The following is a 72,089-nucleotide window of genomic DNA, read 5'->3' as shown; positions in this document are numbered from 1 at the left end:
TTTGAGATTATTGGGATTCGGCCAACTTAGGAATGATCCAGGATCGGATGTTGGGAGCATCCGGGAAAAAGGAATCACACCTTAGCAGTTGGTCGTACAAACGACCTCTGAAATGTTTGTGATTGTATACTTAGGTACATTATTTGATCTCCTTTGCTCAAGGTACTAATTCATGGAAGAACACTTAATGCTTCAGGTTAAAAGCCTAGAGGGAGATGCAAGAACAGTTACCTCCGACTGTCTGCCTGGCCCTATCCAAGGGGGTTATTATCCGCGCTGGGTATATGGACCTAACCCACCACGAGAGGTCTCTCCGTGGGTGCTTCTTGGAGCAGGAGGATGCTTGGGTGCCAGGGGAGGCTCTGGCTGTAAATTCCTTGCCTCCGGGTCCCGCTCAAGAGGCTGACGTGACTCGAGATGGGATCTCGAGGCCCGTGTACTAGTCTATGGACGGAACTTGGAGTAGCAATCCTGTAGATTGCTGGGATAGCCCTCGGGAATGATATTGGATGTAGTCCAAAATTATGATAAATAAAGAATAGATATTTGAGAAAAAGGAACTTACTTGACATTGTTTTTGTGTTAGTGACTAAGTTACGTGAAGAAACCAGTATCTAAGTTGATTAATTAAGGAAGTTGTTTTTGCATGTCAAAACATAATGTGGTAGGTAATTAGATAACTAAGCAAACCGAGGAAAGTGCAGTGGATGTGACTTGGGTCCATCCTATGGAAGGGTGGTCTCGATAAGCTAGGAACTTTTCTCAAATGATGAGATATCAAGACTATGAAGACCTAGTATCAGTAGATTTAGAATCTTGATTTATGTTGTTTTAGAGAGAAGGAATGGGACTATGCCCTATGGCAAAGAGGTTGAGCTTCGCATCCCTCTCGTTTCCCATTCTCCATGAACCAAGTGCAGCATGAATCCGCTTCGACTCTATTGTTCCCATGCAAGTGGTTCATCTGGAGCTCAACGCTAGCTACTTCCTAGAAACCTTGCTGATAGGAAAGAAACCCTGACTTTAGGTCGATCCTAAGAGGGAACAGCTGGATACTTTCGCTCGAGGCAAACTTGGGAAGACCTAGATCGCAAACCCTATGACATTCCTTGCAAGTTCCAGGCGGAGCTTTCTACACCCTCCTCCCGATGGGCTGCTAAGACATGTCCCACAAGCGGATGAGCGGACTCATTACAAGTGGGTTCTACAACCCAATATGGATCTTGTGGTGGCTACAAAGTTATTGAGAGAATTTGAAAGTCAGTTTGAGCAATTAGATCTTGCAGAACAGCAAGCTCTTGCAAGTAAAAAAATTGAATTGTTTCTACAAGCGATAGATCCTAAGCTTTAAAGGAAGCTTGATGATTTGTTAGAGGATCAGACTATAGAGACAGGGCTTAAAACAGAGTGGAGGCATGTTAAGAAAGCTATTACTCCACTGGTGAAAAAACAAAGAAGAAGAGAAAGATTTATGCCCTCTCCTTCTAGGGTTTTGAGTTCCGTATTTCCCATTCTACTAATATTGTGAACCTTGAAAGGTCTCAATCCCTTGAATTTCATTTTCTGCTTGTGTTCCTTGACAGAGTGTAGCAAGACTAGGTCTCCTTGCCCGAAGTCTTATTGTTTGACATGTTTGTCAAACCAACTCTCATCGCTCCTTCTCATAGATTAGGGCATGGGTTGCAATGAGATGAGTCTTAGGTAGGCATCCCAACTCTATCAACCAATTTGTCCATGCTTCTTGACCCTTCCATCTCTCTTGGGCTACTATTCTTAAGCTTGGAACAAAGAACTCTACTGATAGAATAGCTTCGGTTCCGTGGTTCAATTTGAATGGGATCTGGCCTATGGTTGTTTTATAGGCCGTCCTATATGCCCATAAAGTTGCCATGAGCTTGTTGTCTCAGTCACTGTGTGAAGCAAACTACCTTCGTTAGGACATTCACTAAGATCTTGTTCATGCATTCAGCTTGATTGTTGGCTTGAGGGAAATATGGTATGGACTTCTTGTGGATTACCAAGAAGGTGGATAGCAAGTGAGCAAGCACTTCATTGATGAAGTGTGTGCCTTGGTCACTAACCAATTCTATGAAACAACTGAATCATGATATTTCTTGGCATTATTTTCGCGAGTTGCTTGAGCTTCCATCCACTTGATGAGATAGTCTATGGGTGGCAACAATGATATACTTGGCTTGTGAGTGATGTGCCGCAGGGCTAATTAGAACAATGAAGTCAATTTTCCATTTCTCAAATGGTTGGTGCACAATCACTAGGATCAACTCCATTTTGTCCTTACACATAGAGACTTTGGTCCATTGGCACTCATCACAGTGCTTCACAAACTTAACTGCATTGTAGGATAGCATTGGCCACCACAATTGATACTAGAGTACCTTGCGTGATGTGGTGTCTCCATTGAAATATTCTCCAACAATCCTATCATGTGCTTCCATGAGCACATTGTGCATTTCATGTTCACAGACACATCTCCTTAAGAGTCCATCTTGTCCTAACCGATACAATTGACTAGCAATTAATTGATAGGGTTGGATCTTCAAGGTCAGACTCCTTAATCTAGCTTTTTCTAGGGGTCATTTAGGCAATCCATTCTCTAGGATGTGGACTATGTCATTCACCCAACACGATGTGAGGTCTGCTCTAAACAAATCTCATTAGCTGGACATTCTAAAAAGATGTGCATCTGATAGGTCATCCATGATACCCTATCCAACTACTTCACTTGTGTGTATGTAAGACATGATTTGCCATATAGTGTTATTTGCCTTTGCATACTACTACAAAGAATTAAATTTCCAAAAGCAAAAGTAACCATCAATCAATGCATCTTGTTGCACATGGTTTGTTCACCAGATCAAGCAATGCTTGATGTTCCACAAAGAAGGTAAGGGGTGTCACCAAAAGATAGTATCTAAACTTCTTGACAATGAATACCATGGCTAACCCTTACCTCTCTATTGTGGAATAGTTCATTTCTGTAGTATCAGTGAGTTCAGTGCTAGCAAAGCTCACTAGATAGTCAAGGCTATGCTCATCAAGTTGGCACAACACTGCCCCCATGGCAAATTTTGATGCACCAATGTGCACATGGAAGGTAATAGACCAATTTGGGGCTTGAAGTTAGAGCATGTTTAAGTCTTTCATAGGCTTGTTGAAATTCTTCAGTCCACTCAAATACTATCAACAACTTGTATAAAGGTCTAGCAATTGATGTCTAGTTCAACACAAACCATTAGTAGTACCTTGTGTTGCCTAAGAAGCATTGAACTCCCTTGAAGTTGGTTGGAATCCTCATGCCCAAACCCATCATCAAAATCCTCATGCTTGGACTATGTGTCATTTTCATGGTTCATGTTCTCTCAAGATTTTTCTCACTGGTCATGAGAGTCCAATTATATGACAGGTTTAAGTCATGTAGGTCCATTGCTACTCCTTGCTTCCATGAGATCCTTGAGGGGCTTAAAGTTTGTAGTTGGGTTACCAACTAGCTCACTTGACAAGCACTTGAGGATTTTATGGAGTTCAAATTTGTTAGTTGGGACATGATAGGTGCTTGGGGTTGGTTGACTTATAGAACTCCTAGCCATCATGCATAGGGGCACTATGGGTAGGCTAGAAACTATGGCTTTTCTAGGAGCTTACTGGCTAAATCTACAACTTGCTTATATTCATCCTCATCCTCCGAGAATGGAAGATCAATGGTTGCCAACACATGCATCTCACTCATCCTCAAGACAAGGAATGCACTTCTTTATAGGTCCATACTCGCCTCTAGCCTTTGAGTCACCCTTTAACATGGAAGAGATGGCATCTAGGTCCACCAGTGAGATTTTCCAAGTGTCCATCTCTATTCGGACTGCTTATGATTTATTTCCTAAAAACATCAATTCATTACCCCAATCCTCTATCAATCTGACATTCCTCATCCAAGGTGTGCCTAGCAAGATATCATAATCCACTTCCTTCATTACTATGAAGTTCATGGAGAATTGAATTCCCTCTATCTTTAAAGGCCAATCCTTCAGGACTTCGAATGTTCTAACCTTCATCCCATTTGCTAGAGTAACATTGAACTGTGTAGTTTCTACTTGTGGGTTTCCCCAAGCTTGCAGGACTGTGTGACTAAGTACACTAACCCTTGATCTTGTGTCTACTATCCCCTTTCACATTGTATCTCCTAGGGAAATGACAAGTAAGAATGTGTGCATCTCAGTGCCTTCCAAAAAAGCATTTACTTGTGGTGACTTAGACATTGGATTCAGCATTAGGCTTGGTATGTATGTCACAGCATCATGATCAGGCAAGTCTTGCAGTTTTCATTTATCAATTTGTTATACCCATCACTTCAACCCTTGCCATAGTGCGTGGTTTTGCCTTAGCAATTCTCCTAGTGACAATGTCACAGGAGTTGATGTTAGTGTGGTTAGCAAATTTCCAACTGTCTTTCCCTCCTCTACTTCAAGGGCTTTCCGCCCATGCTCCTAGGCAACCCATCTATTCATAGCACCCATGCTCTGCCCATGTGATTATGCATGTGGTGGTGTTGTCTCTCATGCTCCCAAGTACGTGGGAGAGACTATGGGCTCATGGTTGAGAGTTCATTGATCTCATCCTCAATGATAGGTTTAGCATCTCGCAAGTGAGCTTGTCCTTCTTTTATCCATTCCTTAACCTTATTCACAACCTTAGCTACTAATTAGGGTCAAGATACTCTCCAGCCTTGGCGCTTCCCTTCTCTCATCTTTCGAGAAAAGTTTCTACTTATGCATTAGTGACCTATTTTCCCTTCGTTAATGTGGTCTCACTCTCTATATTGAGCATTATTTTTACCTTAGTCCTCTTTTTCCTCCTTCGTCGGCTCTTCTTCCCAATAGAAGATGCATTGTAATAAAGCAATTTTCATGCTACTTTAATTAAGCCAATTAGTCTATTTTAGTCTAGAGTATAAAAGGCAAGAGAGTGCCAATGTAACATATATTTGTCAATTCATTTCTTGAAACTCCACTTCTTGGAGCTAGAAGGTTTCTTCCTTCCCACCATTGCAAAGGGTGTGTACCTTGCAATAGCTATCATCATAGTATTCTCAACAAGCAGCCATGGCTTCAACATTTGTATTTCTCCTTCTCATTGAATATGAATGGAAAGCTATGGTTTGTTTATAGCATTTCTTGTTAGTTTTCTTGTATTTTCTTGGATGTGGCAAAGTATCATTTCAATTGGTATCAGAGCATGGATTTTGATCCATGGGAAGGGTCATTTTCATGGTGAATTTTAGTCATAGACTTGGTACAGGGTAACTGGGAGGACAAGATTTGGTCACATGCTTAGTTACAGTTCGAACTATGACTAGCCATGGCTATCTGCATCAAGTCATCACTATTTTGGAGATTCTTAGAGGTTCTATGGTAAAAATAGCAGCTCGTGATCAATTCATAGGTCATTTTGGAGGGAGATTGGACTAATTGGAGTTAAACAGGGATTAGGGAGGAGTAAACAAGGTTATTTTTTGTTAACCAAGGTTTTCTTCTTCTCTTTCCTCTTTTTCTCAAGCTTCCCTACAAATTGCCATAGAGATCTTTGCTCATATCTTCCTCCCATGGCTTCTATCCACCATCAAATGGCTTGGTAGGAATTTTCTTCCCCCCATGGCTTCTATCCCCATCAAACGGCTTGGTAGGAATTTTCTTTGGGTTATAAGCTTGCCATAGAGTACCTATATGATACACTTCTCATCGATTTGCTCATGATGGTAAAGGAGTATGTGATCAGCAATTTTGTGCCAATTTTCAACATGTCTATTTACCACATGATCAAAACGATTTGATGTGTCAAGACTTGAGCACTATGGCATGGCTATTTGGAGCATTATCTTGAAGATCTTGGCCTCAAACATCTTCTTGTTCACTGACATTGGAGTTGAAGCTTACATGAAACCCTAGCTATGGAGTTTGTGGAGAGCCTAAAGACTTTCTCAATTTCTTGAAGATTTGGCTTCTTCTTGGTGCCTTTTAGCTTCCAAAGGTCAAAGGCAAGCATCTACAACCGACATTGAAGCATTCTTGGACTTGAAGCTTCAAAGAGAGTTGGCTATGGAGTCAAAACAGGGCAGCAAGCTATAGGCTTCAAATTTTTGGTCTATTCTCTTCTATTTCATGGGGCTTTGGTCTTAAATGACTTCAGGGACCTTCCTACTACTCCAAACACTCAAGATTTTGAAGGCTTTAAGCAATGGATTCAAGATTGAAGGCCAATCTTCTCTTGGACTTCAAGCATGACAGGGATTGAAGAATTTCTTGGAAATCTCACTCAAAGAGGCTCCAATTACAAAGGATCTTCCATTCATTTGACTTCTTGGAGTTGAAGACTCACTCAAGGCATCATCCTTGGATCATACTTGGAGCTATTGTATGGAATTATGGGGTATTACTCTCTCTTGATCAATTGGAGGACTTATGAAGATGGGATATCACTCTTTATGGCTAAGGTTTGAGACAAGCAACATCTTCTTCTCCAAGCATTGAGAGAGATACTTCTAATACTCTTTTTAATCTCTCCAATCATTAATCCACTTGTTGACTGCATCTCCTATTGTTGAAGGAGAGATTAAGAGAGTAATCTAAGCAATGACTTGCTTCATAGACTTTACCTTCAGCATTGATTGATAATGAATCATCAAATTTCATACAATGAGACTTCAATTTGGATTGTCAAGCATTGATTGAGTATCTACTCAGTCATTCAGCCATTCATTGATTGAGTTTTGATCATCCCATTGATCTATTGCATTTGATTGATTGAAGCCTGCAAAATTCATCATATAATCCTTCATATTTTGATTGAGATTTACCTAACCCTAACCCATGAGTTTGTGTTGATCCAATCTTTGAGAATTTCGCAAAATAAATTTGTAAAGGTGAGCATAGTATGCAGTGAGTCACTGATACTATTGGTAAGCCTATCTCAGCCCATTTTCATTCATGATACCTTTTCAATTCATGCATATCATGAAAGGACCAATGTCTTGATTCGGTCTTGCATATCATACCTTGTTTGTTAGAATACTAGCTCTGCCATGTTCAATGCCGACTGAGGAAAAAGGTCGAAGTCGGATGAGATAGCAAGAAGATAGTGAGGTGACCCTCCCTTGCTATTGATGACTCTATAAGGGTGCGCAACCTGGCATGGAAGAAACTTTGCATACCTTTCAGAGTTTCAGAGCCCATTTAGGTACATGTCCACTGTTTTATCCCTCACCACAGGAGGTGGACCATGGAAGACCACTCAGGATGAGAGTGGAAAAGATTTGAAGACACTTGGTATAAATAGGGAAAAACAGGGCAGTTTGGTCACAGTTTTGAACAGTTTGACAGGTCTACATGTGCTATAGATTTGATTCTAGGTGGTGATTATAGCCTACAGGTTGCCCTTGAGTGCCCACATGAGTTTTACCATGGTCTATATGCATATGGGATGAAACAGTGCTCAAACAGTGTTTTTACAGGGTGCAGTCCCATTCTAGATAATCATAAAGAGCCTATTACAGGAAATGCATTTTTAATTTTGCAATAAGGGTTCTTATGATCAATACATAGAGCTCAAAGTCCTCTTCGATCTAGCTATAGCATGCCTCATTTGGAGTAGCGGAGCTCAAGTTATAGCTCATTTTGTGACAGGTGGTCACCACTGTAGACTGCACTTTGACACGCAGGCAGAGACACACTGTTTTGGTCTGGAACCATTATATACCTTTTCCAAAGTGCTTATTTCCATAAATATGGTATATATACATATTGTTAGCTCCGTTTGGAGCTATAAAACACTTGGATGGGGGAAGCATAGCTCAAGATATAGACCAATCTTTGACTGACAGTGCTGAAATTACAACATGGTAAGGAACAAGAAGAAAGAGCAAATGTTAGACCACATTGAGGAAGGCTTGGAGGAGTATCATGTTGATACAAATGAAAATAATAGAGCCACAAATCAAAGGCAAGAATTCATGGGAGTTAGTACCACCAATGACGAAGTGCAATGGCCAAAGAATCCTCATGTCATAGATCATGGGAATGAAGTAAACATCTCACGTGATTCTAATGACTTCTAACAAATGTCTAAGCAACTTGGCAACATGAATGATGGTTTACTTCAGCTTACCCAATCCATGGATGACAAATTTAGCAAGATGATTTCTCATATGGAGCAACAAAGTAGTAGATTGGATACCAAGTTTGATCAACTGATCACTATATTCAACAATTCGGGAGATAGATTCCAAAGTAAACCACCACCCCATGTTGAATAAGTGCCACTTACTCATGGGAATGTGAGATCTAATACAGATCATCAACATATACCATCGACTCATGAACATGGAGGTCCGTCTAGAGTCAATGAAACTGCTCAGCCACGTACTAATTCATGGAGTAGAGGCAGGCCTAAATTTCCTATCTCAAGAGAACATGGACAGCAAGGTCATTCACTGCATGAAGATGAAGAAGAGTTTATTCATGGATGTCACCCCTTTTATAAAGAGTTTGATACTCATCATGCTCAAACTCCTAATGTAAGAGAACATAATGTGAGAGAAGATCATGGACAGCATGTACATGGGGACAGCTTTTAGCATGTTAATGCTCATGACAATTTTCAGCATGTTAATGTTCATGAGGATAGAATGCCACATGGTGTTTCTAATCATACCCAATCACATGGAAATTCATTGCTTAGCCATCAATCTCATGGAAACCATCGCAATGGGCAGCAATCATATACAAACAATCATGGGCAGCAAGCAAGGAGTGACTCTTTTCATAGACAACAATATTTTGGCTTCAACAATCATGGTGGGCAGCAATATTACTATGATAAAGAATACAAGGATAAGATCAATATAACAAATTTCAAAGGAGATAACCCTTCACTGACCGAGCTTGAGGAGTGGATCAATAAATTGAAAATGTGCTTCACTCTATACCCTCACAACGAACAAGCAAAGATTTGTTATGTAGCCCTACACTTAGAAGGATATGCACATACTTGGTGGAGATACATGTGCAAGTCAGGGGAAAATTTTCAATCTTGGGATGAGTTTAAATCAGCCATGACTCAAGTATTTGTGCCACCCATGGAAAAGGAAAGACTTGAACGAAGATGGTACGATCTTAGGCAAAGGGGATCTTGTGTAAGGGATTATTCTAGCCAATTTTTAAATCGTTCCATGTATGTCAAAGGTATCTCCGATGCAGCCAAGTTAAATAAGTACATCTTTGGTCTTAATCCTAACCTTTCAGCCGAAGTTGGAGCAGCCAAGCCCACTAGTGTACATGCAGCCATACAATATGCTGAAAGGTATAGCCAAAAATATAGAAGAGAGTTGACTACATTTCAGCCCAAAACAAGGACACATTATCAAGCAAATCAGCCCATGAGATTTAGACAGCAATTCAGCCAACAAAGAGAAGGAAATAGAGCTAAAAATAGGTTCTCAAATAATTTCAACAGGGTGCCTATATATCCTACAGCTTATGCTTCAAGGCAGGGCACTAATTTTATGAGTAATGCTGATTCAAAAGGGGATTTCAAGAGGACTGAAGCTGCAGCCAAACCATATCCCATTGCCAAAAACAATAAAGCACTTCCCAATGACAAAACCAAGGGCCTATGTTACAAGCGTGGGGAGAAGTGGTCTCCTGAACATAAACAGAAGTGCAAGGGATACATAGCAAAGTCAAACATGCTGAATATAGAAGAATTTGAGGATGAAGAAGCAAATGAAGATGCTCTTTTGCAAGTGGATGCAGCCCCCACACATAAACAGAAGTGCAAGGGATACATAGCAAAGTCAAACATGCTGAATATAGAAGAATTTGAGGATGAAGAAGCAAATGAAGATGCTCTTTTGCAAGTGGATGCAGCCCCCACATATGAAGACATGCATGATCAAGAGGACCAAGATATGCAGGAGGATTTAGAGCCGGTCAATAGCTTTCCTTATGATCTAGGTGGTTCTATGGTTTCTTGTCAGCCCATGTTATGTTCCATATCTCAGGATGCATGGATGGGTTGTAAGGGTGAAAATACACTTCGGCTCAAAGGTACTATAAATTCAAAGGTTGCTCATATTCTCATTGATATGGGCAGCACACATAGTTTTGTCAATGCTAAGTCATTGTATGAGCTGAAGTTATTACCTACAGCAAGACAATGGATCTGAATTTCCCAATTTCAATTGGCAAAATGGACTTATTTGGTTCAAAGGAAGAGTCTATTTGACCCCTCATCATCATTTAGGCCACGTACTTTGCAGGAGATGCATTCTTCTCCTTTGGCAGGACATATTGGCTAGTTTAAAACCTTTGATAAGATCCATAAATGTTTCTATTGGAAGGGACTTTGGAAAGATGTCAAGGAGTATGTGATGCAGTGCTTACCATGCTAACAGAATAAAGATTCCAATTTATTGCCTAGTGGTTTACTTTAGCCTTTGCCTATTCCTCATGGTAAATGGACTGATATCAGTATGGATTTCATTACAGGACTTCCTACCACTAAGCAGGGCTAGAATAGCATTTTTGTTGTGGTTGATCATCTTACAAAATCAGCCCACTTCTTATCTACCAAAGTCCAATATTCAACCAAACAGATGGCAAATTAGTTTATGTAAGGAATTTTTCATGACGAAGTGAATCCCCTTGCTCGAGAAGAGTTGGAAAAGATGGAAGCCTTAATGAAGCAATGCAAAGAAAACATCAGGAAGGCACAAGAGACAATGAAATTATATGCAAATGATAAGAGAAGGCATGTGGATTTTGAAGAAGGAGAATGGGTATTTTTGAAAGTACCTAAGTCTCATTATGCTTCTCTCAAGGGCGGACATAATAAGCTTGCTCATCGCTATTATGGTCCATATCAAATCACAAGAAAAGTTGGAGATCTTGCTTACCAACTTGGTTTGCCTTCATCCACACGCATTCATAATGTTTTTCATGTGTCTCAACTTAAGAAGTATATTAGCCCTGATATACAAGTTCTTGAAGAACTACCTCCTCTTGATGAAGATGGCTTAATCATCTATGAGCCCGAAAGGATTATTGGCAAGAGGGAGAAGGTTCTAAGGAACCGTATTGTTATGGAATACCTTGTCAAATGGAAAGGATTGCCTATGGAAGAATCATCTTGGCAGCATGCTTCATATTTGGATCAATATCCATGGCTTCTTCAAGAAGATACATAGCTCATTACATAGTGGATAGCTTGCTATTATAAAATTTTATCATGAAAATAATTGACCTATCGACATCAAAATTGGATTTTGATGACATGGATGGATACCTTATGAAGTAAAATTCATGTCTATACCTCATATGCATCATTCCGACATTTATATCCAAAGTTATGGGTCATTTACTATCACTACCTTGTTCAAGACAGCATTCTAGATTTCCACTGTTTTGAGTTTATTTTCAAGATTCTTTTCATGGAAGAGTATCTTCTTCAAAGGAGAACTTCAACAAGGATATTCAGCATTGGTGTCTCATTCCTTTACATTTACCATCCACTTGTCATTTTAGTCTTCAAAGTTTTGAGGACAAAACTTTTGGGCAGGGATGGATTGTAATAAAGCAATTTTCATGCTACTTTAATTAGGCCAATTAGTCTATTTTAGTCTAGAGTATAAAAGGCAAGAGAGTGCCAATGTAACATATCTTTGACAATTCATTTCTTGAAACTCCACTTCTTGGAGCTAGAAGGTTTCTCCCTTCCCACCATTGCAAAGGGTGTGTACCTTGCAATAGCTATCATCATAGTATTCTCAACAAGCAGCCATGGCTTCAACAGCTATCATCATTGTATTCTCAACAAGCAGCCATGGCTTCAACATTTGTATTTCTCCTTCTCATTGAATATGAATGGCAAGCTATGGTTTGTTTCTAGCATTTCTTGGAAGCATTTCTTGTTAGTTTTCTTGTATTTTCTTGGATGTGGCAAAGTATCATTTCATGCATCTACGTTGCTAGGTCTAGGTAATGAGATACTGACCTGCTTTGTTTGAGCTCATGTGATGACATTTATGGGGATGCATGTGGCATTGTTATCAAGTGACTCAACATAAAAGGGTCCAAGAAGCATAGATGGCACGATTGTTGAACTAGTGGAGGGTTTCAGGCTAGGACAATCAGTAGATAGGTGTGTGACTCTACATTTGCAAGACATCTCAAGTCATGCCTTCTCTCTATTTTCTTGCTCATTTTTAGGGCAGTGAGATGAGATATGCCTTGGATGGGCACATGTCTGGGCACATGTCCAACATGCTATGGGCTCATGGTTCTAACCTTCTCCTAGGCGTTTACCTCTTCCTATGCCTAAGGCCATGATTGGCACATGCCTATAGTCTATTAATTATGTGGGATTACCCTCTTTGCCATAAGAGACATATAGGCTCACGTATGAGTCTTTCTCTAGTGGTTCCTTTGCAAAGTGCACTGGAACATCACTTCGTGGATGGGTCATGATAGGTCCTATCAATCTAGGGATTCCCATTGGGTTGATGTCTATCCTTGGAGTGGCTAGCTTTGAATCGTTAGGTGGAGGTAGAGCCAAAGGGACTCCCCTTCCGAAGTAAGGCTGCCTAACTCCTGAATAGTATGACTAAGTGTAAGATTGCTTGTATGGCAATTGTCTTGGCTATCAGTAGTACATAATGTCATGCACGAATCTTCCACAGTTAGCACAAGGCTAGAATTTGGGATTGGAACATTCAGATTGCACATGGCTCCCTCCACAGTGCACACACTACACATGGGATCATATTGGCCTTCATATTGACTCCTACACTCTAGTTAGATTAGCTACTGCTTAGGTTTGGTTGACACTCTTTCCTTTATCTTGTTCACTGGGGGTTACTCGTTCGCTAAGTGCTATAGTTTTCTTGACATTTCTAAATGTGTTGGTCCCTTGTTGCATAGCCCTAGAGCTTCTCTCCCTGAGCAAGTCATCCACCCATATGGGCTCCTTAAAGACTCTTGCAAGCACATCCCTTTGCAGGTTCGAGTTTCTCACTAGGGTATATTTCTTCTGTGCAGCCACACATAGGGCACAATGGGGATACTCTAATTTTTTTGGTTAGCCTAGTTCTCAAAGGATGGACCTTCAACATGATTCTCCATCACAATGCATTCACCCTGAAGGAAGATGAGGATTTCCATACATTCATCACCCTCTTCTAGGAAGGGAGTCTTGAAGTCTCTCATAGACTTGCAAAGAACCAGTCTTTTCCCTAAGGGGCTCTTGAGATCATTGATCATCATGTCTTTTTTTTTGGATAATCAATATGGGCTGATCCACCCTAAGATTTTTTAATAGTTTGTTGATACAATCAACCTCCTATCAAGTGAGATAAAATTTTCTTATTATTTCCTCTTCTGTCAACCATTTCTTGACGTTGACTACTACCAATGCTAACATCCAATCCCTCTTAGCTCTAGAGCCCAATAGAGCAAGATAAAAGCCCCTGCCCACAAATTTATTTTGCACTAGATGCACCTTACCTTGGTATGCGAGGTTGAAATACATGTAGCACTCGTCCTCAAGAGGTAGCTTTTCCACGAAGTACAAGCACACACAAGTCATGAGGAGGGCTACATATCTTGTCCTGACTCTATTGTGTGAAAAAGCCACGACTGGTTTGTGGATCCATGCCCTGTCTAGTGCTTTGGCCTTACAGGTGATATTGTGTTTCTCTTGATCCCTCCATAGAGCTTTCTCAAGCTTTGGCATCTCCTACACATAGAAACAGATGGTATGCTCTTTTATTGATCTTGAATTCTCTAATGTCTTACTTTTTACAAACGAAAGCTTCATATTTTGATGCTAATATAATGAGTTTGAGTAAACCTGCCTTTCATCGTGTTGATGTTAATCTTAGCAATGTGTTTGGTTTAAAGAGATCATGAGTTATAAGTTTTTGTAGCTAAAAGGTTCCATGCATGTCATTTGTATCATCCATTAGCTACCATGGCCTTTGAACTATTAAACCACACTATATTTTCCTGTTTATAAATTTTTATCATTGGCATATATAGTTTTCTTCCATCATTAAACCAAGTTTAAGCATCAATATTGCAAAGATTTTTGATTTAGAGTTTTCTTCTTCATCCATTAGATTTGGTACGAATGGATGTATGGTGTACAAGCATATTTCAAGGACTAATAGTGTGTTTTGTGGTTGTAGCTCAAATAATTGAATTCAAATAACATTCAATCTATAGTTTTCTCTCAAAATGTGTCATAAGGAGTGATACCCACTTAAAAATTGTGTGTAAAAATGCAATATTTTTCACACTAATTGTAGATCATCCCACATATCTACACAATACTTAACATCCATCTAGTTCCCATGTGGGAAAATTTATATCTTCAAGCATTATTAGGCATTTATGGTTGTAGATTTAATGGCCATATTCACATAGCATCTCATATATTTTCACTTAAGAATTAGATGTTAGGTTTAACATCCACTTGGAAATGGCATGTAAGAGCCAACACATGTACACATATCTTTTACACATATTAGTTGTGTTGGTGTTGATCAACTTGTAGATGTAGTAGTGGTATTGGTGTTAATCAACGTGTAGATGGGTTCTCTTTACATGCACCACATGCATCATGTAACTAGGGGTTGACATGGCTCACACATGGCTAGTCTTAAAGAAGAGGGTAGTTTGTTAACATGAAGAAGTCAAGAGGACATGTGGTAATACATGGCCTATTACCAACTGTGTCTCTCCTTTCAATTGCCTTTTCTCTCTCTTAACTTTGATTCTAATGCTTGCTATACAAGGGGTCCACAATTTCCTAGACTTGCACATGGTAGATTACCTTCAACTTAGTATAGTCATCCATAGTTTATTGACTTGAGTGGAGATGTGTTCTAAGCACACGTACATTGTAGAAAATATCACACATATGTTGTAATTTCCCCATGATTCTACTATGATATTGGACATAGATGACATTTGACATGTCAAATCACTACTTTTACTATTCATGTTTGTAAGGATGGGTACTAATTTCACGACTTTGAAGGATGGGTGTGCGTGCATGCATTCAATCTCTTGAATAGAAGGATGTCACCCTTACTAGTTTGGTGTGTGATTCCTTCCTAGGCTGCCCCTTTTAGGTGGCTCAACTTGTGCTTTTCCACTTTTTTCAATTTCTTCTTATGCAAAGGTTAACACCATCCCCTCCTAGTTTACTGCTAGTCCCATGCCACTGATGTGTAGTGGTTGGAAGGGGGGATGGATGTAGCTGGATGGATTTTTTGAGTTTGTATACAAGCCCTTTCAAGGGTTGGGTTTGGGGTTGGGTGGACTGGCCTTTGAAATTCGAGATGGTGTGGGGACTGGTCCCATTGTTGTGACACTGACGATGGGTGGATCAGTCTATTGAAATTCAATATCATGTTGGATGGATATTTGGAGAGTGGCAGGCGAGTGGATCGATGTTTGAAATTTAAGATAGTGTTGGATGAATCCCTACTTGTAGAATGGTGGGTGGACGGATCAATCTTTGAAATTTAAGATGGTGTTGGACAGATTCCTGCTTGGAGAATGGCAAGTGGACGGATCCGTCTTTGAAATTGATGATGGTGTTGGACAGATTTTTCTTTTTGCCCTCTGTGGTTGTTTTCTCTTGCATTGTTCCAAATGAGTTTCTTCATTCACTTTTTGACTAGGGCTACCTTGGTCTGCCTCTGCCTTATTTTTTTTGCCTAGTGACATGGTTGCATGAGATGACCCCTCTCTTAGGCAGGGGCTAGTTCCATGGCACTTGCGGTTTTGAGTTGATGAAGGTGCGATGATTACAAAGGGTAGACGTGTGAGTCAAAGATGATGGGGTCTTGGAGGAATTGGTCTTGGGAAGAAACGGATCACCCAATTAAGGTGATGGAGGCGGGGAGCACATTGCATGGATGATGGGGCCTCCGAATTTGGGGGTTAGAGCCTTTGGTTGTACCTTTTAAAAAAAAGAAGGTGCACTACGGTGGGGGTGTGCCTACTTTACCGTATGGTGCATTGTGCTACTACTAATGAAACTGGGAGTTGGGTCGCTAAACCACAAGGTGTTGCCCCACACTTGAGGATCCCATTCATGCATAAGGGAGGTGCGGTGCATGTAGCTTAGGGTGACATGTCTAATCATAGGTGAGTGTTACCTCCCTATGTATGTCCTGCCCTTGATGTGCCCTAAGTGTGAACTAGGGAATCAAAATGAGGCTAGGGGATTAGGGATGGAGCTAGCTGACCAAAGCCATTGAATGCACCTAACTTGAGAACCCCTAGGTGCAATGATTGTGGCCTATGTGGGGTAAACTGCTGTTTGTTGTGATTTCTTTGCTTTTCATATTTGCTTCCTTTTTCTTTCTTTCTTTTTTCTTTCTCTTTCTCCTTCTTTTTCTTTTCTTTTGTATTCTTTCATTTATTATTATTCTTCTTCTCTTTTTTTTTAAAAACATAGGTAGGACAAGAGCTAAGCTTCATCGTCCGAGTGGGGTGGAGAAGGGGGCCTAAGAGACTTATTTAGGAATTGCCAACTTTGCAAGTACCCTTTGAGGCTTAGGCGGACTTACAGAGTGGTGATAGAGAGAAATGGCTGATTGGAAGATGTAAAGAGGCTATCATTCATATCTTCTAGAAGGGATAAACAAACCGAGGGGAGAAAAGTGTTGCGCATTATTAGTCGAGCCATGGTGTAGCTGTCTATGGTATTGGAATCAAAGAAAAGTGGTGGAAGGTTGCGTTCTTGTGGGATGGGATTTTGCCTAAGTAGTTTCCTAAGTAGCCTAAGGTAATTATAGGTAGTATGAATGCAGGGTCGGGGCACAAGGAGAATTCATCTACAAAATGGGCTATAGAGTCACCTAGATTTTCTGGGGTGAAGATAAGGGTCTCCTCCAGCATGGTACAATTAGCATTGTAGATCATGGGAAAGTCGTACTGGCCATGGATATTTAGGTCAAAATCCACTTTCATTCTTTGGGGATATGACATGAATATTGGGTTGTTGCATTCAAATGGGAGGTTTGAATGGGAGGGTGTTGCAGAAAGCCACCCAAGTGTCCATATTTATGTCACAGAGGTGCCTTCTCCATGTAGGTTGACACTCATAGCCTAGCACTGATATCAAGACCTCAAAAACCTTGTCCTGCCAAAATTTTGCATCCTCGGTGGCCCAGAGGGTGGGGTTCTATTCTCTCTCTTCTAGCCATCTACCTCCTAGCCTACTGCCAATGGCAATCACCTCTTCCACCACCTTAATGGGTAGGACTCGATGCAAGTTGGTGGGGAAGTGGAAATTAAGATCAAAGGGCTGCTGTGCATTCTCTTATTGCGTCCAGGTGATGAGATCTACATGGAAGCTTGCTAGGAGTTCATCAGAGCTTAGTGTAGTTGGCCCTATTACTAGTCTAGCATTCAATCTTCTAATGGCTTCCTCCACCATTTTTTTTCTCTTTTCTTTCATTGTTGCTCTCCTCTCGACGGAGGTGTCCATTGGTTGCTAGTCTTCTTGGGGTGGAGAAGGAGGCGATGGGACTAATTCCTCTTCATGAGGTCCCATCTCAAAGTTTAGTCCAACCTCTTCCTCTTGTTGGGATTCCTAATACACCCCTTTGGCAAACCCTAATGCGTCCACCTCTTGTGGGGTCAATCCTTCTTGCAACAGATACTTTCTTTGTTCTTTGAACTTCCATTTGTTGTGCTAGCATCTGCAGGCCTACCTTAAGGGCATTGCATGCCATCCCAAGCTTCTTGATTGTTTCAAGAGCCTCCCTTTCCTTTGTCTGATCGACATCAAGTAGCGTATTGAGGAAGGCGCGTTGTTGCACCTCGAAACTCATGTGGATGGCCGCTGCTCTGCTTTCAACCAATACTTTGTCTTTCTCCACCTGAGCTAGATGATGCGCCTAGGTTTTAACTCTTCTTTCATTATGCCATGCCCATTATTCTACCCTTCTTGTCATTTCCTTGAGGCTTTTCCCCTACCTTTGAGCTAGCAATGCCAGCCTCCACTCTTCATCTTCCATTTCTCCTCTCAATTTGTGCTACTCTTCCTGTGTCAAGATTGCCTCTTGTGTCAATTTTCCACCTCTTTCTCATACTTGCATGCTCTTTCCTCCCTCAATGCCTCCAGTTCTTCTACGGCTTTGGTGTTCTTTTCCATTTCAACTTGCAAATCTTCATAAAGCCCCATGATCTCTTCGTTGTGTCTTCGCAGGTGCCATATGGCTTCGGTTTCTTCATCCAGTCTTGCCCACCATTCTACTTCCACTTCATCCTTAGCCTGGAGCAGTTCTTTGAGCTCATTGATCTCCCTTCAGGCCATGGCTATTTGACATGTTTTCTCCAACTAGAATGCATCCATGGCCTCCTTTTCAACTTCAAGCTCTACTGCTACTATTTTCTTTTCTTCCCTCACTTTTTCCAACAACGATAGTAGTTGTTTTACATATTCATCATACTTCTTAGCTGGCAGCTCTATCCCGTGTGTACGGAGGTGGTAGAGGCTTCCACCTTCTACCTCTTTGGATCTTTCCTGGACTCGACATCAGCTATAGCCAATCTCTTGGTCCGTGTCATTGGAGTACCCTGTCTAGTCCCTTGGGTCCTCTCCTTATCTAGAAGGTACTGCACCTAGGCTAAGACATTGCTGGATCCTACTTTTGGCGTGGAGCCCTGGGTGGTTGTGAATGTGGGCATGGTTGGCACTAGGAGGGTAGGAATGGGCACAATTGGTTCCTTACCCTTGCCTTCTTTTAGAGGAGGCAGCGTGATTTCTGGCACATGGGTGCTCGAGCCTAGCCCTTCCCCTCTTGGCAGACTCATGGTATCCAGCTCGTCTCTCTTGCTCTATTGCTCTATTGATCGGTACGTAGCTAGAGCCATATCCTCATCCTCCTTTCTTTTTAGGTGTTCCTCTTCTTCAGCTGCCTTCCTTTTTCTCTCCTCCTCAAACCTTCTTGATTCTTCTCTCCACCATTCTGCCTCTTCTTTTGCTTTCTTCTTCCTTTCTTCTTTGGTCTTTTTTGACTCCTTGCAAGCCCTCTACAAATATGCTTTTTCTTTCTTCCTCCTTTCTTCTTCTCTCATTCCCTTTGAAGGTTTTCTTCTTTGCTCCGTGCAGCGTTGTCAGCTAGTCTGTAGCTCTCCTTCCCCTTCATCATCATTCTCCATCTCTTCACTTGCTTGCATTTGCTGCTCTTGTTGAGGAGGTGATATTAATGGTGTCTCTCCAACTCCTTCTTCTTCTCCTTCTCTCTACCCTTGCCCGAAGACTTCTCTGATAATGGCTGTAAGGACCCCACCAAATCTAATGGTTTAGGCCTTAGAAAATGAGGCTTTCCTTTGGCCTTGGTAGTTGGGGACTCTCCTCCTACTGGCCCTCCTCCTGTGTTGCCAAGGCCTTAGCCAAGGTCTCGATGGTCTTTCTCACAAAACCATTGAGATTCACCTCATCTAGTGATCATGCTACAATGCTCTCTAGCAAAGGGACATTAATGTGGCTCATGATGGTGTTGTACCTCTGACTAGAGAACAACACATGCACCATTTTTTCTTGGAGTTAAATCTCTATGTCGGGGATATCTACCAAGCTGATGCCATCATTGGTATGGACCTTCACCTTATCCACTCCCAGCATAGTGTACACATCTCTCTTTGGCTTCTATTCCACCTTATTGGCCAATCCAAGGGCCCTTTCTACCATGTATGGGTTTAATCTGTACTTGGTGAGTCTCTTCCCCCTCTCGCACGGTGACGGTGCCACGGTTCCTGTTAAAAGTTCTTAGAAATTCTGCACAGCAGGTATAATCGACTCCTTGGCTCACTGCTTCCATGTATTTCTACAAATGGCCTTGGTCTATGATCTACCTCATGGCATGTTCCTCGATGGCATGTCTTCTAGGTTGAAGACATGGCGGAACTTAAACTGGCTAAGGGCCCATATTTCTACCGAAAGGCAATTTCCAACCTTTTCTTAGCATGCCATGATGGATGCTTGTCATGAAGCCATATTCATCATTAGTGCTTTTTAGAATAATTACAAGAAGAAGGAAATGACTACATACTTGCTTAACTGAAATGCTTGAGTGCAGAAGTAGACTTTTCCTTCAAGTAGTCTATTGATTTCAAATTTTATTGACATATTCATGAGTAAAATTTATATAGACTTCCCTCAGCTCTACATGGAGTTTATTATGCATGGACAGCTCATCCACTTAGAGGGAATTCATGATAATGTTGATTGTTGGCTAATTACAACAAAGCAACTCAAAATGGAGTTTAAGAGATGTTCGCAGATCTTTGTCTTGCTCTTGAATACAGAAAATTCAAATTAACCCTCCAAAGTGTCTCAGAATACATCCTTGAAGGCTTTACTTGAGGAGTATAATTATTTATTTCAGATGCCTATAGTCCTTTCCCCCTAGAGGCAAGTGGACCACCCACTTGATTTAGATTCCCATTCTAAGCCAGTGAATAAGCCCCTTGTAGACTCTCTAGGTATGAACTTGAAGAAGTTGCAAAGCAAGTCAAAGAGTTACTTGAGATGGGGTTTATTGAGCTAAGTTTCTCACCTTATGCATCTCCATTCCTGCTAGTTAAGAAGAAAGATGGCTCTTTCCACATGTGTATTGACTACAAGGACTTAAACAAGATCATAGTTAAGAACCAATATCCCATCCCATGAATTGATGACTCGTTGGATGAGTTGAAAGGGCCATGGTTTTTCACTAAGATTGATCTACACTCTAGCTATAATCGGATGCGCATGAGGGAGGGTGATAAGATCAAAATAGCTTTTAAGATTCATCATAGACTTTATCATTTTCTAATAATGCCTCTTGGATTGACTAATACCCCTATCACATTTTAGAGCCTCATGAGCAAAATCTTACACCCCTTCCTGTTCAAGTTTGTGTTTGTTTTCTTTGATGATATTCTCATTTATAGCAAATCACAAGACAAGCACTTGGCACATATGAGAAGGGTGTTATCTTCATGTAGACATTAGTGGAGTACTTGGGGCACATTGTTAGCAAGAATGGCATACATGAGACTGACCCTAAAAAGGTGCAATGTGTTAAGGACTGCCCCATATCATCCACCACTACTTTGTTATGTGGTTTCCTTAGTTTTTTTTCATTTTATAAATACTTCATCATGCATTATACCACTATTGCAATACCTTTTACTAATTGGTTAAGGAATCATTCTTTTGGGATGCTATGACTAATTGCAACTTTACATAGTTGAGGAAAATGCTTACTTTAGCCCCCATCCTCATCTTACATAGTTGAGTAAGATGAGATATAGTAGGAAGAAAAAGAAATGAGAGAAAATAAAAATGATGAGAGGGAGAGAGAGAAGGCATACACTTATGAGAGTAGACAAATAAACAACGTATTATTATTTGTTTAAGTATATTTTACATGTATTAATTATGATTATCAATGCATTTATATAATTAATCTATTATTTAATTATTAAAAATTTGTATAATGTGTATGTATATAATAGTTAATAAACAGATTAATGTATATATGTATCATATGTTGTGCATATATGTTAATATATAACTGTAATCTATAATATTAACTAGCATATCATTATTTTATTTAATAATTATTTATCAATTAGTTATTAATGAAAGATGTATAATTGTAATTCAATTAACATATTATACGTATATAATTATGTACATATATTATTAATTATTAAATATGAGAGAGAGAGAGAGAAGAAGAAGAAGAAGAAGAAGAAGAAGAAGGAGGAGGAGGAGAGATTCTCAATATAGTTTATAGATTGTCAAATTTATGTGATGTTATTGGATCAGTGTGTGAGAATAATATGCATGCGATGATAGGCTCAATGTGAATAGAAATCATGATTAAATGCATTTGTCTTTGAGAAATAGTCATAAGGTTCCGTTTGAGATATAATATATGCTTGATCTTGTTAATGTTGATCCTTTGCTCCATATACATTGGTGAGTACCACATTTCCCCATATATTGCATTTTCTTCCATTCGACATGATTGTATCAGTTTAAGTTGCCAAAGCTTTCAAGTTCAAATTATGTTTCTTATATCAATCTCCCATGAACCCTCTTGCCTTATGTAATCTGATTTCAAGACCAAGTTTAAAGCACAGGGAGGATATTACTAGCATGAAGCGCTGGGAGAATTTAGGTGTCGACTACCTAGTATGTCATGAATGAAATGGACCGGGAGAATTTAGGTTCCAAGTACCTAGTATGTCACAAATGAAATGGAAATGGAGACCTAACAACATACATCTATTCTCCATTGGCAAACCTTTTCCCTAAACAAGAGCAATGATTGAGCGTGACGCGAAGCGCTGGGATAATTTAGGTGCCGAGTACCTAGTATGTCATGAATGAAATGGAAATGGAGACCTATCATCATACATCTATTCTCCATTGGCAAACCTTTGCCCTAAAAAAGAGCAATGACTGAGCCTTCCACTCACCTTCATTAATGTGCTTTATCCATCTTGACCCACATTAGTTTAAGAGAAATTTTATAGAGATAAATACACGATTCAATCATAAGGCTTAATGTATGTAGAGCAAAATATGATTTTTTTTTTTCCTTTTTGGATTGACACAAGAAGTTGTAGGTGTGGAGTAACTATCTACAATCCCCTTTCTACATAGGACCATGAGCTATGATTGGATATTCAATTGGTAGAAGGTTTAGAATGATTTGTGGTAAGGTCCATAAAAGCTGGCTTCGTAGGTAATTGTAATACTTCAGACTCCCCAAAAAGCATCATGGTTATTGTTGTCATGGTTGGTCTCAATGTGGGACTTGCTTGTGTACACAAGAGGGCAAAGTGAACGACACACAAAAATTCTCCAGCAGACAAGGGGGCACTTCTTTGACATTGGTCTACAAGCTCTAGCTACCTACTAGTACAACAAGTTTCAAAACAACAATTGGTTTAATAATATAATATACTATAGAAGGAAAACTTAATTAATGGCATTGTGCTTATTTTTTAGCAAAACCTAATGAGAAGCATTAAGTAAATGAATATCCCAATATATCACAACTGATGAAGGAAGGATGATGCATCCATCTCTTACCAAATCAAGCACTCCTCCATTGAAGTTCCTCCTTCCAGTTGCGTCCTCAAGGTTGAGGACACCAAAGCTGAAGACATCAACCTTCTCATTGAGCTCACCATGGATAGCATATTTAGGGGCGAGATATCCTCTTTCATATAAAGAATCAAATGTAATTAATTAGTACACTAGGGCATAAGGCATATAATTTGACTTGCTACTCTATCTATGGTAAAGCTACCATATATATGATAGGAACAAGCAATATCTAATTAATCATCCCCTCCCATCAATAATATTGTAGGAATTAATAAGTTGTACACTTATAAGGTTCCGGCCACCCTTGTGTTGATATGCAACTCGTCTTCTGAGAGGAGCCTCGCGAGGCCAAACTCCGCAATAACTGGGTCGAGACAGTCATCCAACAGAAGGTTACTTAACTTAATAAATCGATGGATGATACGATCTTGGCACTCCTCGTGAAGGTATGCCAACCCACGAGCAATGCCCAGAATGATCCCAAAACGAGTAGGCAAATCTAGCTTTGGTATACCCTCCTCCATCGAGCTCCCTACCGACAAGAAAAGAAACCCTTATCAATAGCACTACTTCACCATTTCTTATATTGTCATGCATGTGTGAATAATAAGTGTCGTTGTACCAAATAAGACTTTATCCACACTTTTGTTTGGGAGACATTCATAAACTAGGATTTTGTCAGAGCCTTCCATGCATATCCCTAGTAGCTTTATCACGTTCTTGTGTTGCACATTGCTTATGATATTTACTTCATTCATAAACTCATTCTTCCCTTGCGTGCTTGATGATGATAACTTCTTTACTGCAATTTGTTGTCCATTTGGTAAAGCTCCCTGCATCAACATTAGAGTTAATATCTTACTAGCCAAAAAAACATGTTGAGACTGCTTTAAACATGTGACAACGAGGAGAAAAAATATTCCTAGTTTTTGAAGTGAACCTCAACATTTCTCTTGGTCCAAGCCATTACAACATGGATGATACAATAGACCACTCAAGTGCATCTAAGCAATTCAGTCCCTAGACTATAGAATTAGATAGTCCAAATGAGTATATCTATGTAGGTTTTGTAGATAAGTATTTCTTAGCTCTTAGATATTGTAAGGTGATGAACCAAATCATAAACTTAGGAAGGTGGAAACAATAAAAAAACCATGGATTCCTTAGTTCTTGTCAAGAGATGAGCTAAATCTTTACTTAGGAAGGTGGTAGCAACCAAGTAACCATCTAGAGTAGATAGGGGATGTAACTCAATCCATGTATTTCTTACTAAAACAAAAGTGAGTGGAGCTAGTTATAAGGTTTCCAATGTTATAGAATGTTAGAATTCTGTTAATATGCATTACATTAGCTACTCTACATAACCATATTGGATTATTAGATGGTATCATATGGCAAGGAGCCAAGTTGTCGCTATAGTAGATTACTCTTAGACAACCTATGTGTACTCATCTCCTCACCCCACATACTATTTGTTCCCCCATATATACAACTACAATCAAGTAAATGTTGGAAATTGTTTTAGAAGGCTACCACTTGGCAAAACTTGCACATGCAAGGGGGAAAAACGTTTTTGAATGGAGCCATCTTGATAATGCATATAGAACAATTTCAAGTGTTGATTTCAATCATGGTGTAATTAGTTGTCCTTTCAATGCACGTTTGCATATACACACAAAATAAGCACACCCATACTCAATGCAAGGCTAAGCCTAGGCCCATCTTTATTTACTAATTATACCTTAAGACTCTCTATTTATAGTTTCCTATGACGAATTAAATTGGTTATGGCATGATTAGTTGTTCACATGGTATTCACCTTTATTATATAATGAAGCTACTATATCCTTTGAATCTATTTAAACTCACATTTTATTCAATGTTTTAAAATCTTCTACAAGCATAAAGCTTGTACAACTAGATTGTATTACTCATTTATGCAAAAAAAAAAACTAGATCTCATGAAGCTTACTATGGTTTAATTAGATATTCTAATAAGGCAAGGTTAAATGGCTAGTAGTCAAGATATACCCAAGCTTTTATTTTAGGTCTTAATGACATGCCTTATTGATTTTGCATGTAACAAGCTCAAACATTCCCCTTTGCACAATTCACAAATTCTAATATTGACTTCAAGTTTCTACTACTTGCATATCTCCTTGATCTTGATTTTTTATATGATATAATGACTCGTATACACATTCTAATTTTATTTATGTGTAAAAAGGTGTACATTAACTTAATATATGCAAAATAAGATGCTAAAAAAACTAAACCCAACTTTTATGCGGCCTTCAATATTTTACAAAGTACATCAGCACTATGCCATTTAATGAGTTTTATACATTTTGATGTTTGAAAATAATACCAAGATTGTAGTAATCTCTATTTTAATATAGCTAGAATAAAGAAAAATGAATCCTTTTTCTAATATTTTGAAATAATTAGATATAATCATTATCTATTCAATAGTAGCACATATTAGACTTTGGATTTGTTGTAATTTGATGTGTTCATCATGATGCCTATATTTTCATGCTTATTTCAAAGGAATGTTGTCTCTCATCAAGGCCTATTAAATGAAATGCAAATCCCTCTGTGTGTGTGTGTGTGTGTGTGTGTGTGTGCGTGCGTGTGTGTGTGTGCGTGTGCGTGTGCGTGTGTGTGTGTGTGCATGTGCATGTGCGTGTGCGTGCGTGCATGTGTGTGTGTGAAATTAGAATTTCCAATCAAATTTCAGCGAGGGAATTCTTGTATAGATACTATGCATGACTTACCTTTGTAAAGTCAACCCACTTTGAGATTGTGGAAATAATTGAGAAGGACCTACAAAGCTAGAAAGTTTTATGCCTTTGTTGATAGCTCAAGAGAAGAGTGAAATTTTATTTTCATGGATGGTTAAAAGGTCATGAGCCATAAATGTATTTAGACTTGTACACAAGTAGAGAAATCAACCATTCTTGACTCTATGGTTTAAGGTTTCAAACAACACAATTAAAGAAAAGCTTGATTATATGGCTACCATTGAGCTACCTACACTAGACTATGTTGAAAGATCCTTGGGTTTTTCCTTATGGTATTGGCTATGGGGTTGTTAGACACCAACTTGGTAATTCACATACCATAGAGTGGTGGCCTTATTGAGAATTTTCTAATCTTCTCTCTCTCTCTCTCTCTCTCTCTCTCTCTCTCTTATTGTTTTATCAAATAATATTTTAATTATTTTATGACTTTCTAATGCCTTTTTTGTCAAATTTAGCCATGCATGAAATTACCATTGTCATCACAAGCCAAAGCCCTCAAGAAAATTTCCCATTTTTCTAAGATTATTATTCAACTTTTCTTAGTCACCTAGCATAGCAAGCTTAAAACTAACATTGGAATTCAGTCTAGCTACTCCAATCCATTGTTTGAATTTTCTCCATAGTGATGCAATCTCAATAATTCTAGGAAGTCCTCTTTCACACTACTATAGATTCAAGACACATTGGAGAAGATCTTCCAAACTTAGCCAAAAGCCAATGAGTGGAAAGCTTTCATGTGAGAATTCATGTCAATAAATTGAGTATGGGTGATAGAGTAGCCTTCCAAGTCCATAAAATATGGTCCTTTCATACCCTCTAGCTATTGCAAGGGCATTCCTTTTTCCACTTTTCCTCCCTACTTTTGTGAAAATAGAGTTATTTCTCTTACACAAGTCATGTCAATGCATGTACTCCAATTTGGGCTTCTTGGAAGGACTCATCACATACATACATTATCCAAGATTCTTTCTTTGTCTTCATCACATATCTGATTCATCCCATTTATGGCAAGCTGTCCAATACAAAATTCCCTGAAAATCGATACCCTACTCATCAGCCATTACAGAATATCCATTCTGATCTATGTGGGCCTATGCATGTTAGATCATTAACACACACCAAGTACTTCATCACTTTCATTGACGATTATACTCGTTTTACCGTTGTTTCCTTTTTAAAGGATAAAACCTCTGAAAGTGTCCTACAGCTTTTTGATCATATCGTGGCCTTGTTGAGAATCAATTACCCTACACCGTTAAAACTCTGCAATCGGACAATGGGGGGGAATATACCTCACATGTGTTTCGCAATTATTGTCGCATTCATGGAATACAACAGCGTCTGATAGTTCCCGATAATCCTCAACAAAATGGCATCGCTGAACGACGCAATCGCACCTTAATGGATGCTGCTCGCAGCATGCTGAAAGTCTCTGGACTTGCCCCGTCTTACTCGGAAGAAGCCGTGTCCACTGCGTGTTATATTCAAAACCGAGTTCCATCTCAAAGTATTGATGCAGTACCATATACAAAATGGTTCGGAAAGATACCTGATTATGCGCATCTGCACATTTTTGGCACTCCTGCTCACGTGTTCGTTCCAAGTGATCATCGCAATAAACTTCATGATCACGCTGTCAAAGCTATCTTTGTCGGTTATGGCAAACCTCACGGTGTCAAAGGATACCGCCTTCATGATCCAAGCAGACGTACGTTCTTCTTTGCTCCGCAATACGACTTCCGCAACAGCGCTCAATAGCAGCGCATTCAAGACCAACCTGGACGCGGCGCTGGAGAGGCTGACGGCGTTGGCCGGAACAAGGCGGTACAGCACAGCGTCTGCAGGGGAGGACGTTAACGGCGGCGGGGCGGCGTTCTCTTTGTTCCAGTGTCGGGGGGACCAAACCATCAATGTCGATAATCAGGGGGCGTCATCATCATCATCAAGCCAGGAATGCGTGAGGGAGGCCACGGCGTCGCTGCAGGCCCGATGCCCGTCGTCGGTCGGGGCGTGCATCCAGCTCGACCCCTGCTTTGAGCGCTACGACAACACCTCCGCCTTTTACACGGCGTCACCACCGGACTCCAGCCCGTGACCCTGCAGGCCATCCAGACGCTGATGGAGGACGTGATCGGCAGGGCCCCCACCGAGGGCGGCTACGCCTCCGCCAACGCCAACGTGGAGTCGGCCCTGGCGCAGTGCCTCGGCCACCTCAACCAGACCCAGTGCGCCTCCTGCCTCACCCAGCAATCCTACCGCGTCATCTGTGACTCCACCCTCGGCGAGCAGGCTCACTACGCTTGTCAGAGAGAGAACCAGGGAGAGAGAAAGAGGAGAGAGAAGACTGCAGAGGTGAGAGAAAGACTGCAGGAAGAGAGAGAATAAGAGTGACGAGGAGAGAGAAAGACTAGATTTAGAGAGAGAAAAACAAGAAAGAAGGGGAAGCCATAGAAGCTGTGAGCAAGAAGAGAGAGAAAAATTGCAATTGTATTAATATGTCAAAAAAAAGTGAAAAATTACATCTTTTCTCCTTTTATACCAATGTCAGTGTGACATGGCATAATATCAACATTATTAACACTTATTTGCTATTCCCAGCTTCTTACAATCCATCCCTTCCTAAAAGTTTTTGTCCTAAAAAACAAACCTAGAAACAACTAGAGAGGAAATGGATAGAACAGAGTACTACTCTGTTTTACAGCTTTACAAATGGGAAATGAATGAATAATGATCATTACAAAAGCTGAATTTAAAGAACGGAAGTAAGGCCCAACTATATACATGATTTGAATTTCTTCAGAAGCAAATGGAGCCATAAAGTCTTCAACAAATAGTCCCAAAACAAAGTAGACAGCTTGCTGAATAAACAGTCCCTGCTGGACCAAATCTGCCATAACTTGTGATAGAAGTGTCCAAATGAGATGTACCATATATCAAAATGAAGCTCTTGAAGAGTACTTTAAGCCCATATAGATAGCTTAGTTCTGAAAATTAGGTACGATAAAAACTGTTCTAAAACAGCGTGCTGTCATGAACCAGTCTGCATCATTACGAGCTCCATAAGCAATAGGCTTCAGCCCCACCAATGTCTCCCTCAAGTATGGATACTCATCCAATATAGAATCAGGTCTCCAAGAGCCTCTTGAGAAGGTAAACCTCTCCATTTGATCAAATATTCCACAATAGAACATGATCGAAGCTTCTTTTCGCGCTGACCTATAACAGCCTCTGGGATGTACTGAACAAGACCATCTTCATCAATAGGTGGCAGCTCATCAACTATATCCACTGGATCACCATAATAAGGCTTGAGCTAACTAACATGGAAGACATTATGAATCTTCGTAGAAGAGGGAAGCTCTAGTTTGTATGCCAAATCTCCAATCCGCTTAAGGATCCTGTAAGGGCCATAAAACCTGTGGGCAAGCTTATTACTGGATCCATCTTTCAACGTAGAATACTTGGATTTGGACACCTTCAACAAAACCAGCTCTCCTTCTTGAAACTCTAAAGGCCTCCTCTTCTCATCAGCATACATCTTCATTTGATCTTGAGCCTTCCTTAGATTCACCTTACATTGCTGAAGAAGGGTTTGCATTCTTTCCAACTCTTCCTTCCCATGAGGATTGATCTTTTCATTAAAGATGACTGTGGGTAAGGGCACCTTGTAACCATACAAAGCCTCAAAGGGTGAAACTCCTATACTCACATGAGTGGAATTGTTGTAAGCAAACTCAGCCAGGTGTAACTAAGAATCCCACGAAGTTTAGACATCATAATAAAAATGGCGAAGATAAATCTCCAACCATTTATTAACTCTCTCCGTCTGTCCATCAGTTTGGGGATGATAAGCCGTAGATAGAGCCAACTTAGTACCCATAGATGTAAATACTGCTTGCCAAAAGTTACTCATAAACTTTGAGTCCCTATCATGGACAATCACCTGCGGTAATCCATGTAGTCTAAAAATATGCTCCATAAACTGGTTGGCCACTTGAGAAGCAGTAAACTAAATTTTTGTTGGGATAAAATGAGCTGCTTTGGTGAGTCTGTCAACCACCACATAAATACTATTCCACCCCTTCTTAGTAGTAGGTAAGCCAGTGATAAAGTCCATAGTAATATGAGTCCATTTGCTCGTAGGAATAGGCAATGGCTGTAACAAACCTCCTGGCTTATGGGTGCTATCCTTATTTTGCTGACAAGGCATACACTTCATAACGAGGTCCTTGACATCTTTCCACAGTCCTTTCTAATAAAAGCTTTTGGTTATCCTGTCATAAGTCTTGAAAACTCCCAAGTGTCCAGCTAGAGGCGAAGAATGTAACTCCTCCATAATTTTCCACTTGAAAGAAGAAGTAGAGGGAATAACAATCTTGTCTTTCCACCAAATAAGACCATTTGTAAGCTGGTAATGCGAGTTTTCTTCCATAAGACCTTGCTGTAATTTCTAAAAGATTTGGCTGAATTCCTCATCTAAAAGATAGGTCTCCTGTAATTCTTCAATCCAATCATTATGTAGTTCTGTCATGGCTGACACTTTGCAGGCCCACATACGAGAAAGAGAATCAGCCACTATGTTATCTTTGCCCCTTGTATGAGTGATATCAAAGTCATAATTCTGTAACGTAGCTACCCATCGTTGTTGCTTTGGAGTGAGATTTGATTGAGTAAGGAAATACTTGAGTACCCGATGATCACTATGTACTCTGAATCGGCTGCCATATAAGTAATGGTGCCATTTCTTGATTGCATGCAGGATAGCCAACATTTCCTGGTCATAAACATTCATGGTCATCTCTTTATCTGTAAGCTTACGGCTCTCAAATGCAATTACTCCATGCTCCTGAAGCAAAACAGCCCCAATGCCACGGCCACTAGCATCACACTGTATAGTAAACTCTTTGGAGAAATCCGGGCATACTAGGATAGGAGCAGAACTAAGTAGTTCCTTTAACTGGTTGAAGCTGCTATCTGCAAGAGCATCCCAAAAGAAAGCATTTTTCTTCAACCTGTCAATCTCAAAGGAGTTGCAATTACCACATAATGCTTTATAAATCGGCGATAGAATGAAGATAGACCAAGAAATCCTCTAAGAGAGGTAGTAGTAGTAGGTGTTGGCCAATCTCTTATGTATTGCACCTTCTTGGGATCAGCCCGTATTCCCTTTTCACTGACTATATGCCCCAAGACTCCACTTCATTCTGCATGAAAGAGCACTTCTTCTCCTTAGCAAAAAGCCTATGATGTCTCAACACATCAAAAACCTTCCTCATATGTAACAAATGATCCTGTAAAGTCTTGCTATAGATCAAGATGTCGTCAAAAAACACTAAGACAAATTGAAAGAGGAAAGGTTGCAAGATCTTATTCATCAGGCTTTGAAAGGTAGCTGGAGCGTTTGTAAGCCCAAATGGCATCACCAAGAAATGATAGAGCCCACGATCAGTCCTAAAAGCAGTCTTGACTTCATTACCCTCTCGCATACGAATCTGATGATACCCTGATCTCAAATCAATCTTCGTGAAGAATCGAGCCCCCTTAAGCTCATCAAGCAAATCATCAATCCTAGGTATAGGATACCTATTCTTCACTGTTATCTTATTGAGATCCCTGTAGTCAATGCACATTCTGAAAGATCCATCTTTCTTTTTTACTAACAGGACTGGAGATGCATAAGATGAAGAACTTGGTTCAATGAATCCCATTTCAAGAAGCTCTTTGATTTGCTTGGCTACTTCCTCTCGTTCACATTTTGATAATTTGTAAGGTGGCTTATTGATTGTCTTTGAGTTGGGCTCCAAATCAATGGGATGATCCACCGCTCTCTTAGGAGGCAATGAAGTAGGTACTTCAAACAAATCTCTATACTCCTCAAGAAGAGCCGTCAAGGTTGGATGGTTTGCTAAATTATTGGGCTGATCCTGGGTTTCCTTGTTCAAATGCAAAACAAATATTTGTGAGCGCTTCTTGTACTCTCTCTTGAATTGTTGAATGGTGATAAGCTGAAAATCAAATCTACTAGGAATTCCCTATAAATGGATAAGCTGTCCATTGGAGATAAACTCCATATATAACTGTGAGAAATCCATAGTGATCCTGCCTAATGTCATCAACCAATCACAACCAAGTACAATATCTATGGGCCCCATTTCCAAAGTGATCAGCTTTACTTTGACTTCAAAATTTTCAGCCAACTGCAAAGAAACCTGTGGGCAAATCTGTGTGCTGATTTCTTCTTCACCATTAAACACCATATTGGAAAATATGGGAATTTCCCATGAGTTTGGGACACGTGGTCAAATCTTTTGATTTTTCATAACTTGAACACTATAACTCCAAATCTAGCAATGTATAGCTCAATAAATTCCATTTTTCAAGTGCTTTCCAATGATAGGTCAGATCATATGGTTTTGAGAAACTTATGGGCATGTTATCCAAGTGCCACCTTTTTAGTATTCAAAAAATGGAAATTGGGAGATTCCTAAACTCACTAATATTTTGTTATTAGCCACTTGTACTCTAATGGGTTGCTGTAAGTCTGTGGGAACACAATTTAACTTGTCCATAATGGACTTATTGACAAAACTATGAGTACTACCACTATCTATCAGGATGAACACTGGCTTTCCACATATGCTTCCCTTCATACGAAGTGTATTAGGGCTCTTAGATCCCATCCAAGCATCCATAGAGATAGAATAATTAGTGACAGCAAGGGACTCATCACAAGATCCACCAGGATCAAACGAAATATCTCCGCCTGGATCAAAAGGAAAAGAGTTGGCTGGATCATAAAAGTACTCTTGTCCACCATCATCCTCAAAATATTCATTTTCAACATTGATTGCCACTGCATTAGCTTCATCTATGTCATCTTCAAAGTCCTCAAAAACTAGCATACTCTGAAGCTTTGGCTTAACATTTTTGTATACACTCTACTCCACACTTGAAGCATAAGCCCTTGTCCTTCCTTTCCTTGTAAAGATCCATGGGAATAGATTTGGATTTGTATTAGCTGAAGTGGACTTAGGCTTGTTGTCACCCTGCTTAAATTCAACCTTTGGACTGTTTGTTGTCCTGAAATTACTTTGAAATCTAGAAGCATTGAATGGAGAATAAGTTGGTACCCGTAAGCTCCCACTAGGCATATGATTGCTGCCATAAATGTTACCAAGTTGTCCCTGCTTTAAAACAGTCCTTGGTTGTCCATAACTTGGCTGAAATGAAGACTCTTTCCTATACTTTCTTCCATAGCGCTCCGCAAGCTCAATAGCCTTGAAAAGTGAAGTACGATTTTGGGCCATAAGATCAGCTGGCAAAGATGGCTCTAAACCATACATAAACTTGTGAAGCTTGGCCTCATCACTGATACTTTCCACATACATGGTCAAGTTGAGGAATTGGTTTGTATATTCTCTTACACTTAGGCCCCTTTGTTCCAAGCCATACCATCTCCGTGCTAGCTTATCTTTTTCAAGAGGTGAAGCAAAGACTTCAGCCATAAGTGCCTTGAAAGCTTCCCAATTCTCAATAAGTATATTCACTTTCTTGATATACCTCCACCAAGTATGGGAAAATCCTTCTAGATGCAAGGAAGCAAAGTGAATCTTCATATCATCAGTTTTAGGGTATATATCAAAGTAAGACTCCATCTTAGAGGTCAATTCCTCTAATTCTGACGGTGAAGGTGACTGGCCATTAAATTTGGCTAAAACAAATTTGTCCTTGAATTCTCTTTCATGAAAGGGTTGCTGTCCCAAAATTGGCTAATCAGGATTTTCAAGTACAGAACCTCCAAATTGAGACTGAAATCTTCCAATAGGTGGCTGAGAATTACTATGTAATCTTCCTATTGGTAAAGTACACCTGGAATTTTGAGTATGCAGTCCAAAAACTTGAGTATTGGCCCCATTCAAACTGCCCAAATAGTCAATCATGCCTTTGTGAAGCTTCTCCTACTTCATACTGACTATTTGGAATGCCTCTTCTTCCAATAATCCCATTTCCATGACCATTTTGGTTAGATGGCTGAAGTGGGACTGAAGGGCCACTGTTTGAACAAGCCTTCTCATTAACTTCTTTTAATGCCATTTGCAATTGTATGAGTTTAGAGATTTGTGCCATGAGTTGGTCGTTGCATTCTACCAACTTATCAATAGAAGCCTTGGTCTGATCAGTAGATTGAACCATCTGCTCCATTCTTGACAAGATGGCCTCATGTCGTTCCCTATGTCTTTGTTCATGGGCACACAAAGTATCAGTAAGTATACTGATTTCTCCTTATTGTTGAAGCTCTTCAGGGTTCTCTTAAAGTGTGCTATCCATCATGGAATCCCTGATTTGCTGAGCATAATCCTCCTGGACCTTATTTTTGCCTTTATGTCCTGCCATAGTAGTGCAGTCCTGCAGTACCCCCTGTTAGTAAAACGGCTATAACTTTGGCTAGGAAGCTCCGATTTCAGAAATTTTTTGTGGTAATCGAAGCTAAGGTTGCCCTCTTCCAGATGAGCTATAGCACGCTATAACAAGTTTAGGACAAAAAATTCTGTAACTGGATTTTAGAGTCTGAACTGTCTAGTCCTGCACCCTGTCTAGACCTGTAAGTGCCCTATTTTGACCCTGTAATGCAAGATACTAACCCCAGATGGCTACCAAACCCTGTAAACGAGTATATAGGACCTGTGGGTACCCTGTAGTACCTGCACCTGTGCTTCAGCAATGAATGGTGTACTTGTAACCACCTGTAAATACCCTGTAAGTGACCTATAAATTCCCTGTTTTACCCTGTTTTGGTCCTGTAGGTACTTGAGTCCTTGGAAAGTCTTCAATCTTCAATCCTCCACTCATTGTACCTGTGTGAGGGATAAAACGGAATGATGGGCTCCCTACATGGGCTCCGAATCACCGGGAGGTGGGCAAAGTTCCCCCCGGGCTGGTTGATTGCACCCCTTCGGGATCTTCGAGTGAGGGAGGGTCACCTCTCTTACACACACACATGCATACAATGCATATAGACATGAAAAATGGAGAGCTATCAACATACATCTATTCTCCATTGGCAAACAAGAGTAATGAGCCTTTCACTCACCTTTGTTAATGTGCTTTATCAATATTGACCCACATTTGTTTAAGAGAAACTTTATAAAGATAAATACACGATTCGATCATAAGGCTTAGTGTATGTAGAGCAAAATATGACAATTTTTTTTTCCCTTTTTGGATTAACACAAGAAGTTGTAGGTGTGGAGTAACTATCTAAAATCCCCTTTCTACATAGGACCATGAGCTATGATTGAATATTCAATTGGTAGAAGGTTTAGCATTATTTGTGGTAAGGTCCACAAAAGCTGGCTTCGTAGGTAATTGTAATACTTTAAACTCCCCAGAAAGCATCATGGTTATTGTTGTCATGGTTGGTCTCAATGTGGGACTTGCTTGCATACAAAAGAGGGCAACATGAATGACATGCAAAAATTATCCAGCAGACAAGGCATCACTTCTTAGACGTTGGTTTACAAGCTCCAGCTGTCACCTTTGTTGGAACAATCTCCATGCCTACTAGTACAACAAGTTTCAACAAAGCAATTGGTTTAATAATATAATATACTATAGAAGGGAAGACTTAATTAATGGCCATTGTGCTTGTTTCTAAGCAAAACCTAATGAGAAGCATTACGTAAATGAATATCCCAATATATAATAGCTGATGAAGGAAGGCTCATGCATCCATCTCTTACCAAGTCAAGAACTCCTCCATTGAACTTTCCTCCTTCCGGTTGCGACCTCAAGGCTAAGGACACCAAAGCTGAAGATATCAACCTTCTCACTGAGCTCCCCATGGATAGCATATTTAGGGGCAAGATATCGTCTTTCATATGAAGAATAAAATGTAATTAATTAGTACACTAGGGCATTATGCACATAATTCAACTTGCTACTCTATCTATGGTAAAGCTAGCATATATATGATAGGCACAAGCAATATCTAATAATCATCCCCTCCCATCAATAATATTGTAGGAATTAATAAGTCATACACTTACAAGGTTTTGGCCACCCTTGTGTTGATATGTGACTCGTCTTCTGAGAGGAGCCTCGCAAGGCCAAAATCCGCAATAACTGGGTTGAGACGGTAATCCAATAGAACGTTAACTTAATATCTCGATGGATGATACGGTCGTGGCACTCCTCGTGAAGGTACGCCAACCCACGAGCCATGCCCAGAATGATCCCAAAACGAGTAGGCCAATCTAGCTTCGGTATACCCTCTTCCATTGAGTCCCCTACCGACAAGAAAAGAAACCCTTATCAATAGCACTACTTCACCACTTCTTATATCCTCATACATGTGTGAGTAATAAGTGTCATCGTACCAAATAAGACCTTATCCACACTTTTGTTTGGGAGATATTCATAAACTAGGATTCTGTTAGAGCCTTCCATGCATATCTCTAATAGCTTTATCAAGTTCTTGTGTTGCACATTGCTTATGATATTTACTTCATTCATGAACTCATTCTTCCCTTGCGTGCTTGATGATGATAACTTCTTTACTGCAATTTGTTGTCCATTTGGTAAAGCTCCCTGCATCAACATTAGAGTTAATATCTTACTAGCCAAAAAAACATGTTGAGACTACTTTAAACATGTGACAATGAGGAGATGTAAAATGCCAATGGCTTTAGGCACGTGAACTGGCCATTAGGAGATTTGGAATTATTCTTTGATAAAAGAATTTTTTAAAAAAATTTCCCCTCTCCTCCAACCGATTGTCAAGCTGGAGGAAGAGGGGATTAGAAAGGTAGGCAAGCTCCTTGCTAGAGCTTGACAGGGCTGTGCACATGCCCACTGATACACAGGGGGGGAGGATCCTATCCCCTCCCCCTATATAAACCATGCCTCTAGTGGTGATGAGGGCCAAGAAAGAGGAGAAGGACGAGGAGGCGGAGACCTTGGAGGTTGTGAGGGAGAGAGAGGGACATCGATGTGCTGCCACTACCTTGGGGGAGTCGTGAGCCACCTCCATTCAGCTGCCGTCCGCCACCTGCCTGTCCTCCTAGCGCCACCGCCAGCCGCAGGCCTCGCCGCCTGACCAACATGCCATTGGGAAAGATCATTCCCCCCCCCCCCCCCCCCCCCCCCGTGTTTTAACCCTCTTAAGGCCCCTTTCCCTTGGGCTTTGAAAAAAACCCCCCCTCGTGTTTAAAGCTCATAAGCCCCCTTTTTCCCCTTAGCCCTTCCCATGCTTCCCATGGGCTTTGGAACCCCCCGTGTTTTATAAATTTCCTCAAGCCCTTTCCCTTGGACTTTGGGATTACTTAACCCCCCCCCCCCCCCCCCCCCCCCCCCCCGTGTTTAAACCCCTTAGCCTTTCCTTGCCTTATGCAAAATACCCTTGGGGCTTTGTTTTTTTCCCCACTCGTAAAAGGAAATAGAGTGTTGAGGGTCTTTTAACACCTCCCTTTCCCACTCAAAAACCCTCGTAAGGGATTCCACACCTCGTTATTCCCCATTCGTGTGAGTCCTTACAAAGGCCATTAAGCCTTCCCCATGGCTTAATGGATCTTAGTCGTGAAAGATTCTGAAACACCCCTTTCGAATTCCCGACTCCAAGGAGAAAGCCTTCTAAAACTGCTTTTGACGGATGGTGCAAGTTATTGCAAAAGAGAGCCATGGTGGAATATAAAAAAGGAGTTGTAAAGCTGCTTCCACGGCGGAAATGCCTCCTAAGAGAGTCAAAGGCGCAGCCACGGGAGGGTCGTCTCCCAGCATCCACGTGGATATCTCACCCCAAGCCCAAGTTTTCCTTCCTAATTTTTATTTGGTAATGTTGAAATTGAATCATGCAAGGTAAATTGTTGGATATAGGATATATATTTTGTCCTAAATGCTCACAACGAAGGAACTTAGTCATTAATACTTTCAATAAAACATTCAAAAAAATAAAGTAAGCATAAATGCATTTCTAGCAAATAGCTTTATGCATTGAAATGAATTAAAAATTAGATTAATGTCCATTAAAATAGTATACTTCATTTAAGCCTAGAAGTATAAACTGCATCTCGCACTATTAATCCATATCCTCTTTGCAATGAATCATCATCGAAAGTGCAAAGCATGAAATGATTCTTACAATGCATAACTCTAGGAAATTATAATTGTCAACTGCATAAATTATCAAGTAAAAGGTTGCCTGTTTAGCATGAATTTTGTTCTCAAAGTATAAGAAGATTAGTTGGAATTAACCTAACCTATGTCTGACCTCAAATCAATAAGTTAGGGTTGAAAAATCAATTTACACATAGACAACAAGTCATGTAGAAATGATCATGTAATTATTTTCTAGAGTTAAACAAAGTGGCATAAACCTAAAACACCTAGACCACAAAGTACTTGTTTAGAATGAGTTAAATTCCAATAAATTCACTAGGAATTAGTATGTAACCTAATCGTTACGTATTGCTAAAAATTGAAACTCCTATACCCTAAATACTTGCCCTCTTTCACCGAAATGTAGGGACAGGGAAACATAATTGGAAAGTGAGCTAGGGTTTGTCCCTAAGAATCTTACAAGATGAAATTGGGAAACCCTAGGTCTAACGATGTCAGCCTAATGTAATCGGGAATAGATTGTTTCGTGACTCCGTTCAATGCGTAGAATAAATCTCATAGTTCCAGGCGACACTTGCGCGGCAAGTGTGGAGTCATATGATCTTGTGATTGGATCACAAGGGAATGGCAAAATTCTCGCAACGAGGTTGGCAGGTCCTTACGCAAGTTATGTTGCAAGAGAATGAATAATCATCCTAATTTAGTATCTTTCTTGAGTAAAGAAGATTGATTGGAAACTAATGACCAGTCGATAAACTGAAATAATCAATGAACGTAAGGTTTGATCAAGTCGGGTTAATAAGGTACACCTTAACCCAAGATATAGGGAACCTTGCCAAGTTGCAAGTCATCCCGGATCGAGTGCTGAACGCATTCGAAAGGAAGGATTCATTCCTTAGCAGTTTGCCAACAAAAACGATCAATGGAAATGTTTGTGCTTGCTACAGATTTTAGAGCACTGTTTGGCTTTGTTTGATCAATAAATTAAAAGATAAATGGATATCTATACTTCAGGTTGAAGGCCTGAAGGGAGAGGCAACTTCAGTTACCCCCAATTGCCTGCATGACCCTAACCAAGGGGGTTGTTGACCACGCCGGGAATGTGGACCAAACCCGCCGCGAGAGGTCTCCCCGTTGAGTGCTACTTGGAGCAGGAGAATGCTTGGGTGCCAGGGGGGGCTCTGGCCATAAATCCCTCTCCTTCCGGGCCTTGCACAAGAGGCTAACGTGACTCGGGATTGGATCTCAAGGCCCGCATACTAGTCTACAGGTGAAAACTTGGATTAGTGATCCCTGTGGATTTCTAGATAGCCTTCCAGTGGATTGTGGATAAGCCTATGGGCTGGACTTCTTTGTATTTCAAAGATAAATATGATAACTTGTTAATAAGGAACTTGTCTGATATTGTTTTTCTATGTCAAGTGATAAAACTACATGAAGGAACCAGTGCCTAACGGGTTAATTAAAGAAGCTGGTTGTTACATGTCCAACTAATGTGTTAGGTAATTAAATAACTAAAACAACCCAAGGAAAGTGCGGAGGATGGGCCATAGGTAGCCATAGGTCCGTCCTATGGATAGGTGGTCCCGGTTGGCCGGGAACTTTTCTCAAATCACGATGGACAGTAGGAAGATCGTCAAAGAACACGAACAACAAAAGCGTTGACCTAGAGTTATGATTGAACCCGATTTATGTTGTTTTAGGGGAACGGAATGGGACTACGCCTTATGGCAGAGAGGTTGAGCTTTGCATCCCTCTCGTTTCCCATTCTCCTTGAACCAAGTGCAGCATGAATCTGCTTCGGACTTGGCGTTCTGCTTAAAGTAGTTCGCTTGGGTCCGACGGTAGTTGCCATTAGGAAATGACCAATAAGGAAAACCCTAATTCAGGTCGATCCTAAGTGAGAACGGCCGGAATACTTCCGCTACGTGGTAGACGCGGAAAGCCCTAGATTGCAAACCCTGTAACATTCCATGGGAGTGCCTGGCGGAGCTTTCTAGACACCCTTTCCGATGGACTGCTAAGACGTGTCTTGAAGATACAAGTGGACACGTTACAGGAGAAAAAAGATTCCTAGGTTTTGAAGTGAACCTCAATATTTCTCTTGGTCTAAGCCATTGCAACATAGATAGTACAATAGACCACTCAAGTGCATATAAGCAATTTAGTCCCTAGACTATAGAATTAGATAGACCAAGTGAGTATATCTATGTAGGTTTTGTAGATAAGTATTTCTTAGCTCTTAGATATTGTAAGGTGATGAACCAAATCATAAACTTAGAAAGGTGGAAACAATCAAGGAACCATATATGCCTTACGTCTTGTCAAGAGATGAGCTAAATCTTTACTTAGGAAGGTGGTAGCAACCAAGTAACCATCTAAAGTAGATAGGGGATGTAACTCAATCCATGTATTTCTTACTAAAACAAAAGTGAGTGGAGCTAGTTATAAGGTTTCCAATGTTATAGAATGTTAGAATTTTGTTAATAGGCACTACATTAGCTATTCTACATAACCATATTGGATTATTAGATGGTATCATATGACAAGGAGCCAATTTTTCCCTATACTAGATTACTCTTAGACAACCTATGTGTACTCATCTCCTCACCCTACATACTATTTGTTCCCCCATATATACAACTACAATCAAGTAAATGTTGGAAATTGTTTTGGAAGGCTACCACTTGGCAAAACTTGCCCATGTAAGGGGGAAAAAGGTTTTTGAATGGAGCCATCTTGATAATGCATATAGAACAATTTCAAGTGTTGATTTCAATCATGGTGTAATTAGTTGTCCTTTCAATGCACGTTTGCATTTACACACAAAATAAACACACCCATACTCAATGCAAGGCTAAGCCTAGGCCCATGTTTATTTACTAATTATACCTTAAGACTCTCTATTTATAATTCCGTATGACGAATTGAATTGGTTATGGCATGGTTGGTTGTTCACATGGTATTCACCTTTATTATATAATGAAGCTACTATATCCTTTGAATCTATTTGAACTCACATTTTATTCAATGTTTTAAAATATTCTACAAGCATAAAGCTTGTACAACTACATTGTATTACTCATTTATGCAAAAAAAAAAGTAGATCTCATGAAGCTTACTATGGTTTAATTAGATATTCTAATAAGGCAAGGTTAAATGGCTAGTAGTCAAGATATACCCAAGCTCTTATTTTAGGTCTTAATGACATGCCTTATTGATTTTGCATGTAACAAGCTCAAACATTCCCCTTTGCACAATTCACAAATTCTAATATTGACTTCAAGTTTCTACTACTTGCATATCTCCTCGATCTTGATCTTTTATATGATATAATGACTCGTATACACATTCTAATTTTATTTATGTGTAAAAAGGTGTACATTAACCTAATATATGCAAAATAAGATGCTAAAAAAAACCAAACCCAACTTTTATAGGTCTTCAATCTTTTACAAAGAACATCAGCACTATGCCATTTAATGCATTTTATACCTTTTGATGTTTGAAAATAATACCACGATTATAGTAATCTCTATTTTAATATAGCTAGAATAAAGAAAAATGAATCCTTTTTCTAAGAATTTAAATTAATTAGATATAATCATTATCTATTCAATAGAAGCGCATATTAGACTTTGGATTTGTAATTTGATGTGTTCATCATGATGCCTATATTTTCATGCTTATTTCAAAGGAATGTTGTCTCTCTATCAAGGCCTATTAAATGAAATGCGAATCCGTGCGCGCGCGCACGTGTGTGTGTGTGTGTGTAATTAGAATTTCCAACCAAATTTCAGCAAGGGAATTCTTGTATAAATACTATGCATGACTTACCTTTGTAAAGTCAACCCACTTTGAGACTGTGGAAATAATTGAGAAGGACCTACAAAGCTAGAAAGTTTTATGTCTTTGTTGATAGCTCAAGAGAAGACTGAAATTTTATTTTCATGGATGGTTAAAAGTTCATGATCCATAAATGTATTTAGACTTGTACACAAGTAGAGAAATTGACCATTCTTGACTCTATGGTTTAAGGTTACAAACAATACAATTAGAGAAAAAGCTTGATTATATGGCTACCATTGACCTACCTATACTAGACTATGTTGAAAGATCCTTGGGTTTTTTCTTATGGTATTGGCTTGGGGGTTGTTAGAGACCAGCTTAGTAATTCACATACCATAAAGTGGTGGCCTTATTGAGAATTTTCTAATCTTCTCTCTCTCTCTCTCTCATTGTTTTATCAAATAATATTTTAATTATTTTATGACTTTCTAATGCCTTTTTTGTCAAATGTAGCCATGCATGAAATTACAATTGTCACCACAAGCCAAAGCCTTCAAGAAAATTTCCCATTTTTCTAAGATTATTATTCAACTTTTCTTGGTCACCTAGAATAATAAGCTTAAAACTAACATTGGAATTTAGTCTAGCTACTCCAATCCATTTTTTGAATTTTCTCCATAGTGATGCAATCTCAATTATTCTAGGAAGTCCACACTATTGTAGATTCAAGACACATTGGAGAAGATCTTCCAAACTTAGCCAAAATCCAATAAGTGGAAAGCTTTCATGTGACAATTCATGTCAATAAATTGAGTATGGGTGATAGAGTAGCCTTCCAAGTCCATAAAATATGGTGCTTTCATACCCTTTAGCTATTGCAAGGGCATTCCTTTTTCCACTTTTCCTCCCTAGCTTTGTGAAAATACAGTTATTTCTCTTACACAAGTCATGTCAATGCCTACACTCCAAATTGGGCTTCTTGGAGGAACTCATCACATACTTAAGGTGCTATCATGTTTCTTAAAGGGTGACATTATCCAATATTATTTCTTTGTCTTCATCACATATCTAATTCATCCCACTTTAGTCAAATTGATGCACTTAAATTGGATTGTTCCTTCATCCCATAGATATATGCATTTTCTACTTTCTTTGTTATGCAGTAATTTGGCTAATTGATCAGCAAAACTATATTTAACAAATCAAGGAGTCATGTTCCCTCCTATTTTCATTCTCAAGCTAGCCACAACATTTTATTTAGAAAAGAGCACTACAACAAATTAGGAAGAAGCCCAAAGTATGCCACTCATTACTCAATGGAACTCAATTCCATATTTATGACTTTTCCTAAACCTTAATATGCATCCATTCAAACTTTTCTTGAAGAAGTGTTGATAGTAACAACCTAGATATTTGAAAATCTTGCTAGTGTCTATTAGTTTAAACCCATAGTCCACCAGTCAATCAAATTCTTCCACCTCACAATTGATCAATGTGATTTTGATTTTGTGAGTGTGTACCACTAAGTTAAAGAGGGATCACCAATTTCTCACATGGCTCCATTAGAGTCACTAAGAAATCCTTTTTTTCTCTCATTATATTTTTATCATCAGTAGCACAAACATCTTCCCATTGAAAACTTTCCTATCTAGTAAATGCAAATCTTCCATAGCTCCTTCACTTACATTCTTCTCCAAAGTCCATAGCAATGGATCACATCCATTAATACAAAACTCTACAAGTGTTACTAAATAAGGCCTCCAAGGCTCAAAGAAATTGCTATTGAATGTCAAATCACTTGACAATTCCTTTCATAAACCTCGAACTCACCCTATCATAGACCTTATCTAAGACTAGATTGATCATGGTGAATTTCTTGCCCAAAATAATAGGTTAATCCACACCCATATCCATCTTGAATATGGCATCATGCACCTTCTGGTAAAAAACCCTTGTTGCTTCCAAATCAATAGAATAATACATACCCATTTCCATGTTGAATATGGCATCATGGATCTTCTTGTATGTAACGTGTCCACCTGTTTGCTCATAGGACACGACTTAGGAGCCCATCGGGAAGAGAGTCTAGAAAGCGCCGCCCGGCACTCCCACGGAATGTCACAAGGTTTGCGATCTAGGTCTTCCCGAGTCTGCCACGAAGCGGAAGCATTTCGGCCGTTCCCACTTAGGACCGACCTGAATCAGGGTTTTCCTAGTGGTCAAATTCCTAGAACGGTAGCTAGCATCGAACCCCAGGCAAACTACTTTACACAGAAATGTTAGGGTCGAAGTGGATTCATGCTGCACTTGGTTCAAGGAGAATGGGAAATGAGAGGAATGCAAGCTCGACCTCTCTGCCCGTAAGGCATAGTTCCATTCCGTTCCCCTAAAACAGCATAAATCGGGACTCTAGTACTCTAGATTCTAGGTCAATGTTCCTTCGTGTCAACTTCTTGCGCGCCTCGAGATCCAATCTCGAGTCACGTCGGCCTCTTGTGCAGGACTCGGAGGCAAGGGATTTCTAGCTAGAGGCCCCCCTGGCACCCAAGTGTCCTCCTGCTCCAAGTAGCACCCACGGAGAGACCTCTCGCGGTGGGTTTTGTCCACGTACCTAGTGCAACTAACAACCCCCTTGGTTAGGGTCAGGCAGACAATCGAGGGTAACTGATGCTGCCTCTCCCTCCACGCCTTCAACCTGAAGCATTAATTATTTTTCCAGCATTAATTCCTTGAGCAAAGAAGTACAAATAGTGCTCGTAACTGTACAAACACAATCAATCCACTGGTCGTTTGTTTGGCCAACTATTAAGGTGTGAATCCTTCTCTTCGAATGCATCCAACATTCGATTCGGGATCAATTGTGACTTGGCAAGATCCCCAAGGGTATCGTTGCTTGTTTACCCTTTTAACCTTGGGTTATGATTTATACCTTGTTAACCCAATTAACAAACACCTTAGGTCTCCTTATATTAGGGTCAACAATTTGATGGGCAACCTTGTCGCCCTAACTTGATCAGTCAATTTCTTGCTAGGCAATACATAACTTCCTTTACTTGGCAAATCAACCCAAGGAATGGTGATGTAGCGGGATGACCATTCATCCTTTTTGAAAGTTAGACTTGCACTTAGACCCGCCAACCTTGTTCAAAGGAGTGGCAATTCTACTTTGTGATTTAAACACAACATCCTGCAACGTTTCAACTTGTTGCATAGGTGTCGCACCTGACTTATGGGATTATTTCTCCCATCGTACGGTATTCCTTGGTCAAGGATACCTTGGTCAAGATGTAGGGACTGGGATGTCTTCTTGACCCAACCCAACCCTAACCATACTAGGCCGACAACGTTTGGCCCTAGGGTTCCTAGTTTCTTTTCAAAAGTCTAACATTTTGTCATCCGGTCACTAGGGTGAGAACCCTAGATCGTTCTTGCATGGGCATTTAACTAACCCAACATTCCGTGAGTGTGGGTAGGATCTTTGGGATCGAAAGTCTTGGCTTGGCATTCCAAGTGCGATATTAGGCAAAATATTTAACGTACTAAACCCCACCTAGCACTTGGAGATGTTCGTCGTACCAACTATTTATGCTCTTGTGAATCCCATGTGGGTTATGCCATTACAAGCAATCTACCTAAATCAATCTAATTGTCTTGTGACAAGAGGTGGTCTTTTCTTGGGGATGCTAATATTTCTCCTAAAAAGGTGTATAGTTGCAAGACATGACATTACATGCAAATATGCGATTCATTGACTTTTTCCTTCTATGCAACTAAAATGTACAATGACCATTTCTTTTTCTTGCCTAAACTATAATGATTGACAAATTAGGGCTAATTCATATAAAAACCTATGTTGAATTTCAACAAGAACTATGCTCATAACCCTTCACTTAATGCATTGAATTCAACTTTTAATATAAAATGCATCTTTTTCTAAATACAACTTCGATAAAAGAAGTTCATGCATGACGAATGTCATAAGACTATTGTTGACTTAATCCGTCCTACAACACTTAACCCAACCTAGGATGTAATTAACATCGCATGCAACTTGCAAGGTACATAAATCCCTTTCATGCAATGCAACTACTTGGACAACATCCAATGGACAATAATGATTATCTCATACGAATCCACAACTAGAAAATTATTACCTAAATGCCTTATGCGTTTTTCTTTTTCACGGGCAAGCAAGGATGCATTTAACAAATCCACCTTTTATGCAATATGCGATTAGGTTTGCAACTTGGAAGTGCAAGCAATGTGCAACATGCAACTAAATCTTGCAAGATGAATGAATAATTGTATTCATAACTTTTCCCATGGAAATTAAATGTGCCTAATGCATCCCTTTTATGCGGAATTAATCTTCTAAGAACCTGGGCATTGGGGTTCGGGGTGTTATCCACACGCGAACTCGGAGTAGAAGTTCTCGCATGTGCACCTCTTGCCATTTTCTTGGGGGCCATTTGACACAGTTATTTCGTTCCAGCAACTCTCCATTGAGTTGCTTCGCATATCAAATCTATGTCTGTCCGATTAACTCCTCCCTCGCAGGACACAGGCCTTAGGGACTTGGTTTTAGGAAACCCAAGGATGCAGGGGGAACGAGGCCTATGGGGGCTTAAAATTAGAAGATTCTAAGCTTCATGTCTTTATCAGAAATCGTGGAGAGAGAATGAAGCGATGGATGAGATGATGATGATGATAATGATGGAAATGATGATAATAATGATGATGATGGTGGTCGTGGCGATGAAGGCGGTGTGGTGCGTGGCAGAAATGGGCTTGGGGCGGCAACAGCACGGCGTGAAGGCAGCGATGGTGGGCAGCATGACTACTCCCTCTCTCTCCTCCTCTTACAAGCTCCAAGGGGGGTCATACAGGATGGGGAGAGAGATAGCCACCCATGTGGCTTCACATGCCTCCTCCCTCCCTCATGCGCTTCCACCATTCTAGCTCAAGCCTTCTCACACTCCCTCTCCTTGCCATACATTGGTTGGGGGGCAGGGGTTTATAATTAAAAAAATTTCCTTAATTTTTACCATTATCCATTTACCTTTTCCTTTGAAGAGGCGTTCCCGTGCGGCCTACAGGTTTTTAGCCTTGGTCTCTTTTGCACAATGCAGCTAGAGTTTACTAATGCACGTGCGGGGTAAGCACTTAACCACAACATTTACCGATGCGGGAGATTATGTTAGTTTGCTATTTGCGCAGATTATGGGTCTTCAATATTTCAAGGCGGACATATTACATTCTCTCCCCCTTAGAGGAATCAAGATGTCCTCATCTCGAAAGGAACTAGGGGTATTGTTGGTTGAGAGTACTTTCATCCATCCAAAGTGGCATCCTCCTCGGGATAATCTTTCCACTGGATGAGGTATTCTATCAAGGTTCTGAATCTCAAATGCCTCTCCCTAACACCTAAGATCCTGTCAGGTCGTAGCTCAAGGACTCCTTGGCTAGGCATTACAACTTGTTGATCATCAAGCACATGTCTAAGATTAGGTACATACTTCTTTAGTAGATTGATATTGAATACATTATGAACTTTTAGGCTCTCAAGGAGTTACAGTCTGTAAGCATTGGGCCCTAGGCACTTGAGGATCTTGTAGGGTCCACAATACCTTGGACTTAGCTTTTTGCATTCACCCAAGGATAGGGAACTCTTCTTTGGACGTACACGAATGAAGACCATGTCACCTTCAACGAAGGATCTATATTGCTGATTCAAGTCCGCATAAGCCTTTTGTCTATCCTTGGCGGCTTGGATGTCCTATCTTATTGACTTGATTTGATTATCCATATCTCCCAGCATCTGTCTTGAAACTTCAACCCTCAGGGTTGGATCCAAAAATTTTAAAGGACTTCGACAATCATGCCCATACAATGCTTGAGAAGGTGTCATTTGAATGCTTTGTTGGTAAGAAGCATTGTAGGAAAACTCAACTAGTGGCAAATATTGAATCCACTTTTTGGGTTCACGGGCAACAGTGTGCCCTTAGCATATCCTCAATGACTTGGTTGACTCGCTCCATTTGACCATCGGTTTGGGGATGATAAGCTGTATTGAAACAGAGTTGAGTCCCAATGGCTTCGAAGATATCCCTCCAGAAGTGTGATGTGAAGAGAGATTCACGATCACTAATGATTCTTCTAGGTAACCCATACAGTTTGAATATCTCCTTGATGAACAACCTTGAGATGTCTGAGGCTTTATAGTTTGTCTTAATAGGAATAAGATGTGCAACCCTGGTAAGCATATCAACCACAACCATAATGGAGTTGTCTCCTCCTTGAACTTGGGGCAGGCCAATAAAAAAATCCATACTAATGAATTCCTATTTCATTTGGGGAATGTCAAGTGGTTGTAATTTCCCTGGCATTTTGACATGTTTAGCTTTAATGCGTTGACAAGACAAGCATTCAGTGACATATTTGAGAACGTCACCTTTAAGTCTTTCCCAATAATAGCTCTTTCTGACTGCATTGAGGGTCTTGGCATAGCCAGGATGTCCTGAAAAAGGGGAGTTATGAGCTTCCCAAAGTATCTTCTTCCTGAGTGACTGGCTTGCCGGTATACATAATCTCATTCTATAGTAGACAAGTCCACTATTGATAGAGAATTCTTGATACTTTGCATGTAGCTTCGGGTCTTGATCCTTGATGGGGATCTCCCTTAGCAACTTCTGATAGGTTGGATCATGGCATGCCTCTTCTCTAGCTAGCTCAAGAATTGGGTTGTTTGGCATGGATACCTTTGTGGCTAAAGATCTAGCTGTTGATGGATCTTGCAAAATCAAAGAATTCAAAAATGCCTTGCGAGACTGAGTGCATCGGCAACTACATTCTCCTTTCTAGGCCGGTATTTAATTTTAAAATCATATTCCTCTAGCACTTCAATCCATCGACGTTGCCTCATGTTGAGCTCATTCTGCACTTGAGAGTTTTATGATCCGTCACTAAGGTAAACTTGTTACCCAGCAAGTAGTGTCTCCAAAGCTTAGCATGGATGACAGCTAACAGCTCCAGATTGTGGGTAGCATAATTCCTCCCATGGCTTTTCAGTTTCCTTGAAGAGTATGCTACAGGATGACCTTCTTGCATAAGCACACATCCTAAGAAAAGTGTGCTAGCATTAGTTATTACTTCAAACTCCTTACTAAGGTCTGGTAGACCCTAAGGTATGCATTAGTCCCATTGATCTTTCACTCACTCTAGCTTATCCTGAACTTATTTGAGCCATTCAGGGGAGTGTTTGAGCTTTGGTAAGAGCTCCATTGTGCATTAGTTGATCATTAGTATTAGCAGAAGCCCCAAGTTAGCTAGTGTGATTTGTGCTAACTGCCTTGGCTACCCCCCATTTAACTCTTAGCTTACTCCTATAGTGATTGGTTACTTGGAAAACCTCCCTGGCATTGAGAACTTACATTTGGGTGTACATTGGAGTTGAATACCTTTAGCCATAACTGTGTTTCAGGACATGTATACTATATACCCTATAGACATCAAGCAATGAGTTTTATGATGCAAATTTAATGCTTTGATTATGCTATTTTTCCACCTAGCTAGTATGGGGATGCTTTGAGATATTCATTGGCTTGGATAAAGCTCATTTGGATCAGTTATATTGAAGCATTTATTGTTTTAATAATAGTTTGGACAGCAAGTATACAATAGTGAGCTTTATGTTTTAAATGCCCACAAGTGCCTTAGGTACTCTATATGCTTATATGGAAGTTTCAGGATGGGTGCTGATACCAAGCTTTACTTTAGTTTATCAAAGCTGGACTGTTCAGTAGGTGACCATACAATTGATGTTTGTTTCTTCAGTAGATCGGTTCAGCGGCGTGGCAATCAAAGCATAGGTTTTGATAAAGACCATGTACCATCCTATCAATCCAAGAAAACTACGTATTTCTTTGACAGATGTTGGTGTTGGCCACTCTAGAACGTCTCTGACCTTGGCCAGATCCACTGAAATTCCTTTCATTGATACAATGAATCCCAGATATTCAATCTGTCGCTTGAAAAATGCACACTTCTTCTTCTTGGCATAAAGCTTATGTGCTCTCATTGTTTCAAGGACAATGCGAAGCTGGGGTTCATGGTCTTCTTCCTATTTGGAGTAGACTAAGGTATCGTCAAAGAAGATGAGTACAAAGTCATCGAGATAGGGCCTAAAGATATCCTGCATTAACCTGTTGAAGGTAGCATGTGCATTTGTCAGCCCGAATGACATGACCACGAATTCGAAGTGTCCATACCTTGTGTTGAATGCCATCTTTGGGATATCCTCTTTCTTGATCCTTATGTGATAATATCCAGACCTGAGATCAATCTTGGAGAAGACCTTCGCACCTTGAAGACGGTCAAGAAGTTCATCTATTCTTGGAATGGGATATTTGTTATTAATGGTTGATTGATTCAACCCTCTGTAGTCAATGCATAACCGAAGCATTCCATCCTTCTTCTTCTGGAATAGCACTGGAGCTCCCCATGGTGAACTGCTAGGACGGATGTAGCCTTGATCCAACAATTTCTTGAGTTGCTTCTTCAGTTCAATCGCTTTCGGGATGGACATTCTATAAGGTCTCTTTGCGATTGGTGTTGCTCCTAGTGCTAGCTTGATTTCATGATCGACTTCCCTTTGAGGAGGAAGTTGTGTCAGCTCCTCAGGAAATACGTCTGCGTATTCCTTTAGCCATGAAGGTTCTTCACTAGACTCTTGATTCTGATCTAGCTTATTTAGCTTAATCAAATAGACAAGTAGCCCCTTTCTAACTCCTTTTATTATCCGAGTTGCTTTGGCCAATTGAATTTTTGGCTTACCAGCCTCTCCTTGAGTTGTGACCAATTCCCCTTCAGAATTTCGAAAGGAAACTTGGCCCTTTCCACAGTGAATGTGGGCATCATTAGGTTTAAGCCAATCCATTCCGAGAAAACACTCGTGGATACCTAGGTTCATAACCCTGAACCTGACGGAAGTCGAATTTCCACCCAGTAGGAATCTCACATTACATTATATGTCCAATTCACCAGCTTTTAGCCAAGTGACCTAATCACTTAGCCCCATTATCAACACTTACAGCCAAGATGGTCATTGATAAAAAAAGTCTATTTCATTCATATGGGCATAGCCCTTTCGAGTACAATTATTTTTGGGAAGATGGAACAAGATGACACATTAATTCGGGGAGAATAAGATTGTGTTACATTCAGCTATGGGAACTGAGTAATAGTATGGATTGGGGTCATGGATTTTCAGGAATCGATAGGTCACATGAAGATTAGGGTATCCTTTTCTTTGATACCCGTTCCTTTCATAACATCCCAACAACTTGATTCTGTCGACAGGGATTATTCGAGTCACTTCCTCGTACACATACGTGTTCTGCTTGACCTTTTGACTGCCAACATGTAGGGTTGCATTTGCATGAGCCTCAACAAAGATGAACAGCTTCACGATATTTAAGTCTTCCATCCACTTGATTCTCTTCAAGTTGGTCCGAAGGTACGCAAGTCAGTGGTGGGCAGCTATATAATAAATTCCTGAATCACCCGTCCATCTTCGTTCCACGTACAGGGGTCCAAGCTTCGCGACTCTGCAGGCCAGCATCGATAAGTAAGTAAGGAAATGTTCTTAGCAGTAACATTTTCTCTACTTCTCCTCATTAAGTTTCCTTGAAATTATTAGATCCTCGTTGGTTCGCTTTGATACCAACTGTAACGTGTCCACCTGTTTGCTCGTACGACACGTCTTAGCAGCCCATCAAGAAGAGAGTCCAGAAAGTGCTGCCTAGCACTTCCACCGAATGTCACGGGGTTTGTGATCTAGGTCTTCTCGAGTCTGGCACAAAGCGGAAGCATTTCGGCCGTTCCCACTTAGGACCGACTTGAATTAGGGTTTTTCTAGTGGTCAAATTCCTAGAATGATAGTTAGCGTCGAACCCCAGGAGAACTACTTTACGTAGAAACGTCAGGGTCGAAGCGGATTCATGCTGCACTTAGTTCAAGAAGAATGGAAAACGAGAGGGATGCAAGCTCGACCTCTCTACCCGTAAGGCATAGTCCCATTCCGTTTCCCTAAAACAGCATAAATCGGGACTCTAGTACTCTAGATTCTAGGTCAACGTTCCTTGCTGTCAACTTCTTTGAGAAAAGTTTCCGGCCAACTGGGACCACCCTTCCATAGGATGGACGCATGGTCATATCCACCGCACTTTCCTCAGGGTTGCTTCAGTTGTCTAATTACCTACCACATTTAGTTTGACACGCAAAAATAGCTTCCTTAATTAGCCAATTAATCACGGATTCCTTCACGTAATCTTAGCACTAACATAGAAAAACAATGTCAAACAAGTCCTTTTCAACAATTGATCTTATTTATCAGTCTTTGGAATACATAATATAATCCAGCCCGAAGGCTATTCCATAACTCGCCCAAAGGCGATCCATAATCCGCCCGAAGGCAATTCCATAATCCGCCCGAAGGCAATCTGTCCGAAGGCAATTCCAGCAATCCTCAAGGATCGCTATTCCAAGTTCCGCCCGTAGACTAGTATCCAGGCCTTGAGATCTAATCTCGAGTAATGTCGGCCTCCTGTGCAGGACCTGGACGTAAGGGATTTATGGCTAGAGCCCCCCTGGCACCCAAGCATCCTCCTGCTCCAAGTAGCACCCACGGAGAGACCTCTCGCGGTGGGTTCGGTCCACGTACCCGGCACGGCTAACAACCCCCTTGGTTAGGGTTAGGCAAACAGTCGGGGGTAACTGATGTTGCCTCTCCCTCCAGACCTTCAACCTAAAGCATTAATTATTTTTCCAGCATTAATTCCTTGAGCAAAGAAGTACAAACAGTGCTCATAGCGGTACAAACACAATCAATCCAGTGGTCATTTATTTAGCCAACTTTTAAGAAACACCTTAGGTCTCCTTATATTAGGGTCAACAATTTCTTGGGCAACCTTGTCACCCTAACTCGATCGGTCAATTTCTTACTAGGCAATACGTTACTTCCTTGACTTGGGAAATCAACCCAAGGAAGGGTGATGTAGTGGGATGACCATTCATCCTTTTTGAAAGTTAGACTTTCACTTAGACCCGCCAACCTTGTTCAAAGGAGTGGCAATTCTACTTTGTGATTTAAACACAACATCCTGCAACGTTTCAACTTGTTGCATAGGTGTCGCACCTGACTTATGGGATTATTTCTCCCATCGTACGGTATTCCTTGGTCAAGGATACCTTGGTCAAGATGTAGGGATTGAGATGTCTTCTTGACCCAACCCAACCCTAACCATACTAGGCCGACAATGTTTGGCCCTAGGGTTCCTAGTTTCTTTTCAGAAGTCTAACATTTTTTCATTCGGTCACTAGGGTGAGAACCCTAGATCGTTCTTGCATGGGCATTTAACTAACCCAACATTCCGTGAGTGTGGGTAGGATCTTTGGGATCGAAAGTCTTGGCTTGGCATCCCAAGTGCGATACTAGGCAGAATTTTTAACGTACTAAACCCTACCTAGCACTTGGAGGTGTTCCTCGTACCAACTATTTATGCTCTTGTGAATCCCATGTGGGTTATGCCATTACAAGCGATCTACCTAAATCGATCTAATTGTCTTGCGACAAGAGGTGGTATTTTCTTGGGGATGCTAATATTTTTCCTGAAAATGTGTAAATAGTTGCAAGACATGACATTACATGCAAATATGCGATTCATTGACTTTTTCCTTCTATGCAACTAAAATGTACAATGACCATTTCTTTTTCTTGCCTAAACTATAATGATTGACAATTTAGGGCTAATTCATATAAAAACCTACGTTGAATTTCAACAAGAACTATGCTCATAACCCTTCGCTTAATGCATTGAATTCAAATTTTAAGATGAAATGCATCTTTTTCTAAATACAACTTCGATAAAAGAAGTTCATGCATGACGAATGTCATAAGACTATTGTTGACTTAATCGATCCTACAACACTTAACCCAACCTAGGATGTAATTAACATCGCATGCAACTTGCAAGGTACATAAATCCCTTTCATGTAATGCAACTACTTGGACAACATCCAATGGACGACAACGATTATCTCATACGAATCCACAACTAGAAAATTATTACCTGAATGCCTTATGCGTTTTTCTTTTTCGTGGGCAATCAAGGATGCATTTAACAAATCCACCTTTTATGCAATATGGGATTAGGTTTGCAACTTGGAAGTGCAAGCAATGTGCAACATGCAACTAAATCTTGCAAGACGAATGAATAATTGCATTCATAACTTTTCCCATGAAAATTAAACGTGCCTAATGCATCCCTTTTATGTGGAATTAATCTTCTAAGAACCTAGGCATTGGGGTTCGGGGTGTTATCCACACGCGAACTCGGAGTAGAAGTTCCCGCATGTGTGCCTCCCGCCATTTTCTTGGGGGCCATTTGACGCAGTAATTTTGTTCCAGCAACTCTCCACTGAGTTACTCTGTGTATCGAATCTATGTCTGTCCAATAAACTCCTCCTCCCACGCAGGACACAGGCCTTAGGGACTTGGTTTTAGGAAACCCGAGGAAGCACTGGGGAACCACGCCTATGGAGGCTTAAAATTAGAAGCTTCTAAGCTTCTGTCTCTGTCAGAAATCGTGGAGAGAGAATGAAGTGATGGAGGATATGATGATGAGGATAATGATGGAAATGATGATAATAATGATGATGATGGTGGTCGTGGCGATGAAGGCAGCGTGGCACCTAGTTCAAGCTCCAGGGGGGGTCATATAGGATAGGGGGGGACAGATAGCCACCCACATGGCTTCACATGCCTCCTCCCTCCCTCATGCGCTTCCACCACTCTAGCTCAAGCCTTCTCACACTCCCTCTCCCTGCCATGCATCGGCTAGGGGGAGGGGGTTAATAATAATAATAATTGCCTTGATTTTTACCATTATCCATTTACCTTTTCCTTTGAAGAGGCGTTCCCGTACGGCCTACGGGTTTTTAGCCTTGGCCTCTTTTGCACAACGCGGCTAGAGTTTATTGACGCGCGCGGGGTAAGCACTTAACCATCACATTTACCGATGCGGGAGATTATGTTAGTTTGCTCTTTGCACGGATTACGATTCTTCAATATTTTGAGGCGGAAATATTACATTGTAACATACCCATGTTTCCTACAATGCACTAGTTTAAAAATCCAAAATTTTAATCCTTAATGTCATTTCATTAGCCATTAATTTGTACAAAAAATTAACCATGACCAAAGGTCTCCAACAATTTACCCTTCTCTCCAAAGTCTTAGGCATGAGCTTGAGGAGACCTTCATTTACAAGAAATATTTCCCATATTCATGCATTCATTCCAAAGTTTGCATAGATAATGTTCACAAACATCTTGAGGTTATGAGAACTCCATTAATAGCCCATTAGGACCAAGATATTTTGCTTGCTTCTCTAAATATTGAAAACAACATATTCTATCTATTCTAGAGAAACAGGTTGATTAAGTACTAAAGGTGTGTCTGTTCACATACAATCCATCACAATCTAGCTCAATATGTACAATTTCAACTAAGACTCAAAGCTTTCAACTACCTTTTTATCCTTAGCACATGTAACCATCTACATCCTTTAATGTTGCAACTATTCTCTCTTATGTTTACAATTGAGTGCATTGAAATATTTTGGTAGGTGCATCTCCTTCTAAGTTCTATGATGCCTTCAATGTTAAATGCTTCTAATACCTTCAATTGTACTTTGATACCTTCAATTTTAAGAGATTCTAACTTTGAATATAGCTTTATAAGAGAACACAATCAAAAAGGTACAAAGCTCATGCATGCAAGCACATCAAGAATTTTTTCCCTTCACTCACAACTGTATTGCTAGGTGTCTTTCTCTTTCCATACCATTTTAATTCAAAAATAACAACATTAATAGCACTAATCTACTTTTCTTTCAATACCATTAATAAACCATGCTTCTTGAGTAGCTTAAAAGTAATCCTTCTCCTTTAAACCAATTGAAAAGCAAGAATTCCTCCAATACATTTCATCATCCTAATCAAATTGAAAGAGAGTACCAAAATCACATCATTTGAGGGTGCAACATGATGTAAAAAGCATATAACATTATATATTGGAGTAAGCCACTACCAACCATGAATGGCATAGAGCTCATTTAATCTAGCATCCCTCCACAAACTATTATCATGGCTCTTATGCTAAGTGAGAATCTATTAATTAAATGATCTTGAGGTAACAAGCTTACCAACTCCATCTTTCCTCATAAATAATTGATCATGAACCATGTGATGTAACACTTTCTCCTAGTCTTGTATTCTAATCCCCCATCACCAAAACAACATCTTATTTTAGGAAATCTTCCTTGAATGCATTCCATTTCCTAGATACAATAGAAAGTTCATATACCAAAAGCACAAGGAAGGACTTATCACCCATATGCAACCTCATCATAATCTTGCTCTCAAAACCCTCTAACTAGCACAAAATCTTTGGCTTGAACTATTGCTTGTTGACAAGCAATCACATACCAGCTTGTCTCTATAACAAGAACTAGAAAATACATCACAACCTAGGTTTCTCTGCTCCTTCCCATTTACCTTCACCCAAGTTAACCTCTTGAAGCTTTACTAATTCCACTCTTGTCTTGTTTAACCATGTCATTATCTTAGCTTTGTGAGCAAAGGCCCCTAACATTCCATGTAAAACATCCTCCTCATTATAGATATCAAAATCTACCATATTTCCATCAAGCCCCAACAAAGACAAGTAGATGTTCCTCTCAACAGGAGGAGGACGCACTAGTTTCTAAACTGAAATATTATTTTGCCTTTTCGTTTTCAAACCCAAGGGAAATATTGATATTTATGTGCCCATCAAAATATTTGGTGATGAAAATCTTAGAGACACCAAAAGATATGACATTTCCATGAGCTATATATGGGAAGCCTTTTGATTCTCACAAAAGGTGTTTCAAAACACTCTTCATCTACCTCTAGGCTTTCAATGTTTCAAGGTTTCAAAGTATGGCACCTTACTCCTTCACTTTTGTTGTACAAGGTTTTGTTGTTTATTGTTTTCAGGTTGCCTCCTCCTCTTTGCATGTCCTATGTTTTTACAACCATGGATTGAGGTTTAGGAATCTCCATTGCAAAACAAGTTTGATTTTTTTATTCTTTAAATTATTAGTTGTAGTCATTATATGAGCTTTATGTATGGAAAGTGATAGTAGGGGGTCATGGCATTGAAGGTTTCAAGGTTTACCCATTAACTTGTCTTAGCCCAAAAAAATTGAATGCATAGGTTGACTTGACGTAGCATCAAAAAGCCCATTCACCATGTTAGCTTTCAATCTTGATTTGGAAGACTCTCCAATGAAGTCAAAGCCTCATCCTTTTTGGCTTTGGCTTTGCTAGAAAGTCCAAAAAATCAAGATTAGAAGTTTATGTGGGAAAATGATATTCTAGTGTGGTCAATGGTTGACCTCTTAGACAACAACAAGAACATGTAAAAGGCATGAATGGACTTCCAAGACTACACTTCAATGCATGTTGGAATCTTCCAAGCCTATCACTAGGATTTGAATCAGTTGTTGCAACTACATACACCAATATATGGATTAACTACAATTATATGAAAAAGCTATGGAAGTTAAGTTGTCAACACTTGAGAGGGATCATCCCTCCAAGTCTCATAGATTTGTCTTCAAATCACAAACAAAATCAAAGGTATTAGACAATAGCCACAAATGCACCCCATCATGAATTGTATTTCCCTTGAATTCTTTAAGGTGAGTAGGCCCCAATTTACTCAAATGAGACTTAAAGCCCAAGAATTAAATGAACTCCCACACATTTACCACTTATAATCAACAAGAAATAAAAACCACTTGGGGACTAGCGATGCTCTTTATCCCACTTTTGACTTTGATTAATCATTTGAAGGGATGACAAAGAGGACTTGGGTTACTAATTTACTCTATTGCTTATTCTTGAGACTGAATCAATCATAACTTTGGAATGTATTAGGTGCTCAATTGATATCTTAGGCTCATAATCAACAATGCATGCTATATTGATAGGCTTGACAAATAATGCTTGTTGTTCAAGTGTATTCGTGTTGTAGTGATAAGCTTGAAAAGTAATGCACATGTTCAAGTGTAGCTTCACCCCATATGTGCATTCTTTTTTTGTCATGAGGCTCCATTCATTATAAGGGAATGGTGTATCAACTCCATCAAAGACACTTGATGGTGGGTTTAGGGTTTCATAAATTTTGATGGAACAAGAATGTGTGTATAAGGAGAATGGATCCCCAAGGCTACACTTGAATGTGTGGTTGTATCCTTCAAGCCTATCACTAAGATATGAAATAACTAAGATTTTGTAACCAATATATGAATTAACTATAATTACAAAACAAATCCATGATTGTTTCCACTCTTCAAAACAAGTGTAACGTGCTTGGATTAGTTCTCTAGGTCTTTACATCATGTCTTAGCCCTAAACCAAATTTGAGAGGTAGTTAACCATAGCCATGTCATTACATCCACATTGTGTATCTTCTTCCCCATGGAATCTTTGAGTTGATTGTGTAGGCCCCAATTTTTTCAAATAAAAGACATAAAAGCCAAATAAATAAATTTGTATTGGCACTTTTACTTTGAATATTCTTGAGCAATAAGATTCATTATGCATATGAAAATAGTATGTAGTCTTCTTCTAACTTTGATTCAACTTGAGGTAAGACTTGGAGGACTCGATGTAACCATCGAATTTCTCAAGTGCTTGTTGCAAATGTGCTCCAATAATCTAGAAAGGGCCAAGTAGTCAATTCATATCTTAGTGTTGTAATCGGCAATTTCCTCATGTCATAGTGAAAGCATTGATGAATATCTCCAGGATTGCAAGTAGTTGGCTCAAAATTTTAAGATTTCTCTATTATTTAGACTTCTATATGGTAATATGTTGAAGATATGGGAGATCTCCCAATATCTATTGTAAATATAGGGGATTAATCCCTTCATTGTAATGTACCTTCAATCACATCCTTTTCTAATCTCACATTGCTCTTACCCCCATGGTGGACTTTTGACACCAAACACTCCGACAGCGTGTTAAGGAAAGTTTATACTATCATCAAAGGTGAATTCCGAAAGATATTTGGGCTGATTTGGGCTGATATCTTTAGTCATATTCAGAGAATTAGCTATAGCATTGTTCGTTTAATTCATTTCTTACTCTACAGAAGACATCTTGTCAAAATATGCAAGTATTATGTGCCCCTATGGCAGGGTAATGTTTGTAGATCATTCATAGATGCTTTGAGTTGAATTAAGAGAAGCTTTTTCTCTTATTTCTTGGCTATGGTAACCTATCCTTATCAGGAACTCAATTTGAAGCTCTCTTGAAGCAAGTATCTTTGCCCTAGAATCCTTGTAATTGACTCATAAGCTTTTGTCCCTAACAATCTACATTGAATGTAATCATGCAAAGTTGATTCATGCTATGGTATCATGTATAAATGTTGGGATGCAGAGTTGTTTATGATACATTACAGCATATTGTACTTGATTTTATAATTTGTGATTGCTCTTACAGTCAAGAAAACAAGCTTGATTTGAGTAAGAACTTATGAGATAATACTCTTGTGATCTTTGCTAAGAACATGCAGTTAGAAGCTCTATCAACATCTTCAAGAACTTGGCTTGAAACCTTCAACCCTTCTCTTGTCTCTACCATCTCCGGAGTCTAAGCTCTTGAACCCCTATACATTCTTCTCTCTCAAACCCCTGTGATTGACCGTGAATTAGTACCTCTTGAAACTTCAAACATTCAATGAAATCTACTTATCTCTTGAAGACACATCTCCATCTATCTTGTCCAATTTTCTTGCCAAACCCTTGTGGTGACCTTCAACCCTACGCGCTACTGCGACAACGTTATATATACATATATTTATGAATGATCCCCCCTCCCCCCCTCTCTAGAGCTCTCACTCAGAAGTGTGGAAGCTCCCTAACTTAATTTTATGCTTTGAAGAGTGCTACCCGCAAACTACCCACATGTGATAAGCTAGCGGTAGAATTTTGATGTCTCCTTTATGTCCTGTCTATGGCAAGAAAAAGGAGTGTGTATATCATATTTTTTGGGAGTGCCCTAAAGTCTAGCCAACATGGAAGTAGGTTAGAAGATTGCTTGAGAAAGCCAAGTTTAATAGCTCCTTGAATGCAAATGTCACATTGCTTGATGACCTTGGAACCTTTGATGAGGAAACCATCAGACTCATCCACCATACTGAGAGGTATGAGTGATCAAGTTCCTTTTGAGTCATAGAAATGCTACAATCTTTGAGAATAAAAGATTGCATGAACCTATAAAACTAGTTCATACGCTAAAAAGTGATACCTTAGCTTTGCTCAAAAAGATCAAATCCTATCGGCATGTTTTTAAAGTTATGCATAAGAAGCTACTCGAACTTAGCTTTTGGGCCTTATGCCTAAAGCATCAATGTAAGATGCTTTTTTTAAAACTTGACGCCATATGACCACATCACAAAAAAAACATTTTTTCTGGGTTCTCGAGAATCATGACAACGTCTATGATGTTTCCTCCAATCCTCCAGTATTCACAAAAGATAGAGCTTATTGTGGAGATGAAAGCCCCTAGTCGTGATTTTCAAAGAGAAGACCATGACCTTGGGCCGAAGGAAATCGCTATATGTATCTGTGTCCAAAGCCGACTATTTAGTTTTAACATTAAGAAGCACTGGGGGTGGGGGTGAAGAATGCGTAAGGCTCGTAACGGAAGTAGCAGCTAGCGTAGTGAGCCTGCTCGCCGAGGGTGGAGTCACAGATGACGCGGTACGACTGCTGGGTGAGGCAGGAGGCGCACTGGGTCTGGTTGAGGTAGCCGAGGCACTGCGCCAGGGCCCACTCCCCGCTGGCGTTGGCGGAGGCGTAGCCGCCCTCGGCGGGGGCCCTGCCGATCACGTCCTCCATCAGCGTCTGGATGGCCTGCAGGGCCACGGGATCGCTGGTCTTGGCGTAGCAGAAGCCGATCACCCAGCTGAAGTCCGGCGGCGACGCCGTGTAAAAGTCAGAGGTGTTGTCGTAGCGCACGAAGCAGGGGTCGAGCTGGATGCGCGCCCCGACCGACGACGGGCATCCGGCCTGCAGCGACGCCGTGGCCTCCCTCACGCATTCCTGGCATGATGATGATGATGACTCCCCCTGATTATCGCCATCGATGGTTTGGTCCCCCCGGCACTGGAACAAAGCGAACGCCGCCCCGCCGCCGTTAACGTCGTCCCCTGCAGACGCTGTGCTGTACCGCCTTGTCCTGGCCAACGCCCTCAGCCTCTCCAGCGCCGCGTCCAGGTTTGTCTTGAATGCGCTGCTATTGAGCGCTGTTGCGGAAGTCGTATTGCGGAGGCAGTTCAGGTAAACCTGAGCTGTCGCCGTTGGCTGAGGCTGCAGCTGATGCAGGATCAGAAAGGGGCTGATCACCATGACCAGCTGGAGAACATGTGTTTTCTGCAGCCCAATCGGCCATTCCATTCCCTCCCCAAACCTGCGCTAACTACAGAAATCAAGGTTGAAACCTTCAGTTGGAGCTCATAATGGCTAGCCTGCACTCCATTCAACCGCCTTTGAGACAGACGGCTGCGCAAACATTACGCCATGGATTTCTGAAAGTCTAAAGGTCTACCATGGCTGGTCACATTTGTGGTTGAACGGCAAGGGCAAATACCTTTTACGCTTTAAAGCAACCAATCACACAAGTTTGGTACTCTTTTCGCCCATTCATAATTTCTTTCTACACGCATTTGATAATATCCCTCTCCTTTTTTCTTCAAAAGTAACTATCACGCGTCTTCCTCCATTCAAACATTTAATGTTGGCGAATTGTTCAAACTTGGTACAATAAGCAAGTAGCACTCCTTAAATTGACTCGGTAAATTACCCTTCTAAAGTTCTCTGCTACGAATGGAGAGAGAGAGAGACAGAGAGAGAGAGAGAGAGAGAGAATGAATCTTCTTTTCAACCATAGAAAATAGAAACTCAAAAAATGTATAGCCTTTATGTAGGGATAGAAACCTATTTTCCTTTCCCAAAAGTCTTCTCTCAAGATCTTGCAATCGCTAATGTCTAAAAGTTGCAATGAAGAAGTCAATCCTCTTCCTAATCACAAATGTATAAAATACAACTTTCTTTTCATCACAAAAGTCATCAAGCCTTGGTCAAGGAGCACAACATGTATATGTAATATTTTCCTATAATTGGAACTAGGCACTGCACACCTGGATTCTCTCAGTGCATCACGTCGATGTTCTCTCAATGCTTCACACTATTATTTTCTTGGTCACACTAAGGTTCAAAGCACCGAGGCCTAATATTAGTGCTTCACACTAATATGAGAGAGAGAGAGAGATCGATCTTTTTGCATACCAAACCTCCCCTTTTATGCCACATATGATTGGGGATTTTCCCACTGGTTTGAGATTCTCAAACCAAACTTTTAAATAATATATAGAATAGATTTAGCATATTATGTTGGACTACATATAGGCTCTTAAGAGCACTTGTCTTCACATTATTTCTATAAAAAAAACACACACACATACATGTTCAAAAATGAATAAGCAATACTTTGTTAGGTAACATCAAGACCACATGATTGGTTGGAATGCAAACTCTACATGGAACTAATGCAAAGTGACTAAATATATGAAATTTTAGAGCTTCCATTTACTCAAATCCTTGGATATCATTTTGGTGTCTCTTCTCCTATCCACTAGTTATTGACCATAGACCTTTCTTCATGTATATTAGTTTTATCCTTGTTTGCCATGTGTGGAAGCGTGTTCCTTTGAAGCAACATGACGATGAATCATTGCCCATACTAGATGATAGGAGCAAGAACAAATCTTTGGAATCAGATCAACACAAAATTTGAACCCAATTGTGTTAAGAGACACAACTAGAAGTAGTGTTAAAAGACACTATGCTTTGATGATTGATATTGAATCCTCCCCTTCTTGCTGATTTGATATGTAATTCTTGCTGGAACTTTAGTGGTACAATAGATTAGAGTGGCACTGGGTTGGTTGAGTTGAGAAGAGTGAGAAAATAGAGTGATTTATGAGCTTTGGTGAAAGTGGCTATGGCTACCCACTTTAGGGTTTACACAAGCAACTAGATTTTTTCTTGTAGTAGAAGGTATAGTAGATTGTTTGATGAACCCTCTAGTGAGGAGAGAGCTCACATGATGGGATTCTAATGTCCTATACTCATAGGACTGATCATGACATGTCTCAGCAGTATGGATTGTATGACTAGCAGGTGGCCAAATCTAGACAGTGAGCTGAAGCACGCACAATGCTAGAGCAGATAGGCATCAATGTCTGAGTCTGAGGTGCCAACTTGAAGTGTTAGGAGCAAAAGAAGAGTCCTTCATTCACTTCGCTAGAAAATACTTACTAGAAAGATGGAAGTACAAAGTACAATGGCATTGCATTCAAATGATTGTTAAGTACACTCTTTTATAGTAACTTATAGGATGGTACCACTTTCCTCCACATTGTGCTTATGGGATAAAGACAAATCTTTCTACATTGAGTTGCATGTTCCTTGCCTATTTGTTCCATACAAAGAGGCACATATGGATATAATTACATATTTCTCAATAGATAGATGATTAGTTGTCTCTGGTTGCAATTCAATCCATAGTGATGCCTAGCTTTTGAAATTTGAGATCTTCATATATTCAATACTTCTGATGGTTTGCAACCATGTTTGAGGTGTGCCAAACCTTTGTCATGAATGCCATGGAAACTAAGCTTAGAGATTCCAAGTGTTGAGAGGTGCAATCCACCTATGTGATGGGATTGCAATTCTAGACACTATTGCCTGCATTTCAAGTGTGTTCCAAAACTATTACTTGCATTTTAGATCTCTAATTGATGGGATTATCTATCCATGTAAAGGACATGTTTGTTGACTTTGATGGGACTAGTTTTGAATGTGGCCATGATGGTGTTTCCTAGTTGCCTACATTTTCATCTATTCTAGACACTATTGGCTACATTTCAGACTTTGATGGGACTAGTTTTGAATGTGACAATGATGAAATTTCCTAGTTGTATGCACTATGAGATTACCCCATACAACTCACATAATAGATTATAAAATTGACGCTTTCGATTGACAACCTTAAAAAGGAGTGGTTTTTTTAAATTTATGAAGCTGAGAGACATTGAAATTCTATGTTGAAATCCCAATCTGGAGGGCTACTAATATTTAATTTATGAAGCTAAGAGACATCAAAATTCTATGTTGAAATCCCAATCTGGAGGGCTACTGATTGTGATAGTCGTATCAAGGGTGTTGTATGCGGTGGATGCCAACCCATGTATGAGGATATTCTTAGCATGACATGCAAGACATATACATCATACATTGTGGATAATTCCTATGATAACATAGAGATTGATTAAAGAGAGGAGATGCCTAGGATAAAGTCAGCAATCATTGGAAACATGGCTACATTGGTTTGGAACTTGTAGTAGCATTGATCTTAGATAAGATTATGTCAGTGGCAAAAACCACTAGTAGCAGTTGCCTCTTTGTCTATGTATACATAACTCTTGAATCTCAACCTTGATGTAATGTCCCTCCCCGTGACCCCCGTGCCTCCTCCCCCATAGGAACTCCCCCCCTTAATTATATATATATATATATATATATATATATATATAATTAAGGGGGGGAGTTCCTATATATATGTTGAAATCCCAATCTGGAGGGCTACTGATTGTGATAGTCGTATCGAGGGTGTTGTATGCGGTGGATGCCAACCCATGTATGAGGATATTCTTAGCATGACATGCAAGACATATACATCATACATTGTGGATAATTCCTATGACAACATAGAGATTGATTAAAGAGAGGAGATGCCTAGGATAAAGTCAGCAATCATTGGAAACATGGCTACATTGGTTTGGAACTTGTAGTAGCATTGATCTTAGATAAGATTATGTCAATGGCAAAAACCACTAGTAGCAGTTGCCTCTTTGTCTATGTATACATAACTCTTGAATCTCAACCTTAATGTAATGTCCCCCCCCCCCCGTGACCCCCGTGCCTCCTCCCCCATAGGAACTCCCCCCCTTAATTTTATATATATATATATATATATATATATATATATATATATATATACACACATATATATATATATACACACACACACACATATATATATATATATAATTAGTGCAATTTTTTTATACCCCTCTCTCTCCCCACCGACAGGATGTCGGGGAGAGAGAGAGAGGAAGTGAAGTGATAGTATAGGGGGGCATGTAGCCCCCGGGTGGGAGGGGTGGCCGCCATGCCACCCTCCTCCCCCCCTATAAAGGGGAGCCTTCCCTCCCCTCCCTCGACTACAGGTGCCCCCCTCCAGCTCATCCACAGGGGAAGAAACCTCCCCCTCGTCAATCTGCCCAGCCCCCCCTCGGACAGTAGTATGCCCCCCCTGTGATCTGTGAGGAAGAGAGAAGGAGAAAAAGAGAAAGAGAGAGAAGGAGAAGAGAAAGGAGAAGAAGAGGGAGAGAGAAGGAGAAGAAGAGGGAGAGTTAAAGATCGCGGATTGTATTAATGCATTAAGAATCCCAAGTGCGAGTTAGATGAGTCTGCTCGGAAAATTCTACATAGTACCGCACTAAGAGAGATGGAAGGGACGCATGCATCTAGACTGTATCCTAAAGGACTAGATGAAAAGTCTTGTGTTGCCAAGTGTGTTAACTAAACTTGGTTAGAGGGAGATGATGTAAAGAACTAGAAGAATAAAAGACCTTTGGTCGGGTTGCGAATAAGGCTTGTCCGTTGCCTTGGTTGACCAGTTAATTCTTTGAGTTAGGGTTAAGATACCATAAGGTAAAACCCAAGGGAAAGAGCAAGTCAAAATAAGCTAACCTACCAAGAACATTTGCTTGCATGATCTTGTTTGAGATTATTGGGATCTCGCCAAGTCGCGAACGATCCAGGATTGAATGCTGGGAGCATTCGAAAAAAAGGAACCACACCTTAGCATTTGGTCGTACAAACGACCTTTGAAATCACTACAGCAAAAAGGATCCATAGACACGCTTGTAGACGCAATATTTGAACTGTGTTAAAAAATGTTGGGCGCGTTTATTACCATGTCTACTGCTGCATCTAAAATTTCGTGTCTAAAAGTGCGCTTATAGTGAGAGTTACATGCCCATATAGATGCACATATAGACGTGAGTATTGACGCGCTACGTAAATATATAATCATATTTATAAAAAAGTGGATATATTCATATTATGCATCTATATACACATGTAAACAAAAAGCGTTTACTTTGCAAGTTTTTGACGAGAATAAACGCGTATTTTTCCTACAATTTAGACGCGCTAATAGACACCCCCATCAACATCAAATTGTATACTTAGGAAAAACAGAGAAAGATTATTTCGAAGATTTTTGTATTGAAAAAAAAACAATGTATGTAGAACACGAAATTTCATATATATAGATGAAACGTTTTTACATAATGAGTTCTAGTGCTTGTGACCTCAAGCATGGTCATGGTCACAAGCACTAGCTGAAAGTAATACATATCAAAAATGAAAACTACAAGCCAAGGGGAGGCATGCATGCATGGGGCTCCTCTACATCTCCTCAGAAGAGGCATCATCGTCGCTACCACCACTGCTGCCTGTGCCGCTGCCGCCACCATTACTGCTAGTTCCCCCTTCGCTATCCTCAATTGCATCAGGGTTCGCCTACACAAAGGATTAAGATATATAAATACCATTACAAATAATAAATTAGAGCTACCTATACTTTTCATGTAAAAAATAAAACATACCTCTTCTGGTTGTGGAATCCTCATGGCATGATTATATTGCTCCTCCATGATGAGTCCCTCCTCGTAGAAATGCTACCAAGTGTGTTAGAAGTCAAGCTCCCCGTGTAGTGTGTGACTGTCTTTATGTACTACCGACATGACAGCTAGTGTACAGCTGTCTCCTGCATGTGACTACATTAAATAAGTCGGTTAGCTAGTCGGTGACCTGACTATGGTTAGTCTGTCTAGTCAGCATGTCACTTACTCTATGTTACTCTTGTATGTGTGTTTTCACTCTATGATGAATAATGAGAAGAAGAGTGTGGAACCTGAATGGTTCAGATTGTGCTCAACCCTGTCTCTCTCTCCTCTTCTAACATGGTATTAGAGCAGGACTTGGTGGATCTCTGAGAGCTGGAGAAAGTGAAGATCTACTTCCAGGAAGTGAAGACTCATTTTTCCTTTGTGCAGACAGGCTGCCATTGTGAACTGCAGGTAGGCATTTGTTCACTACACACTCCAGGGTCAAGATCAGAGCTTGTGGCTTCTTGAGAGCCTTGAGGAGGCTGTTTAGAGTGCATTTGGGTGTGGCATCAACATCACCATCATCATCTCCATCTGCTGGAACAGAAAACAGGGGTCTGCAATCAGCGTGATTGCGCCTGGTTGGGCTGAAGGCCTGCACTGCCTATTGCAATCAATGGTCACCATAAATGGGTCATGAGAAGCATGTATGTCTACTGTAAAAGGTCTTTGTGAAGTACATGGAGTAACTACTTGTGGTTGAGCTATGATATGAGCTGAAATAGAGTGGGCAGAACTGTGTAAATTGTCTGCACTGCTGTATACACAGCATACATGGAGTCTACAACACTTTGAAGAGCATTGGAAGCTCTAGAGTATGTCCAGAAGCACCTGTGAAGTATAGGTACATGCTGGAGACTACATGTACTTGTCTTGATCAATTGCAAGCTGAGTTTGGTGGCTGAAATACACAGATCTGAAGCTTCTTTTGTGGTTGAAAACTATCTTGGATTGTGGGCAGCAAGCATTTTGCTTTCTACTGAAGCACAGAGTGATAGATGCAGACATCTGAAAGACATATATGCTGTCATATGCATGTTAGAATTGTCTTGGGTTGAGAGGAGCATCAAATGCCACTGAATACTGGAAGTTTGCAGCTGAAGTAAAAGAAGTCTTGTCTTCTTGGGATGAATATAAATTGGAGACATTTTGTTTGACTTGTTAGATGTAGACAGGGTATTGTCACTCTATAGTCATGTACTGACGGTGACATACTAAGGACTCTTTTGAGCTAGTTGAAGCGGGTTATGCTGGTTTATTGACTGCAATCTTTACATAAATTGTTGGCATTGGCACTTGTTAAGAATACACTGGCTGATGTCTCTATGCTTATGTCTGAAGTGGCATACATACCAGCAGTCAACTAAGAAGTTTTGGAATATGCATTACGTGTATCCAGGTGGAGTTTGACTTTGGAAAGGCTGCGATAATTGTAGTTTACAGGTTTGGACTGCATACTTTTGGACCCTGGCAGTGGATCTGCAGGAGTTAAATCTGAACCGAACATCAGGCATATGTATTGACAGTTGTCTTTATGAGTTGGATCAACCGCCTGTGACTTTGTTTGGGCTGATATTTGACTGAAATTTAGTGGTTTTTTTTCTGCAATTAATTGCAGAAAACTGTCATAAACAGTTCTGGGCTGAAGTTGAATTGTTAAGAAGATCTTGGTTTGCAGGTAGTCAGGCAAGGTCTACAACATGGCAAATGCTGATAGAACTGATAATGTAACCCAGATTGTGGGAGAAAAGCTGGATAGCAACAATTATGCAATATGGAAGTTCCGCATGGAGAACTTTCTGATAGGCAAAGGATACTGGGACTTAGTGACAGGGGTTGAGGCTGAACCTGAAGTTCCAGATAGGAATCCTACAGCTGATCAAAGACGAGTGCATCGAGCTTGGACGGAAAGAGCTCGTAGAGTCTTACATTGGCTGTCATTATGTATCTCGGATGCTATGGTGATGCAGATCGTGAACTGTAAATCCCCAGCAGATGCATGGAATATATTGGTCAAATACTATGGCACAACTACAAGTGCAAGGAAGATACAACTGAAGCAGAAATTCAATAACATGGAGAGGAAGAATAGATCCATACAAGATTATGTCACAGAGGTTAAGACCATAGCCGATCAGCTGGCATCTGTTGGCTCACAGGTAGAAGATGAGGATATGGTTGCAGTGACCTTAAATGGCTTAGGTCCGGAGTACAAGTATTTTGACACTTCAGTATCTGTGCGGGCTGAGATGCCTGATTTTAATGAGCTGGTTGCATTATTGATTCATGAAGAGGTGAAGCTTGGCTTAGCTACAGGGTCAAGCAGCTCAAAGAATAAGGTTGCAGTTTTTTATTCGAATCATCATGGTCGTGGTAGCCGTGGTAGAGGCTATGGATTTGGCCGAGGAGGCCAGCAAAATGCATCCTATAGTAATAGCAATCAACAGTCATCAAATGCAAGAGGTAGTGGCAACTTTCGAGGCAGGGGGAGATCTAACTCCCGTGGCAGAGGCTCATGGCAGCAACAGCGTCAGTCAGACAATCCAAATAAAGATAAGGATTGTCACTACTGCGAAAAGTATGGGCATATTGCAAAGGATTGCTGGAAGAAGCAGGGAAATCAGAAGGGCAAGCAGCATGGACATTATGCTACGTCCAGTCAGGCAGATGACTTTGGTGATAGACTGTTTGCCATATAGTATGTCAAAGATAAGGCTGCTGAAAAATCATCTGATGATGCAGTGTGGTACATTGACTCGGGGGCATCGAATCACATGACCCCTCATGGTGATTGGTTCACGGATATGGTGGCTGAAAAGCATGGCTATGTATGCACAGGTGATGACACGCAGCATAGCATTGAGCATAAAGGCAAAGTGCCTCTAGTTGTACATGATGGCATGAAGAAGAATCTGGCAGAATGACTTCGGGCTATGAGTCTAGTGATACTTTAGACAGCAAACTTGGTATTTTGACTGTCTATACGCTTGGCATGAGGTAGAACAGGTACATTCCGCCTCATGAGAGAGGTGAATCGAGTAGTGCACCACAACTTAGACGCTCGCAGAGGGTCAGATACCCTATTGGCAGGTTGACATACAGTGGCTACTCTGCAAAGCATTATGCGTACATGACAAAAGTGATGGAGATCAAAGAACCAGGTACTTATGCTGAAGCAGCAAAGGATGAAAAATTGGTGCATGGCTATGGACGAAGATATGAAAGCCTTGGCTGAAAATCAGACTTGGGATTTGGTACCACTGCCTGAAGGGAAAAAGCCTGTTGGCTGCAAATGGATTTATAAAATCAAATGTAAGTCTGATGGCAGTGTGGAAAGGTACAAAGCAAGGCTGGTTGCTAAAGGATATGCTCAGCAGTATGCCTTGGATTATGATGAAACATTCAGCCCGGTTGCAAAAATGGCAACCATACGAATTGTTATTGCCTTGGCTGCTGCTAAAGGCTGGAAATTACAGCAGATGGATGTTAAGAATGCATTTCTTAACGGTGACCTAGCAGAGGATGTCTATATGGCTCAGCCGGAAGGGTATGTGCACCCTGATTTTCAGCATTATGTATGAAGGCTGAAAAAGGCATTATACGGGCTGAAACAGGCTCCGAGAGCCTGGCATGTTAGGATCAGCAGTTACTTGCAGAGTCTTGGATTTGTTGTTGGCAGGGTTGATCACAGCCTGTTTACAAAGAAGACTGATAGTGGCTTGGTAGTGCTGGTCATATATGTTGATGACCTGATAATCACTGGAGATGATGACATGGAAATTCAGCATGCTGTGAAGATACTGAAATCTGAATTTGACATGAAAGATTTGGGAGATCTGAAGTATTTCTTGGGTATTGAGGTTGTACCAGCTGAAAATGGCTTGGCTGATGCAGAAGCACTATGCCATGGAAATGCTTAAGAAGTATGGCATGGCTGAATGCAAACCACTGGATACACCTTTGGACTAGAATGTAAAGCTAGACATGAACACTGGGGCTGAAGTAGAAGATGTGACTATGTATAGGCAGATGGTCAGTAATCAGATTTACTTGACCATCACTAGGCCTGACTTGAGCTATGAAGTAGGGCTGATAAGCCAGTTTATGCAGAAGCCGAGAAAGCCGCACTTGGATGCAGTTAGACGCATCATGAGGTATGTTAAGTCCACTGTAGAATATGGGATGTTCTATGTCAGAGATAAGCCCTTGACACTGATTGGATACACAGATGCAGATTGGGCAGGATGCTCAACTGATAGACGATCTACGAGTGGCTATGCCTTTGGCTTTGGTAGTGGCATGATCAGTTGGAGCAGCAAGAAGCAGCCTACGGTTGCTTTATCTAGTACTGAGGCAAAGTATAGGGGGGCTGCATTGGCAGCATGTGAGATTGCTTGGCTGCTCAAGCTTATGGTTGACTTGGACATTCAGGTTGATGCTCCAATGAAACTGTTATGTGATAATCTGAGTAGTGTACTCCTGGCCATGAATCCAGTTTACCATGCCAGGACAAAACACATAGAGGTACACTACCACTTTATTCGTGAGATGGTCCTTGCAAGAAAGGTTGATCTTATGCATGTGAGGACTGATGAGCAGGTAGCAGATATCTTTACCAAGTCTCTGGGTAAAGATAAGTTTTGTGGTTTTAGATAGCTACTTGGTGTACAGATGCTGTCTTGAGCTTGAGGGGGAGTGTTAGAAGTCAAGCTCCCCATGTAGTGTGTGACTGTCTTTATGTACTACCGACATGACAGCTAGTGTACAACTGTCTCCTGCATGTGACTACATTAAATAAGTCGGTTAGCTAGTCGGTGACCTGACTATGGTTAGTCTGTCTAGTCAGCATGTCACTTACTCTATGTTACTCTTGTATGTGTGTTTTCACTCTATGATGAATAATGAGAAGAAGAGTGTGGAACCTGAATGGTTCAGATTGTGCTCAACACTGTCTCTCTCTCCTCTTCTAACAAAGTGGACGCCCGGTTATGACCTTGATGATAGCCTACCTCTCTAGGAGTAGGCATCCTACCAATGATATGATACTACAAAACAATTTGAACATACAACGTATTAGAACACACTACAAAATGAATTGAAACAAATTACAAAATTTAATTTTAAAAAAGAAATCAAATAATACTTATAAACTCAGCCTCCCATGACTCCCTGCCACCTGATCCATAATGTGACGATCT

General features: G+C 40.4%; 1 protein-coding gene and 1 pseudogene across 1 annotated transcript; both read right to left on the bottom strand.

Moving 5' to 3' along the window:
* Window positions 1-35,309: 35,309 nt before the first annotated feature.
* On the bottom strand, window positions 35,310-37,035 carry LOC148015440 (cysteine-rich receptor-like protein kinase 43; annotated as a pseudogene).
* A 23,160-nt stretch (window positions 37,036-60,195) lies between these two features.
* Window positions 60,196-61,658, bottom strand: LOC148015439 (plasmodesmata-located protein 6-like). Its single transcript, XM_087665786.1, has one exon. The coding sequence runs from the start codon at window positions 61,481-61,483 to the stop codon at window positions 60,683-60,685; it is 801 nt and encodes a 266-aa protein (XP_087521912.1). The 5' UTR covers window positions 61,484-61,658; the 3' UTR covers window positions 60,196-60,682.
* Between the last annotated feature and the right edge of the window lie 10,431 nt (window positions 61,659-72,089).

This window comes from Lygodium microphyllum, chromosome 24 (genome assembly GCF_053477565.2).
Source record: "Lygodium microphyllum isolate KBCC chromosome 24, Lygodium_microphyllum_v1.1.10, whole genome shotgun sequence".
NCBI classification, from domain to species: domain Eukaryota; kingdom Viridiplantae; phylum Streptophyta; class Polypodiopsida; order Schizaeales; family Lygodiaceae; genus Lygodium; species Lygodium microphyllum.
Note: the sequence above shows the minus strand (reverse complement) of the source record. Positions and strands in the feature narration are given on the sequence as shown.

Bases quoted from the DNA above. Each gene is read 5' to 3' on its own strand.
- LOC148015439 (XM_087665786.1), bottom strand. From the start codon at position 61,483: ATGGAATGGCCGATTGGGCTGCAGAAAACACATGTTCTCCAGCTGGTC.